The sequence below is a fragment of the Danio aesculapii genome, unplaced genomic scaffold (genome assembly GCF_903798145.1).
Source record: "Danio aesculapii unplaced genomic scaffold, fDanAes4.1, whole genome shotgun sequence".
Classification (NCBI taxonomy): Eukaryota; Metazoa; Chordata; class Actinopteri; order Cypriniformes; family Danionidae; genus Danio; species Danio aesculapii.
The window spans coordinates 1-53,151 of NW_026613652.1; the positions used below are offsets into that span (position 1 = coordinate 1).

At 39.1% G+C, this 53,151-nt stretch overlaps 1 protein-coding gene across 1 annotated transcript; it reads left to right on the forward strand.

Annotated features, from left to right (window-relative positions):
* Positions 1-34,569: 34,569 nt before the first annotated feature.
* LOC130220099 (E3 SUMO-protein ligase ZBED1-like) lies at positions 34,570-39,982 on the forward strand. The gene is made up of 5 exons (XM_056452492.1): positions 34,570-35,038; positions 35,445-35,641; positions 35,726-35,879; positions 39,373-39,449; positions 39,533-39,982. The coding sequence occupies exons 1-5, from the start codon at positions 34,570-34,572 to the stop codon at positions 39,980-39,982; spliced, it is 1,347 nt and encodes a 448-aa protein (XP_056308467.1).
* Positions 39,983-53,151: the final 13,169 nt, after the last annotated feature.

Sequence of the window (53,151 nt, forward strand, 5' to 3'; positions counted from 1 at the left end):
AGGCCCCAAAACAGCAAGTGATGCAAACAGCTTAAAACAGTGAATAACATCATTCTTTTTCTTTTAAACAACATTATATGCAATTTTAAACATGTTATAACAAGTTGCAAGTGAAAACCATAAGATCTGACTGAGTTTGCAACATTGCTTTTTTTGAGCTCTTTGCTGGCTGAGAATAACGCGTTTAAAGGCTCAAATCAGCAAGTGATGCAAACAGCTTAAAACAATGAATAACACATGTCTTTTGGTTTACAACAACATTATATGCAATTTTAAACATGTTATAACAAGTTGCAAGTGAAAACCATAAGATCTGACTGAGTTTGCAACATTGCTTTTTTTGAGCTCTCTGCTCGCTGAGAAAAACGCGTTTAAAGGCCCCAAAACAGCAAGTGATGCAAACAGCGTAAAACAGTGAATAACACAAGTCTTTTGGTTTTAAACAACATTACATGCAATTTTAAACATGTTATAACAAGTTGCAAGTGAAAACCATAAGATCTGACTGACTTTGCAACATTGCTTTTTATGAGCTCTTTGCTGGCTGAGAATACCGCGTTTAAAAGCCCCAAAACAGCAAGTGATTCAAACAGCGTAAAACAATGAATAACATCATTCTTTTTGTTTTAAACAACATTATATGCAATTTTAAACATGTTGTAACAAGTTGCAAGTGAAAACCATAAGATCTGACTGAGTTTGCAACATTGCTTTTTTTGAGCTCTTTGCTGGCTGAGAATACCGCGTTTAAAGGCCCCAAAACAGCAAGTGATGCAAACAGCTTAAAACAGTGAATAACATCATTCTTTTTCTTTTAAACAACATTATATGCAATTTTAAACATGTTATAACAAGTTGCAAGTGAAAACCATAAGATCTGACTGAGTTTGCAACATTGCTTTTTTTGAGCTTTCTGCTCGCTGAGAAAAACGCGTTTAAAGGCCCCAAAACAGCAAGTGATGCAAACAGCGTAAAACAATGAATAACACAAGTCTTTTGGTTGTAAACAACATTACATGCAATTTTAAACATGTTATAACAAGTTGCAAGTGAAAACCATAAGATCTGACTGACTTTGCAACATTGCTTTTTTTGAGCTCTTTGCTGGCTGAGAATACCGCGTTTAAAGGCCCCAAAACAGCAAGTGATTCAAACAGCTTAAAACAGTGAATAACATCATTCTTTTTGTTTTAAACAACATTATATGCAATTTTAAACATGTTGAAACATATTGCAAGTGAAAACCATAAGATCTGACTGAGTTTGCAACATTGCTTTTTTTGAGCTCTCTGCTGGCTGAGAATAACGCGTTTAAAGGCACAAATCAGCAAGTGTTAAAAACAGCTTAAAACAGTGATTAACATCATTCTTTTTGTTTGAAACAACATTATATGCAATTTTAAACATGTTATAACAAGTTGCAAGTGAAAACCATAAGATCTGACTGAGTTTGCAACATTGCTTTTTTTGAGCTCTCTACTCGCTGAGAAAAATGCGTTTAAAGACCCCAAAACAGCAAGTGATGCAAACAGCGTAAAACAATGAATAACATCATTCTTTTTGTTTGAAACAACATTATATGCAATTTTAAACATGTTATAACAAGTTGCAAGTGAAAACCATAAGATCTGACTGAGTTTGCAACATTGCTTTTTTTTAGCTCTTTGCTGGCTGAGAATAACGCGTTTAAAGGCCCCAAAACAGCAAGTGATGCAAACAGCTTAAAACAATGAATAACACAAGTCTTTTGGCTTTAAATAACATTACATGCAATGTTAAACATGTTATAACAAGTTGCAAGTGAAAACCATAAGATCTGACTGAGTTTGCAACATTGCTTTTTTTGAGCTCTCTGCTGGCTGAGAATAACGCGTTTAAAGGCTCAAATCAGCAAGTGTTAAAAACAGCTTAAAACAGTGAATAACATCATTCTTTTTGTTTACAACAACATTATATGCAATTTTAAACATGTTATAACAAGTTGCAAGTGAAAACCATAAGATCTGACTGAGTTTGCAACATTGCTTTTTTTGAGCTCTCTGCTCGCTGAGAAAAACGCGTTTAAAGGCCCCAAAACAGCAAGTGATGCAAACAGCGTAAAACAATGAATAACACAAGTCTTTTGGTTTTAAACAACATTACATGCAATTTTAAACATGTTATAACAAGTTGCAAGTGAAAACCATAAGATCTGACTGACTTTGCAACATTGCTTTTTTTTGAGCTCTCTGCTGGCTGAGAATAACGTGTTTAAAGGCCCCAAAACAGCAAGTGATGCAAACAACTTAAAACAGTGAATAACATCATTCTTTTTGTTTTAAACAACATTATATGCAATTTTAAACATGTTATAACAAGTTGCAAGTGAAAACCATAAGATCTGACTGAGTTTGCAACATTGCTTTTTTTGAGCTCTCTGCTGGCTGAGAAAAACGCGTTTAAAGGCCCCAAAACAGCAAGTGATGCAAACAGCGTAAAACAATTAATAACACAAGTCTTTTGGTTTTAAACAACATTACATGCAATTTTAAACATGTTATAACAAGTTACAAGTGAAAACCATAAGATCTGACTGAGTTTGCAACATTGCTTTTTTTGAGCTCTTTGCTGGCTGAGAATACCCGCGTTTAAAGGCCCCAAAACAGCAAGTGATGCAAACAACTTAAAACAGTGAATAACATCATTCTTTTTGTTTTAAACAACATTATATGCAATTTTAAACATGTTGAAACATATTGCAAGTGAAAACCATAAGATCTGACTGAGTTTGCAACATTGCTTTTTTTGAGCTCTTTGCTGGCTGAGAATAACGCGTTTAAAGGCCCCAAAACAGCAAGTGATGCAAACAACTTAAAACAGTGAATAACATCATTCTTTTTGTTTTAAACAACATTATATGAAATTTTAAACATGTTGTAACATGTTGCAAGTGAAAACCATAAGATATGACTGAGTTTGCAACATTGCTTTTTTTGAGCTCTCTGCTGGCTGAGAATAACGCGTTTAAAGGCTCAAATCAGCAAGTGTTAAAAACAGCTTAAAACAGTGATTAACATCATTCTTTTTGTTTGAAACAACATTATATGCAATTTTAAACATGTTATAACAAGTTGCAAGTGAAAACCATAAGATCTGACTGAGTTTGCAACATTGCTTTTTTTGAGCTCTCTGCTCGCTGAGAAAAACGCGTTTAAAGGCCCCAAAACAGCAAGTGATACAAAGAGCTTAAAACAATGAATAACACAAGTCTTTTGGTTTTAAACAACATTACATGCAATTTTAAACATGTTATAACAAGTTGCAAGTGAAAACCTTAAGATCTGACTGAGTTTGCAACATTGCTTTTTTGAGCTCTCTGCTGGCTGAGAATACCGCGTTTAAAGGCCCCAAAACAGCAAGTGATGCAAACAGCTTAAAACAGTGAATAACATCATTCTTTTTCTTTTAAACAACATTATATGCAATTTTAAACATGTTATAACAAGTTGCAAGTGAAAACCATAAGATCTGACTGAGTTTGCAACATTGCTTTTTTTGAGCTCTCTGCTGGCTGAGAATAACACGTTTAAAGGCCCCAAAACAGCAAGTGATACAAACAGCTTAAAACAATGAATAACACAAGTCTTTTGGTTTAAAACAACATTACATGCAATTTTAAACATGTTATAACAAGCTGCAAGTGAAAACCATAAGATCTGACTGAGTTTGCAACATTGCTTTTTTTGAGCTCTCTGCTGGCTGAGAATAACGCGTTTAAAGGCCCCAAAACAGCAAGTGATGCAAACAACTTAAAACAGTGAATAACATCATTCTTTTTGATTTAAACAACATTAGAGAGAGGTTTATGGGGCGGCATGTGTCAAGAAATTTGATTGATGACGGCCACGCCCCTTTTAGGCGGGACTTCCTGTTTAAGCCCCGCCCCTTTTTAATATACATTTAATAATTCCGGTAATTAGATTCTTATCAGTTTAATTAAAATAATAATTCCGGTAAATAGATTCTTATCAGTTTAATTAAATGAATAATTCCTGTAATAAATTATAATTCCGGTAATTAAATTATAATTCCGGTAATTAAATAATAATGCCGGTATTTATATTCTTATCAGTTTAATTAAATTAATATTAATTCCTGTAATTAATTTTTAATTGTAATAATAATTAAAAAATAGATATTATAATATTATTAATTAGATTTTAATCAAATGAAATAAAATATATCAACCGTTATTAAAACCATATTTTAATTATTGTACTACATTATATTATATTTTAAATATTGTAATACATTATATTATATTTTAATTATTGTAATACATTATATTATATTTTAATTATTGTACTACATTATATTGTATTTTAATTATTGCAATAAACTATTATAATTATATACTATTATACACTATTATGTTATACTAATATATTATATTATATTTTAATATAATTAATAAACTATTAGTATCTCCCATGTGGTCTTGCCTGCGCTCTGGTATGACCATACTGGCTCTGTGTGTGTGTGTGTGTGTGTGTGTGTCTCTGGTACGGGTGTTGGGCTGGGTCTTGGTAATTTGAAGACGGTTGAAGACTGCTTGTGAAAGATAGAAGGCATATCTGATGACTGTTACAACATATTTCCTATATGGTGTTAGGAGATAAGGAAAAATTGTTGGTCGTTAGACCACAACCAGTCAGATGCTTCAGAACGATAGAATGATGAGTCAATCTTTGTCCTAATGTTAAATAATGATAGGAAATTGCTGACACGACATACAACTGCCAGAACGTGGGGTGTGTCATCTGTAGATGGTATCGCTCTATGTGTATATAAATATATATATAGACCTAGTAACACGGTGACTGTTATGTCAAAGCCATGTCGGCCTTCGAAGTAAGCGCTTTTAATAAACGCAAACGTTCGGTTACAGGGCTATTGTTCAGTGTGGTTCTGTCCGGCTGTTTAGGCATCTGTGTGTGTGTGTGTGTGTGTGTGTGTGTGTGAGTGTCTCTGTTTGTCTGTGAGAGAGGTTGATTGATCAACATAGGCGAATATTTAATTACCATGAATATCATGGTTGTTTAACTTTATTTTAAGGTTATAATTAACAATAAACGATTAGCTATGTTGAATGACCCATTTCTAATGTAATATATCTCATACAATTTTTTAATCTATGATGCAGCTTGATGATTATTCCCGGTTAAATGTTCAATCACAAATAATTAAAAATCCTACACATACATATTATTTTGACACAATATAAATATATTGGTTCATACTGTTTAAATTTTGAATTCACGACATTGTATTTAATGAATCTGTCTTTATTATTGGTCATTAATAGGTTTTCACATTATTTCACATATATTTTAAGACAGGCAAAGGATCACCAGTAACGTCATTTTAATGATTGCCGCGATCACATTATGTTTACAATAATAATATGGTATACGACAGAAAATCTGTATTGACCGCCTTATTTTAGTCTATTTAATTTTATTTGATATTAACATTAACCACCAATATACGTTTCTGTGAATTTGGCTGTCTGTTATACGAATCAACAAACACCCGCCCGACACCTCGGTCAGATTTCCGCATCGCAGCTTGAAGCGCCAGCAGGTCTCGGTGATAAGGTAAAAGGTGTTTGTCCGCTGTAATAAACAACAGTATTTTCCAGAGAGATCTGTGAAAACAAACAGCGGGTTGTTCCGCGATATCCTTTTGAAGTTGAAAAGTGACCTGCGCTCCTGGCATCTCTGAGCACAAACATAGACCTCTAGCACCATCTAGTGGATACTCGACAAATATGTATTTATCTATTTTTATTTATTTATTTTGTTTAACCCGATTAAATGATATTGAAATGATTGATATTTAGCATGGTCTGAATAACACACGTTTATATTACGTCAATGTACATTCAATAGTCTAAAACACCGTATTAGTTACAATAATCATATTAGATCTTTTATCCAAACACAACTGATATTTTAATTAAAATTACAAGACATTTATAACATCATTAAAACAGTAATATTACAATTAAAACTGTTTCCGGATATTTATTTATAGATTTTCCGGTTACAATAATAGATATTATCAATGTTTTTATATTTCATGCATATATAGTTAAATGTTTCGTTAAAGATATGTATATATCCAGCTTATTTCATTACGATATACATGGTTTTAACGATACTCATTAATAAATCAAATAATTTATAAACTACCTGGTCATATAAAGGTTGTTTATATTTGTACTATTTTCTATATATATATACATATGTGTGTTTCTTAAAGTAAGACTTTCATGCCATTTTTATTGCTCCATATCGTTCTCTGGCACCTGGTTCAACCCCCCATCTTTTCTTACTTAAATACGACGGTCATTACGAGGGTCACCCCACAAAATCTATTCATCTGAACAACACGCGGTCGAAGTAACTCGTCTCCTTGATCAACTCCTCTACAATACTCTTTTTAGGAGATATGGCTTGTCGTAAGTAAAATACTATTTTCATGTAATTCAATATTTTTGTAATACTTCGTCGGCCAAACTGCATCCTGCAATATTTTCAATCTATCAGCTTTTATGTTACAGAATTAAACTCTACAGAGACTGCTGCTTTTGATGCCATCAACCAACACTGTGAGTGAATATTATTTTATATGGTTATTTTACATGTTTTATAATAGTTTGTTTTTAATTCATACATTTCTGCTTTATCACGTAGTGCATCCTCGGCCCACTGCTGATAACCTGAGTCAAGAAGGTAAATATTTTATTTCAATGAATTAATCTTGGTCCATTGTTACAGTGCGTGGATTCGAACCTGGATTGAAAATGCACGTGGCTCGGAGACGAGCGCTTTACATACAGGCCACAGCATTTGGACGTATAATCAGTGCATTTTAATGTCTGTAGAAGGGCTCTGCCATACGGGCCCTGAATCTGTTATTAATAAATTATTTTCACTTTTCTGATTTAGATCTAATTGAGGTTATTGATTTAACCGTAGAGGATGAACAAGAGGCGTCCGAGGTGGTTCAAGCATCGCCGGTGAGCTCCACGCGACCGGAAAAAAGAAGCCTTGATTACACCCCTGTTTTAAACAAAAGACGGATAATTTATACACGCGTACAGGAACAGCAAACTGAATACGACGGTGGTGATGAAGACGAAGTGGATTTAGGTAATGTATCATCTTGTTTTATACGGTTTAAAGTTATGTCGTTTATTACTGGTGATTTGCGTGTGCGTCTACGCGGACGTCCCAAGCGTACACAGCCGTACACGTATGTTTCGTGCACGAACACTCTGAATGTTTAATTTATTAGCTTAATTTTTATTTGCTAATATGTACTAATATCTGTTTCTTCTGTAGTTCCGCGGTCGCCAGGATGCTAACAGCAGGCCGTCAGATATCCCGATTGACTATGATCAACCAACGACTAGTAGTGTGATAGATAAAACAACGCATCCATCAGTTGACGATGATCTGCAACCATCAACATCCGATATTGTTGATCCTTTAGGTCAACGACATATCGACATTGATACATTGTTGCGAGAGGGTGGTGATGTAAACGAATATCATGTTTTACCAAGACCTCGTTTCAACAGCGTGTCATTGCGTAGGTCTTTGAATATGAGAGAAATAAGATCTCAGGATTTAGCGACGTACCACATACGTTTACATGAAACCATGGATGACATAGTGTCATTTGCTAGACATATTGGTGGTGATGGTAGTGTTATCAATTTATGCCTTAGATCCCCGGCTCTGAAATCCGATGTAAATGATGTTTTAACACAGAGTAATAATTATGACGTCAATCTTTTTACAGACCAAATTGTAAATATTCTACAGAGCGATGACCAGTTAGCAGCTAACGATGCTGTCGAGATTGAAGCAGATGTTGTAATGAACAGACTAGGAGGTGGTTGACCTCGTCGTAAACTTACTGATTTGGCATTTGATCAGGTAATCAAAAGAAAAAAGACGAGCTTATTCATACCTACAAACATATCAAACAAACTATGCTTCTCTATATGTCTAGCACATTTTCTAGATCCTCAATTACCAGAGTGTGAATTAGAAAACCGTGCATCGATCATACACAATAAAGCTGGTCTTACTATCCAAGACGAGGTAGGCCTTCACGACATAGCTAGATTTGAACGACTGTTTGATATAAAAATAGTAGTTTTTTATAGGACTAATGCTGGTGTGCTACAAACCTACGTAAATAACAGAGAGCCACACCTTAAAACGGTGTTCCTTTATTTACAAGATGATCATTACTACATGATTCTTAATTTGAAGTCTTTTATAGGCGCTAGCTATGTATGTGAATTCTGCTATAAAGGGTTTGCGTACCTTAGACACCATCAATGCAATTACGTCTGCAACGTCTGATTCGACAGCGAATGTTACAAATATCCTAAAAACATCATCCATTGCCCCGATTGTTTGCGTTATTGCAAATCGGCTTTCTGCTACGATGCTCATAAGAAACCTGTGCTTGAAAGAGAAAAAGTACCTTGTGACGTTATAAAATACTGCGAGGATTGTGGTAGACGTTACGAAAAGTATAAGTCTCAGCACAAATGCGCCCCGATCCGTTGCGATGCATGTCATGAAGAACTTACCGACGCTGTTATACATAATTGTTTCATTAACCCTGAAAGAATTAAAATCCCTCAGAATAAATATATTTTTTATGATTTTGAGACCCGTTATGAAAACGGGAGACACGTGGCTAATTTTGTCTGCGCGATGACATTTCACGGTGCACGATTTGTAGCCGCAGGAACTGACTGTGTGGAAAAAATGATCACACATTTCAGAAAACCCAAATACAAAGGCTACTGTTTCATAGCTCATAATGCGTCCAGATTTGATTCGTTTCTAATTCTTGAATATTTCTGCAAGGCAGGACTTCAAATGGACATCATGATGCAAGGATGCAAATTAATATTCATGTTCGATGATACGTTTAAACATCGTTACATCGATAGCATATCCTTCATACCGATGGCTCTGTCTAAGATGCCCTCTGCATTAAATCTCACCACGACAGAAAAAGGTTGCTTTCCGCATCATTTCAATAGAGAAGAAAACGAGAACTATGTCGGACCAATCCCAGACAAAAAGTTCTATGGTTATGACAACCTATCTGAAAAAGATCAGGCAAAGTTCGATGCATGGTACACCACTGCTTCACAATCGGTCTTTAACTTTAAGGAGCAGTTGTACCACTATGGTGAAAATGACGTTATCTTACTACGCGAGGCGTGTATGAAATATCGAGAATCCTTCATAGAGTGTACTCAAATTGATCCGTTCAGTTACACGACTCTTGCAAGTTGTTGTATGGGTGTCTTCAAAACTCATTATCTCAGATACGACACGGTGGCTCTAACCCATAATAATGCGTACATTCACCAAAATAAGACATTCTCAAGCGTATCGATCGAATGGCTGGAATATGTAAAAAAGTCTAGAAACGTTGACGTCCACCATGCTCTGAATCATGGTGAAATGCAAATCGGTAAATTTTTCTTAGACGGGTACTATGAACAGGGCGGATCCAGGTATGCTCTCGAATTTAACGGTTGTTTTCACCACGGTCATCATTGCCAGTATGAACCCCACAGACTGAACCCGCTCTCGGCTATCCCATATGGCGTTCTCAGAACTCGGTCTGACGAAAAGGTTGAAATTCTACAAAGTGTTTATGGTATGAAAGTAGAGGTTATCTGGGAGTGTGAATGGACTAAGATGAAACAGACAGACGCTTCAGTGATGGAATTTATGAACACTTATTCGGCTCCCGAGAGACTGAAACCAAGAGATGCTCTTTTTGGTGGTCGCACGAATGCTTACAAGTTGTATCACAAAGTGGCCGATGGGGAGAAAATTAGCTACCTTGATTTTATATCTCTATACCCGTACTGCCAATCAAAAAAGAGCTACCCTATAGGACACCCGGAAATAATTTTCAATGATTTTCAACCGATTGAAAATTATTACGGTCTTATCAAAGCCAAATTACTACATCCGGTCCTCCCTTACAGATGCGGCGGTAAACTCATGTTCCCCTTATGCAGAACCTGCGCACATACTGAAAACCAGACATCAAGCTGTGGTCACACGGATGATGAGAGGGCTCTTTCTGGGTGTTGGGTCAGTATTGAACTTTTAAAAGCGATAGAGAAAGGTTATGTTGTAGCCAAAGTCGATGAAGATTGGAATTTTCCTGAAAGGACGGACATGTTGTTTAGCGAATACGTTAAAACGTTTTTACGTTTGAAACAACAAGCGTCTGGCTACCCTTCAAACGTCGTCACCGATGCTGAAAAAGAGTCTTATATCCGCGAGTACTACGAGAAAGAGGGGATTCAACTTGACCCCACAATGATTTGTCATAAACCCGCCCAGCGGTCCATAAACAAGCTGTTGTTAAATTCGTTGTGGGGGAGGTTCTCCATGCGCGAGAACTTGCCGTGCACAAGGCTTGTGCATGACCCTGAAGATTTCACCAGGATCGTTTTTGGTACAACCGATAATTTGAAATATTTCACATTCGTCTCGGATGATGTAGCGCTCGTCCAGTATCAACTACCTCAAGACACTCCTAGTACTACTCGCGACATTAATGTGTTCATAGGGGCGTTCACAACAACGTTTTCCAGGTTGGAATTGTACAATCTGATGGACAAACTCGGCGATCGTGTGTTATACTCTGACACAGATAGCGTTATTTTTGTATCTAAGGACGGCGACTGGATGCCGCCTCTTGGTGATCATTTGGGAGAGCTGACGGATGAAATAGGTGACGGTGATTATATTACTGAGTTTTGTTCCAGCGGTCCCAAATCATACGGGTACCGTACCGCCGCCGGTAAGGTTTGCATGAAAGCTAAGGGTATAACTCTGAATGCTAAAAATTCCCAAGCAATAAGATTAGACACATTGATTGGTCTGGTTGAAGGGTATGTGACATCCGGTGATGACACCCAATACATTTTAGCTCAAGCTGACAACATTGTCAGGAATAAAAAACACCTCACGCTGCACAACAAATCAGTTGTTAAAAAGTTCAAGGTGGTGTATAACAAACGTAGACTTTTACCGGATTACACGACTCTGCCTTATGGCTTTTAATTCAACGTACAGAGGAATGCGTGAAGCGGTTGATTTTGATTTCAGGCTTCAACATCCGTTTTCATGTGTTCTAAGTGGACCATCCAATTCTGGAAAGTCCTTTTTTGTAAAAATGCTTTTGGAAAATGCTGTAAATACGGTTTCTAAAAAAATTGATAATGTTCTTTTTTTGTATGACTGTTGGCAGCCTTTGTATGATGAATTGCTGAAATTGTATGACATTAAATTTATTGAAGGTATACCTCAGAGTCTGAATGATGATTATTTACTACCATGTGATAAAACAAACTTGTTAATTATCGACGATATGATGAAAGAAGCTAGTGGAAATTCAGAGATTGAAAAAGTCTTCACACAATACGTCCACCATCGTAATCTCTCTGCAATTCATTCTTATCGTACAAAATTTGTTTGTTCAAGGCAAATCCAGCAGAACCATCAGTTTAAACACAAATTATTTAATTTTGTTTAAAAATCCACGTGATGCAAATCAAGTAGCGGTGTTGGGTCGCCAGATGTATCCTGGTAACACAAAATATTTTATGGAATCCTACCAAGATGCCGTCAAGAGTCCTTTCGGGTATCTCATGATAGACTATAAAGCCAAAACTCCGGAGCAATTTCGTCTCAGAACAGGATTGTTTTCAGATCGCCAGGTGGTCTATCTCCAGAAAAAAAGAAGAGCGTAATAACGAACCATGTCCGCGAGGTTATGTAAGCATCTACCTGTATTAAAAATGTTACATAAATCTAGTCCAAAACAAAGACGACTTATTCTACAGTCAGCGTCTGACGATCTCATTTTAGCGTTGTGTGAACTCGCTCTCAACATCTTATACGGAGTTATCCCAATCAACAGACAGCAATACAGAAAGTTGAAAAAGAAGAGGCAGGAGATAAAATTCCTTGCTAATAAAAAATCAACATAGCGGCTAAGAAAAAAGTCTTTAATCAGACCGGTGGGTTTCTTTTACCGCTCCTAAGCGTCGCTGTGCCATTTATTTCAAGTTTGATCGCATCTAGACGAGAGTAAAGGATGGAGTATGCTGAGAAAATGTATCTCATACCACAGAATCAGCTAGATAAAATGCAAACAACAAGCACTCGCGAGAACATTCAACAGGTCGTAGAAAACGATCTTGATACGGCTATAAGAAATATTTTACTCAGGACTGATTTGGATCAACGTGAAAAAGTTAAACTTTACTCAAACATCTTAACCAGATATTTAACAATTGTTAAGCTAGGCGATCGTGAGAGTAGTGTTTTAACACTATCGCTACCACCATCAGAACATGATCATAAAGTTAACTCTGTCGAGATGCATGCTGAAGACAAGTTGAAAGATGATGTGACGTCTGAAGTTCTAAAGAACGTACCGACGAGACGTGTAAAAAATAGCAGATATATATTAGACAAAATGTCTAAGGCTAAAGATCTCAGCTCCTGGTCCGAGTCTGGTGAGTTTGTGTTTAAGGGAAAAACCATACCTGGTTCACACATGCTCGATTTAATAAACAACGTTACAGCACCGCAGCAAGTACGAGATGACAGAAGACCTAAAGGTTGGACAGAGTTTCTTCAGGCATGCGCTGAATTAAACATTCCTTTTTCGACTGTACCAAACCAACAAGTTAGAAGCAAGATTATTACTTTAAAAAACAATCCTATTGACGACGCTCAGCAGACTACTAAAAAGGGTCGTAAAAAAAGAAAACTGCATCAGAGGACACAATTGGCAGATCAGGACATGTTTAATTCACAGACTCGCGATAGTGGTCGATGGTTGGATTATTAATGTCAACATGTTTCGTGATCTTTAAATATTTTTATGTTTGTGTATCACATTCTTGAAATAAAATTCAACAAAACAGATGATGGTTGTGGTTTTTTATTTGTCATTAAAAACATTCATGCATCATGGAAGAGTTACAAGTCTGAACACAATGGGTACACAAATACATGTTATCACTGCAAACATTAGAATTATTTTTTTTTACAAAAAGTTCAACCATTTTGTCATTTTTAACATAATTTTCACTATACATATTCATCACATGGTTATAGTCACGACCCCTAGACAGATGATACAAGAAAAAAACACAGTGATGACCACATACATTTGACATAAAATCCTGCACACGTTTTGTAGAATATCTTGTCACTGTAGTATTTGTCATTAAAAACTTATTGATGGTCATTGGAAATCCTTCACTGTCCGGTTTGTTGCCAAAACTGTCAAAAAAACATCCGATACCATCTTGCGATAAATAAACAGCAAGCCAGTGTTCACCCGGCATGTCGGAAGGGTGTGTGTTAATAATAACCATAGTTGGTAAGTTTGTTAACGGTCTTTCAGGTAGTTGATCAGATGGTAGAGTTCCGAGAAAATGTGTGTTACACGTAATTTTATCCATAATAGCGTTTAGCTGTATGGTGTTCATAACCGATTAATAGTAATCAACCAGAATCTGCCTTCGATTAGACACCTCAATGATGCTGTCAAACACTGAGTAGATGATAAGGTTGATGGTATGCTGCAATGCTTGTCTGAAACGGACTTCGAGTCTGATATTTCCAGACTTGATAAGCGATACGTGTTGACCACAGTCTTCGTCCGGTGTAAGGTTGAATGCATACAGGGAATATCCCCTGGCAAATTCAGATCTGTTGATAGACAGAGCGTGGTTTTTAAGATGCCTGCCGGTAGCTGTTACGAGTTGATAAAATTCTCGCACCACAGAGCCGTCTGTAAAATTTGGCTGTAGAGGTTTAGCAGGAATTTGTTGCCCGTCGACGTAGATGGCCAAGAACTCCAAATCGTAATGTTTGAACGAGAAGGGGTTTTTATCATAAGAACCGGTAAAGGCGTCGTTATCGGTCATCCCCAAGACGATTGATTTTGGTAGAGTACCCAAAAATAGATTTTCCTGATTTGAAACTCGGGCTCCTTGTGGTATGGAGAAATTTTTCAGGCAGACCCTGTCAATCGGATACTTTGCATTGGTGGACAGTAAGGCCTGAGCATGGGCCAGCCGCACGTTCGGTGCGACTGTCACTTTCTTGACAAATAGGGATGCAGATACAATCTTTAATTTATAGGCTACGTCATCACTCCTCATCAGACAGAACTCATCTTTACCTCTGATCATGCATATTTTTATATCGACGCCGAATTTATATCGAATTTTTCTTGAAAGAAAATATCGCTGTGAATAGGTGCCATCAGATCGACAATCTTGCTCTTGGTTGTGTATGATGCCCTTTTCGTCAACCCCTGGTTATTGCCAGCTGGATCTTTGTCGTCCATATGACCGGCCGTGTCTTTGATAAAAAGACCTGCAGAGAATGACGATTCCAGCGTGTCTTTGCTGTAGTTGATGAGACTCTCGATGATACATCTGTACGGGTGGGTGCTCGAACTTTGGGAGATTAATCGGTCTCCGAGACTTACGTCGACTTGTGAGAAAATTGTGGCAGCAGGGTAATTGATTAAACCAACTTTTACAGGATCTGCTATTTCACCACCATTAGGCTTTGTGATTTTAAGTCTTAGATGCATCAATGTGTTATTTAGATCGATGTATTCCTCCCCGGACCCTGCTATAAAAAACTCCAAAGGCGACGAATCCGAGATGGCCGACAGAGGAGGTACCTCCACATACATATTCTTCTCTATAGACGTCTGTGTTAAAGGTACTGTAAATAAGTCAAGCTCCGACTTAATACACTCTCCGGACATGCGGTGCAGTAGAGCCATGTTAGAAAATGGTGTTTATGTTTCTCTTAGCGCCTTTGTTTCGTCTCACAGTCTTCCTACGCTTCCTGCGTGTAAATGTCGTTTTCTTGACTGTGCGCTTTTTCTTTATAGGACGACCACGCCTCCTGACTCCTGGTGGTTTAGACAATCTCTTATGGGCCATAACCATGAGCCCTGAACCGTCTTGTTGTCTATCGTCACGAGCTCTTGACAGCACGTTTGAAATAACGTCCGATGCTATGTTTTTCGCAGCCGTTTTCAAGTGAGGTTTAGCGATGTTGAACCCTGTTTTTAACAACGGGACCGCCATCCTAAACAGACCTCTGAATAGTCCACCCAGGCCTGACCCATACATGACGGCACCGCCTGCATATCCGGGGAGCCCGCCTCCGGCTTGATTTTGGTAGTAGTTGACATAATCGTTGATTTCGCCACGGTGTGTATTGTAATAAGACATTTTAAAGTCCCGAATGTCTCGCTGGTCTAAAGTGTAGTTTCACAATAACTTTACCGTAAGCAAATCTGACCTCGCGGTTTTGATCGTCCTTTATTTCTATGTTTATGTCTGTGATGATCGATTTGTTGACCGATGCGTAATGCGGTTTGTTATATCTGACACTGACGATGTCGTTGTTTTCACCGGTTATATGTACGCATCTTAAAAGGGGCACGTATGAATCACCAACTGATTGGTAGTCGATGATGTCAGAGAAGACATATAATGTGTAGAAACCTCCATTGATGTCAGCTTGATGGGGTGCATATGTGGTGACGGTCTTAGTAAAATCTGCTTTTTCATGGTAGGCTGAATGACCTAGGCTCTCTCCAGGTTTCACTCCTAATACGGCCCCTAGTTTCTCATAGAAACCTATAGATACGCTAGGTTTTGCCACCAAATGAATTTTATTTTTTAATTTATCGTAAAACAATGTCCCTGATGGTTTGATAGCATCATTTATAATTTTGATCACGGTTGGTATATCCTTGTAGTACCCTCCGGGTATTCGAACCCGCCTCGAAACAAAGAAACCAGGTAGATCTTTAAGTACTTTTGTTTCTAGTTTTTTTCTCTCTTCATTATCAGGGTCGGGGTATGTGTTTAGGTTGAACATGCCGTCATCGTCAGTAATGTTATACCAGCTTCTAGGATATTCAATTTCAGCAAGACCCACTTCCCAATCACCTTTCAGGTGTATAGTTTTAGACAAATTAGTCGTATAACTAGATATACGATTTTCAGGATATACAGATAAAGAGGCGTTACACGGGAGCGTAACGTAGAAACCGTTGTTATCCATAGCTAGATTGTACAATAATAAACAGCATAGAAAAAGAAACGGGTAATTTAAGGTTTTTGCAAATCCATCAGAGCTTTTTTGTCTATATAACTATTAAATTTCGAGGGCCATCCTAACCATTTCACTAAAACAAGTGTAGACCGTCCTTGCTTTTTCTCACCTAAAATCTTTTCCACTTTGAACGATTTGTTTTTATTCACTCATATTTTCTGTATCTCTTGCTCATAAAAAACTCCTTCGATAACATCACCGTCATAATCTTTGAGCCTGTAGACGGGTGGTTGGCGTGGAATACACTCAGAAACTGTAAAGAATTCTTCGGTGTAGTTCTGTTCGTAACCTTTGGCAAACGGACCTCTCACTTTGGAAATCCTAACTACATCGCCAATGGTATATTTGAACACTGGTTTCTGAATCTTTATGTTACCGTAAGAGTTTTGAAACACCATAGCTTCGTTTTCCTTGCAGACATCAACGGGTCTCATCTTAATAGTCTTGTGATAGCTGTTGTTGTAGCCTGTCATAATATCTTGTAAGACATCGATGTATCGCCGGGAATTAGTAGCAGTTAGAAAACGCCACATTCTACTTTTTAATGTTCTATTAAAACGTTCCACAACGCTGGCCTTTAAATCAGTAGCCGTTGCAAAATGATTAATATCATGTTTTTTCATAAGATCTTGAAAATGTTTGTTGAAAAATTCCTTCCCCTGGTCAGTCTGCAACTTCCATGGAATGCGACCCTCCTCGAGTATAGACTCGAACGTTTTAGTAACTTCGACTCCACTCTTATTCTTCAACACCCGACTCCATGCATACTTGCTGAATACATCTATACAAGTCAGCATGAATTTATTACCGTCGTTTTCCGTAGAATAGGCTGACATATCGACGAGGTCGGCTTGATACTGAGTATCAACGCCAAATACCACTACTCTATTTCGTTTGTATTTTAATGGTGCTGTTTTATGTAAAGTGTAAGCATCTTCCCCGGCCAACCAGGCTGATACCTGTTTATCGCTTAAACGGACTCCGCTCTCCTTAAACACGGCATCTTTTAAGCGTTTTTTACCACCTAAAGCACCTAAAATTTTACTCGGTTAAATAAAAACCGTCTTTTTATTTAAAGCATGGAAACATACATTACATGAAATCAGAAAATGATTACATAACGATTTTACAAACTGTCTAGGTAGCATAGAAATTGTACACAAGATGACATGTCTTTATCTAGAATGTAAGTGACCAAAGATTCAACAATTTCAGATATGTCATCAACATCATTTTTTGCAATCAGCGATATACATACATCCGCCACATAGGTAGACATACAGAGGACATCACCGACTCCGAACTGCTCGGATACTTCAGACATAGCATCTAGAACTCTTCTAATCATAAAACACGTTGGTTCGGTACCGTTAACACAAACATTAATCATATTGTCCCATGAATTATCCAGAGTTCTCACAATCTTCATTTCGTTCTTGAAATTTGCCACCCTTCTGGACCGAGATAATCGGTCAACATTCGTAGCTTCATTAATGACTTTACATAAAAGGCTATTTAACTGATTTTTGTAGTACTCTTTTAAAAAGCTTTCAAGTATCTTACTAGGTTTACATGTATTACCCATTGTGGAGTTTCAGCCAATTCGATGTCTAACCACTGCGGTGCCAACACGCATCATAGCCTGTGACACAGCCGTGTGGAACTCTGGTTTGATCAGCTTATTGACGAGTGTTCCAAAGTGTGTGTCGAAGTAGAATGGTGATGGTTCAAACAGACAAGTGTGTTGCAGCTGGCTGGGGTGGTCGATAGCACAACCATCGCATTCCTTTTTCAGCTGCTCATCGATGAGGTGCTGCATGAGCACTGTGATCAGAGCTTTTATGATCTTGAAACCGGAACTGCAGAAACACCCATCAGTGACGTCAAACTTTGCATGATCATCTTTTTTGTACTTGTTGGTCAGGTATGTCAGGTTACGGTATCCTAGTTCGGTGCAGAATTTATCCAGCCAGTTTTTTTCATCGTTGTTTGGTTCAGAAGATTTGAATATCTCAAAGCATGGTAAGTCGCGATCTAATGCAGAAGTTCCGAATTTCGGAAAGCACGGTAAGGCGTTGTCATCAGGAGGATCCAAATTGGTATCCTCGGGCCTGAAGATGGCAAATTCTGAAGAGAGTTGTTGAGACATGCTGTAGTACTGTACTGGTCACTCGCCAATTAGGACTTTTTATGCTCGTAGTAGATGGGTGGAGATAGTTGCGAATGATCCCTCCCACGCCGCACAGACCTCTGGGGGTGAAACAGCTGAACTTTAATATTTCTGTATCGATCATTCAAATCACACCATTTGAACAATTGGTTTATTGATCCAAAAATGTCAGCCATCTTGTCGACATCTCTCCAGAGGATGGGAAGAACCATTTCATATCGTTCGTTATGCTCGTCAGCATGTATTATTCCGGAACGCTCACGAAGCTTTGTCTTGTCATCGCATAAGAATATGTAGATGCAGTCTTCAGGGTTCTTTTCACAGTTGTTTCCAACCACTCGAAACCGATTGTTTGGTCTTTCAGAATCCCATTCTGCGATAAACAATGGCTCCTGTTTAGAATTACGGACATCTGGCCAGACATGTTTGTAGAATAAGAACCAGTCTTTAACCGTTAGGACCAGACAAGGGTCCTCCAGAGCATGCGGTTCTCCAGATTCTGTTATGTACAAGGTAACAGACCGCTGCTTTTTGTCAAATAAGTAATGACAAATGAGCTCGCTGGGCATAGCAAACTCATTTTTCACATATCGTTTAGTTTCGTGAAGAAAATTTGTCAGTTTCACGCTGGCAATCCTTTTTCTAGGGGCCATCATAACCCTTCTCATTAGATGGTCACCGGATTTTTCTTCCATAGAGATAGGGTTACCGTTTAAGTCGGTATTGATCTCGTCGCACCAAATCTGACCGGGTCTGCTAGCGCTTACTTCGAAGGCCGACATGGCTTTGACATAACAGTCACCGTGTTACTAGGTCTATATATATATTTATATACACATAGAGCGATACCATCTACAGATGACACACCCCACGTTCTGGCAGTTGTATGTCGTGTCAGCAATTTCCTATCATTATTTAACATTAGGACAAAGATTGACTCATCATTCTATCGTTCTGAAGCATCTGACTGGTTGTGGTCTAACGACCAACAATTTTTCCTTATCTCCTAACACCATATAGGAAATATGTTGTAACAGTCATCAGATATGCCTTCTATCTTTCACAAGCAGTCTTCAACCGTCTTCAAATTACCAAGACCCAGCCCAACACCCGTACCAGAGACACACACACACACACACACACACACACACAGAGCCAGTATGGTCATACCAGAGCGCAGGCAAGACCACATGGGAGATACTAATAGTTTATTAATTATATTAAAATATAATATAATATATTAGTATAACATAATAGTGTATAATAGTATATAATTATAATAGTTTATTGCAATAATTAAAATACAATATAATGTAGTACAATAATTAAAATATAATATAATGTATTACAATATTTAAAATATAATATAATGTATTACAATATTTAAAATATAATATAATGTAGTACAATAATTAAAATATGGTTTTAATAACGGTTGATATATTTTATTTCATTTGATTAAAATGTAAATAATAATATTATAATATCTATTTTTTAATTAATATTACAATTAAGAATTAATTACAGGAATTAATAATAATTTAATTAAACTGATAAGAATATAAATACCGGCATTATTATTTAATTACCGGAATTATAATTACAGGAATTATTCATTTAATAAAACTGATAAGAATCTATTTACCGGAATTATTATTTTAATTAAACTGATAAGAATCTAATTACCGGAATTATTAAATGTATATTAAAAAGGGGCGGGGCTTAAACAGGAAGTCCCGCCTAAAAGGGGCGTGGTCGTCATCAATCAAATTTCTTGACACATGCTGCCCCAAAACCTCTCTCTAACATTATATGCAATTTTAAACATGTTGTAACATGTTGCAAGTGAAAACCATAAGATCTGACTGAGTTTGCAACATTGCTTTTTTTGAGCTCTCTGCTGGCTGAGAATAACGCGTTTAAAGGCCCCAAAACAGCAAGTGATGCAAACAGCTTAAAACAATGAATAACACAAGTCTTTTGGTTTTAAACAACATTACATGCAATTTTAAACATGTTATAACAAGTTGCAAGTGAAAACCATAAGATCTGACTGAGTTTGCAACATTGCTTTTTTTGAGCTCTTTGCTGGCTGAGAATACCGCGTTTAAAGGCCCCAAAACAGCAAGTGATTCAAACAGCTTAAAACAGTGAATAACATCATTATTTTTGTTTTAAACAACATTATATGCAATTTTAAACATGTTGAAACATATTGCAAGTGAAAACCATAAGATCTGACTGAGTTTGCAACATTGCTTTTTTTGAGCTCTCTGCTGGCTGAGAATAACGCGTTTAAAGGCTCAAATCAGCAAGTGTTAAAAACAGCTTAAAACAGTGATTAACATCATTCTTTTTGTTTGAAACAACATTATATGCAATTTTAAACATGTTATAACAAGTTGCAAGTGAAAACCATAAGATCTGACTGAGTTTGCAACATTGCTTTTTTTGAGCTCTCTGCTCGCTGAGAAAAACGCGTTTAAAGGCCCCAAAACAGCAAGTGATACAAACAGCTTAAAACAATGAATAACACAATTCTGCTTGTTTTAAACAACATTACATGCAATTTTAAACATGTTATAACAAGTTGCAAGTGAAAACCATAAGATCTGACTGAGTTTGCAACATTGCTTTTTTTGAGCTCTTTGCTGGCTGAGAATAACGCGTTTAAAGGCCCCAAAACAGCAAGTGATTCAAACAGCTTAAAACAGTGAATAACATCATTATTTTTGTTTTAAACAACATTATATGCAATTTTAAACATGTTGAAACATATTGCAAGTGAAAACCATAAGATCTGACTGAGTTTGCAACATTGCTTTTTTTGAGCTCTCTGCTGGCTGAGAATAACGCGTTTAAAGGCTCAAATCAGCAAGTGTTAAAAACAGCTTAAAACAGTGATTAACATCATTCTTTTTGTTTGAAACAACATTATATGCAATTTTAAACATGTTATAACAAGTTGCAAGTGAAAACCATAAGATCTGACTGAGTTTGCAACATTGCTTTTTTTGAGCTCTCTGCTCGCTGAGAAAAACGCGTTTAAAGGCCCCAAAACAGCAAGTGATACAAACAGCTTAAAACAATGAATAACACAATTCTGCTTGTTTTAAACAACATTACATGCAATTTTAAACATGTTATAACAAGTTACAAGTGAAAACCATAAGATCTGACTGAGTTTGCAACATTGCTTTTTTTGAGCTCTCTGCTCGCTGAGAAAAACGCGTTTAAAGACCCCAAAAGAGCAAGTGATGCAAACAGCGTAAAACAATGAATAACATCATTCTTTTTGTTTGAAACAACATTATATGCAATTTTAAACATGTTATAACAAGTTGCAAGTGAAAACCATAAGATCTGACTGAGTTTGCAACATTGCTTTTTTTGAGCTCTTTGCTGGCTGAGAATAACGCGTTTAAAGGCCCCAAAACAGCAAGTGATGCAAACAGCGTAAAACAATGAATAACACAAGTCTTTTGGTTTTAAACAACATTACATGCAATTTTAAACATGTTATAACAAGTTGCAAGTGAAAACCATAAGATCTGACGGACTTTGCAACATTGCTTTTTTTGAGCTCTTTGCTGGCTGAGAATACCGCGTTTAAAGGCCCCAAAACAGCAAGTGATTCAAACAGCTTAAAACAGTGAATAACATCATTCTTTTTGTTTTAAACAACATTATATGCAATTTTAAACATGTTGAAACATATTGCAAGTGAAAACCATAAGATCTGACTGAGTTTGCAACATTGCTTTTTTTGAGCTCTCTGCTCGCTGAGAAAAACGCGTTTAAAGGCCCCAAAACAGCAAGTGATACAAACAGCTTAAAACAATGAATAACACAATTCTGCTTGTTTTAAACAACATTACATGCAATTTTAAACATGTTATAACAAGTTACAAGTGAAAACCATAAGATCTGACTGAGTTTGCAACATTGCTTTTTTTGAGCTCTCTGCTCGCTGAGAAAAACGCGTTTAAAGACCCCAAAAGAGCAAGTGATGCAAACAGCGTAAAACAATGAATAACATCATTCTTTTTGTTTGAAACAACATTATATGCAATTTTAAACATGTTATAACAAGTTGCAAGTGAAAACCATAAGATCTGACTGAGTTTGCAACATTGCTTTTTTTGAGCTCTCTGCTGGCTGAGAATAACGCGTTTAAAGGCCCCAAAACAGCAAGTGATGCAAACAGCGTAAAACAATGAATAACACAAGTCTTTTGGTTTTAAACAACATTACATGCAATTTTAAACATGTTATAACAAGTTGCAAGTGAAAACCATAAGATCTGACTGACTTTGCAACATTGCTTTTTTTGAGCTCTTTGCTGGCTGAGAATACCGCGTTTAAAGGCCCCAAAACAGCAAGTGATTCAAACAGCTTAAAACAGTGAATAACATCATTCTTTTTGTTTTAAACAACATTATATGCAATTTTAAACATGTTATAACAAGTTGCAAGTGAAAACCATAAGATCTGACTGAGTTTGCAACATTGCTTTTTTTGAGCTCTCTGCTGGCTGAGAATAACGCGTTTAAAGGCTCAAATCAGCATGTGTTAAAAACAGCTTAAAACAGTGAATAACATCATTCTTTTTGTTTGAAACAACATTATATGCAATTTTAAACATGTTATAACAAGTTGCAAGTGAAAACCATAAGATCTGACTGAGTTTGCAACATTGCTTTTTTTGAGCTCTCTGCTGGCTGAGAATAACGCGTTTAAAGGCCCCAAAACAGCAAGTGATGCAAACAGCTTAAAACAATGAATAACATCATTCTTTTTGTTTTAAACAACATTATATGCAATTTTAAACATGTTATAACAAGTTGCAAGTGAAAACCATAAGATCTGACTGACTTTGCAACATTGCTTTTTTTGAGCTCTCTGCTGGCTGAGAATACCGCGTTTAAAGGCCCCAAAACAGCAAGTGATTCAAACAGCTTAAAACAGTGAATAACATCATTCTTTTTGTTTTAAACAACATTATATGCAATTTTAAACATGTTGAAACATATTGCAAGTGAAAACCATAAGATCTGACTGAGTTAGCATTATTGCTTTTTTTGAGCTCTCTGCTGGCTGAGAATAACGCGTTTAAAGGCCCCAAAACAGCAAGTGATGCAAACAGCTTAAAACAATGAATAACACAAGTCTTTTGGTTTTAAACAACATTACATGCAATTTTAAACATGTTATAACAAGTTGCAAGTGAAAACCATAAGATCTGACTGAGTTTGCAACATTGCTTTTTTTGAGCTCTCTGCTGGCTGAGAATAACGCGTTTAAAGGCCCCAAAACAGCAAGTGATGCAAACAGCTTAAAACAGTGAATAACATCATTCTTTTTGTTTTAAACAACATTATATGCAATTTTAAACATGTTATAACAAGTTGCAAGTGAAAACCATAAGATCTGACTGAGTTTGCAACATTGCTTTTTTTGAGCTCTCTGCTGGCTGAGAATAACGCGTTTAAAGGCTCAAATCAGCAAGTGTTAAAAACAGCTTAAAACAGTGAATAACATCATTCTTTTTGTTTTAAACAACATTATATGCAATTTTAAACATGTTATAACAAGTTGCAAGTGAAAACCATAAGATCTGACTGAGTTTGCAACATTGCTTTTTTTGAGCTCTCTGCTGGCTGAGAATAACGCGTTTAAAGGCCCCAAAACAGCAAGTGATGCAAACAGCTTAAAACAATGAATAACATCATTCTTTTTGTTTTAAACAACATTATATGCAATTTTAAACATGTTATAACAAGTTGCAAGTGAAAACCATAAGATCTGACTGAGTTTGCAACATTGCTTTTTTTGAGCTCTCTGCTGGCTGAGAATAACGCGTTTAAAGGCCCCAAAACAGCAAGTGATTCAAACAGCTTAAAACAGTGAATAACATCATTCTTTTGTTTTAAACAACATTATATGCAATTTTAAACATGTTATAACAAGTTGCAAGTGAAAACCATAAGATCTGACTGAGTTTGCAACATTGCTTTTTTTGAGCTCTCTGCTGGCTGAGAATAACGCGTTTAAAGGCCCCAAAACAGCAAGTGATGCAAACAGCTTAAAACAGTGAATAACATCATTCTTTTTGTTTTAAACAACATTATATGCAATTTTAAACATGTTGTAACATGTTGCAAGTGAAAACCATAAGATCTGACTGAGTTTGCAACATTGCTTTTTTTGAGCTCTCTGCTGGCTGAGAATAACGCGTTTAAAGGCTCAAATCAGCAAGTGTTAAAAACAGCTTAAAACAGTGAATAACATCATTCTTTTTGTTTGAAACAACATTATATGCAATTTTAAACATGTTATAACAAGTTGCAAGTGAAAACCATAAGATCTGACTGAGTTTGCAACATTGCTTTTTTTGAGCTCTCTGCTCGCTGAGAAAAACGCGTTTAAAGGCCCCAAAACAGCAAGTGATACAAACAGCTTAAAACAATGAATAACACAATTCTGCTTGTTTTAAACAACATTACATGCAATTTTAAACATGTTATAACAAGTTACAAGTGAAAACCATAAGATCTGACTGAGTTTGCAACATTGCTTTTTTTGAGCTCTCTGCTCGCTGAGAAAAACGCGTTTAAAGGCCCCAAAACAGCAAGTGATGCAAACAGCTTAAAACAATGAATAACATCATTCTTTTTGTTTTAAACAACATTACATGCAATTTTAAACATGTTATAACAAGTTGCAAGTGAAAACCATAAGATCTGACTGAGTTTGCAACATTGCTTTTTTTGAGCTCTCTGCTGGCTGAGAATAACGCGTTTAAAGGCCCCAAACAGCAAGTGTTAAAAACAGCTTAAAACAGTGAATAACATCATTCTTTTTGTTTGAAACAACATTATATGCAATTTTAAACATGTTATAACAAGTTGCAAGTGAAAACCATAAGATCTGACTGAGTTTGCAACATTGCTTTTTTTGAGCTCTCTGCTGGCTGAGAATAACGCGTTTAAAGGCCCCAAAACAGCAAGTGATGCAAACAGCTTAAAACAATGAATAACATCATTCTTTTGTTTTAAACAACATTATATGCAATTTTAAACATGTTATAACAAGTTACAAGTGAAAACCATAAGATCTGACTGAGTTTGCAACATTGCTTTTTTTGAGCTCTTCTGGCTGAGAATAACGCGTTTAAAGGCCCCAAAACAGCAAGTGATGCAAACAGCTTAAAACAGTGAATAACATCATTCTTTTTGTTTTAAACAACATTATATGCAATTTTAAACATGTTGAAACATAGTTGCAAGTGAAAACCATAAGATCTGACTGAGTTTGCAACATTGCTTTTTTTGAGCTCTCTGCTGGCTGAGAATAACGCGTTTAAAGGCCCCAAAACAGCAAGTGATGCAAACAGCTTAAAACAATGAATAACACAATTCTTTTGGTTTTAAACAACATTACATGCAATTTTAAACATGTTATAACAAGTTGCAAGTGAAAACCATAAGATCTGACTGAGTTTGCAACATTGCTTTTTTTGAGCTCTCTGCTGGCTGAGAATAACGCGTTTAAAGGCCCCAAAACAGCAAGTGATGCAAACAGCTTAAAACAGTGAATAACATCATTCTTTTTGTTTTAAACAACATTATATGCAATTTTAAACATGTTATAACAAGTTGCAAGTGAAAACCATAAGATCTGACTGAGTTTGCAACATTGCTTTTTTTGAGCTCTCTGCTGGCTGAGAATAACGCGTTTAAAGGCTCAAATCAGCAAGTGTTAAAAACAGCTTAAAACAGTGAATAACATCATTCTTTTTGTTTTAAACAACATTATATGCAATTTTAAACATGTTATAACAAGTTGCAAGTGAAAACCATAAGATCTGACTGAGTTTGCAACATTGCTTTTTTTGAGCTCTCTGCTGGCTGAGAATAACGCGTTTAAAGGCCCCAAAACAGCAAGTGATGCAAACAGCTTAAAACAATGAATAACATCATTCTTTTTGTTTTAAACAACATTATATGCAATTTTAAACATGTTATAACAAGTTGCAAGTGAAAACCATAAGATCTGACTGAGTTTGCAACATTGCTTTTTTTGAGCTCTCTGCTGGCTGAGAATACCGCGTTTAAAGGCCCCAAAACAGCAAGTGATTCAAACAGCTTAAAACAGTGAATAACATCATTCTTTTTGTTTTAAACAACATTATATGCAATTTTAAACATGTTGAAACATATTGCAAGTGAAAACCATAAGATCTGACTGAGTTAGCATTATTGCTTTTTTTGAGCTCTCTGCTGGCTGAGAATAACGCGTTTAAAGGCCCCAAAACAGCAAGTGATGCAAACAGCTTAAAACAGTGAATAACATCATTCTTTTGTTTTAAACAACATTATATGCAATTTTAAACATGTTGTAACATGTTGCAAGTGAAAACCATAAGATCTGACTGAGTTTGCAACATTGCTTTTTTTGAGCTCTCTGCTGGCTGAGAATAACGCGTTTAAAGGCTCAAATCAGCAAGTGTTAAAAACAGCTTAAAACAGTGAATAACATCATTCTTTTTGTTTGAAACAACATTATATGCAATTTTAAACATGTTATAACAAGTTGCAAGTGAAAACCATAAGATCTGACTGAGTTTGCAACATTGCTTTTTTTGAGCTCTCTGCTGGCTGAGAATAACGCGTTTAAAGGCCCCAAAACAGCAAGTGATGCAAACAGCTTAAAACAATGAATAACATCAATTCTTTTGTTTTAAACAACATTATATGCAATTTTAAACATGTTATAACAAGTTGCAAGTGAAAACCATAAGATCTGACTGAGTTTGCAACATTGCTTTTTTTGAGCTCTCTGCTGGCTGAGAATAACGCGTTTAAAGGCCCCAAAACAGCAAGTGATGCAAACAGCTTAAAACAGTGAATAACATCATTCTTTTTGTTTTAAACAACATTATATGCAATTTTAAACATGTTATAACAAGTTGCAAGTGAAAACCATAAGATCTGACTGAGTTTGCAACATTGCTTTTTTTGAGCTCTCTGCTGGCTGAGAATAACGCGTTTAAAGCCCCAAAACAGCAAGTGATGCAAACAGCTTAAAACAGTGAATAACATCATTCTTTTTGTTTTAAACAACATTATATGCAATTTTAAACATGTTATAACAAGTTGCAAGTGAAAACCATAAGATCTGACTGAGTTTGCAACATTGCTTTTTTTGAGCTCTCTGCTGGCTGAGAATAACGCGTTTAAAGGCCCAAAACAGCAAGTGATGCAAACAGCTTAAAACAATGAATAACACAATTCTTTTGTTTTAAACAACATTACATGCAATTTTAAACATGTTATAACAAGTTGCAAGTGAAAACCATAAGATCTGACTGAGTTTGCAACATTGCTTTTTTTGAGCTCTCTGCTGGCTGAGAATAACGCGTTTAAAGGCTCAAATCAGCAAGTGTTAAAACAGCTTAAAACAGTGAATAACATCATTCTTTTTGTTTTAAACAACATTATATGCAATTTTAAACATGTTATAACAAGTTACAAGTGAAAACCATAAGATCTGACTGAGTTTGCAACATTGCTTTTTTTGAGCTCTCTGCTGGCTGAGAATAACGCGTTTAAAGGCCTCAAATCAGCAAGTGTTAAAAACAGCTTAAAACAATGAATAACATCATTCTTTTTGTTTTAAACAACATAATATGCAATTTTAAACATGTTATAACAAGTTGCAAGTGAAAACCATAAGATCTGACTGAGTTTGCAACATTGCTTTTTTGAGCTCTCTGCTGGCTGAGAATAACGCGTTTAAAGGCTCAAATCAGCAAGTGTTAAAAACAGCTTAAAACAGTGAATAACATCATTCTTTTTGTTTGAAACAACATTATATGCAATTTTAAACATGTTATAACAAGTTGCAAGTGAAAACCATAAGATCTGACTGAGTTTGCAACATTGCTTTTTTTGAGCTCTCTGCTCGCTGAGAAAAACGCGTTTAAAGGCCCCAAAACAGCAAGTGATACAAACAGCTTAAAACAATGAATAACACAATTCTGCTTGTTTTAAACAACATTACATGCAATTTTAAACATGTTATAACAAGTTACAAGTGAAAACCATAAGATCTGACTGAGTTTGCAACATTGCTTTTTTTGAGCTCTCTGCTCGCTGAGAAAAACGCGTTTAAAGGCCCCAAAACAGCAAGTGATGCAAACAGCTTAAAACAATGAATAACAGAAGTCTTTTGGTTTTAAACAACATTACATGCAATTTTAAACATGTTATAACAAGTTGCAAGTGAAAACCATAAGATCTGACTGAGTTTGCAACATTGCTTTTTTTGAGCTCTCTGCTCGCTGAGAATAACGCGTTTAAAGGCCCCAAAACAGCAAGTGATGCAAACAGCTTAAAACAATGAATAACATCAATTCTTTTGGTTTTAAACAACATTACATGCAATTTTAAACATGTTATAACAAGTTACAAGTGAAAACCATAAGATCTGACTGAGTTTGCAACATTGCTTTTTTTGAGCTCTCTGCTGGCTGAGAAAAACGCGTTTAAAGGCCCCAAAACAGCAAGTGATACAAACAGCTTAAAACAATGAATAACACAAGTCTTTTGGTTTTAAACAACATTACATGCAATTTTAAACATGTTATAACAAGTTGCAAGTGAAAACCATAAGATCTGACTGAGTTTGCAACATTGCTTTTTTTGAGCTCTCTGCTGGCTGAGAATAACGCGTTTAAAGGCCCCAAAACAGCAAGTGATGCAAACAGCTTAAAACAGTGAATAACATCATTCTTTTTGTTTTAAACAACATTATATGCAATTTTAAACATGTTGATAACATAGTTGCAAGTGAAAACCATAAGATCTGACTGAGTTTGCAACATTGCTTTTTTTGAGCTCTCTGCTGGCTGAGAATAACGCGTTTAAAGGCTCAAATCAGCAAGTGTTAAAAACAGCTTAAAACAGTGAATAACATCATTCTTTTTGTTTTAAACAACATTATATGCAATTTTAAACATGTTATAACAAGTTGCAAGTGAAAACCATAAGATCTGACTGAGTTTGCAACATTGCTTTTTTTGAGCTCTCTGCTCGCTGAGAAAAACGCGTTTAAAGGCCCCAAAACAGCAAGTGATACAAACAGCTTAAAACAATGAATAACACAATTCTTTTGTTTTAAACAACATTATATGCAATTTTAAACATGTTATAACATGTTGCAAGTGAAAACCATAAGATCTGACTGAGTTTGCAACATTGCTTTTTTTGAGCTCTCTGCTCGCTGAGAAAAACGCGTTTAAAGGCCCCAAAACAGCAAGTGATGCAAACAGCTTAAACAATGAATAACATCATTCTTTTTGTTTTAAACAACATTATATGCAATTTTAAACATGTTATAACAAGTTGCAAGTGAAAACCATAAGATCTGACTGAGTTTGCAACATTGCTTTTTTTGAGCTCTCTGCTGGCTGAGAATAACGCGTTTAAAGGCCCCAAAACAGCAAGTGATGCAAACAGCTTAAAACAATGAATAACATCATTCTTTTGTTTTAAACAACATTATATGCAATTTTAAACATGTTATAACAAGTTGCAAGTGAAAACCATAAGATCTGACTGAGTTTGCAACATTGCTTTTTTTGAGCTCTCTGCTGGCTGAGAATAACGCGTTTAAAGGCCTCAAAATCAGCAAGTGATGCAAACAGCTTAAAACAGTGAATAACATCATTCTTTTTGTTTAAACAACATTATATGCAATTTTAAACATGTTATAACAAGTTGCAAGTGAAAACCATAAGATCTGACTGAGTTTGCAACATTGCTTTTTTTGAGCTCTCTGCTGGCTGAGAATAACGCGTTTAAAGGCTCAAATCAGCAAGTGTTAAAACAGCTTAAAACAGTGAATAACATCATTCTTTTGTTTTAAACAACATTATATGCAATTTTAAACATGTTATAACAAGTTACAAGTGAAAACCATAAGATCTGACTGAGTTTGCAACATTGCTTTTTTTTGAGCTCTCTGCTCGCTGAGAAAAACGCGTTTAAAGGCCCCAAAACAGCAAGTGATGCAAACAGCTTAAAACAATGAATAACACAATTCTTTTGGTTTTAAACAACATTATATGCAATTTTAAACATGTTATAACAAGTTGCAAGTGAAAACCATAAGATCTGACTGAGTTTGCAACATTGCTTTTTTGAGCTCTCTGCTGGCTGAGAATAACGCGTTTAAAGGCTCAAATCAGCAAGTGTTAAAAACAGCTTAAAACAGTGAATAACATCATTCTTTTTGTTTTAAACAACATTATATGCAATTTTAAACATGTTATAACAAGTTACAAGTGAAAACCATAAGATCTGACTGAGTTTGCAACATTGCTTTTTTTGAGCTCTCTGCTCGCTGAGAAAAACGCGTTTAAAGGCCCCAAAACAGCAAGTGATGCAAACAGCTTAAAACAATGAATAACACAATTCTTTTGGTTTTAAACAACATTATATGCAATTTTAAACATGTTATAACAAGTTGCAAGTGAAAACCATAAGATCTGACTGAGTTTGCAACATTGCTTTTTTTGAGCTCTCTGCTGGCTGAGAATAACGCGTTTAAAGGCCCCAAAACAGCAAGTGATGCAAACAGCTTAAAACAGTGAATAACATCATTCTTTTTGTTTTAAACAACATTATATGCAATTTTAAACATGTTATAACAAGTTGCAAGTGAAAACCATAAGATCTGACTGAGTTTGCAACATTGCTTTTTTTGAGCTCTCTGCTGGCTGAGAATAACGCGTTTAAAGGCTCAAAATCAGCAAGTGTTAAAAACAGCTTAAAACAATGAATAACATCATTCTTTTGTTTTAAACAACATTATATGCAATTTTAAACATGTTATAACAAGTTACAAGTGAAAACCATAAGATCTGACTGAGTTTGCAACATTGCTTTTTTTGAGCTCTCTGCTCGCTGAGAAAAACGCGTTTAAAGGCCCCAAAACAGCAAGTGATGCAAACAGCTTAAAACAATGAATAACACAAGTCTTTTGTTTTAAACAACATTATATGCAATTTTAAACATGTTATAACAAGTTGCAAGTGAAAACCATAAGATCTGACTGAGTTTGCAACATTGCTTTTTTTGAGCTCTCTGCTGGCTGAGAATAACGCGTTTAAAGGCCCCAAAACAGCAAGTGATGCAAACAGCTTAAAACAGTGAATAACATCATTCTTTTGTTTTAAACAACATTATATGCAATTTTAAACATGTTATAACAAGTTGCAAGTGAAAACCATAAGATCTGACTGAGTTTGCAACATTGCTTTTTTTGAGCTCTCTGCTGGCTGAGAATAACGCGTTTAAAGGCCCAAAACAGCAAGTGATTAAAAACAGCTTAAAACAGTGAATAACATCATTCTTTTGTTTAAACAACATTATATGCAATTTTAAACATGTTATAACAAGTTGCAAGTGAAAACCATAAGATCTGACTGAGTTTGCAACATTGCTTTTTTGAGCTCTCTGCTCGCTGAGAAAACGCGTTTAAAGGCCCCAAAACAGCAAGTGATGCAAACAGCTTAAAACAATGAATAACACAATTCTTTTGATTTTAAACAACATTATATGCAATTTTAAACATGTTATAACAAGTTGCAAGTGAAAACCATAAGATCTGACTGAGTTTGCAACATTGCTTTTTTTGAGCTCTCTGCTGGCTGAGAATAACGCGTTTAAAGGCCCAAACAGCAAGTGATGCAAACAGCTTAAAACAGTGAATAACATCATTCTTTTGTTTTAAACAACATTATATGCAATTTTAAACATGTTATAACAAGTTGCAAGTGAAAACCATAAGATCTGACTGAGTTTGCAACATTGCTTTTTTTGAGCTCTCTGCTGGCTGAGAATAACGCGTTTAAAGGCTCCAAAACAGCAAGTGATACAAACAGCTTAAAACAGTGAATAACACAATTCTTTTGTTTTAAACAACATTATATGCAATTTTAAACATGTTATAACAAGTTGCAAGTGAAAACCATAAGATCTGACTGAGTTTGCAACATTGCTTTTTTTGAGCTCTCTGCTCGCTGAGAATAACGCGTTTAAAGGCCCCAAAACAGCAAGTGATGCAAACAGCTTAAAACAATGAATAACACAATTCTTTTGTTTTAAACAACATTACATGCAATTTTAAACATGTTATAACAAGTTGCAAGTGAAAACCATAAGATCTGACTGAGTTTGCAACATTGCTTTTTTTGAGCTCTCTGCTGGCTGAGAATAACGCGTTTAAAGGCCCAAAACAGCAAGTGATGCAAACAGCTTAAAACAATGAATAACATCAATTCTTTTGGTTTTAAACAACATTATATGCAATTTTAAACATGTTATAACAAGTTGCAAGTGAAAACCATAAGATCTGACTGAGTTTGCAACATTGCTTTTTTTGAGCTCTCTGCTGGCTGAGAATAACGCGTTTAAAGGCCCAAAAACAGCAAGTGATAAAAACAGCTTAAAACAGTGAATAACATCATTCTTTTTGTTTTAAACAACATTATATGCAATTTTAAACATGTTATAACAAGTTACAAGTGAAAACCATAAGATCTGACTGAGTTTGCAACATTGCTTTTTTTGAGCTCTCTGCTCGCTGAGAATAACGCGTTTAAAGGCCCCAAAACAGCAAGTGATGCAAACAGCTTAAAACAATGAATAACACAATTCTTTTGTTTTAAACAACATTATATGCAATTTTAAACATGTTATAACAAGTTGCAAGTGAAAACCATAAGATCTGACTGAGTTTGCAACATTGCTTTTTTTGAGCTCTCTGCTGGCTGAGAATAACGCGTTTAAAGGCCCCAAAACAGCAAGTGATGCAAACAGCTTAAAACAATGAATAACATCATTCTTTTGTTTTAAACAACATTATATGCAATTTTAAACATGTTATAACAAGTTGCAAGTGAAAACCATAAGATCTGACTGAGTTTGCAACATTGCTTTTTTTGAGCTCTCTGCTGGCTGAGAATAACGCGTTTAAAGGCTCAAATCAGCAAGTGTTAAAAACAGCTTAAAACAGTGAATAACATCATTCTTTTTGTTTTAAACAACATTATATGCAATTTTAAACATGTTATAACAAGTTGCAAGTGAAAACCATAAGATCTGACTGAGTTTGCAACATTGCTTTTTTTGAGCTCTCTGCTCGCTGAGAATAACGCGTTTAAAGGCCCCAAAACAGCAAGTGATGCAAACAGCTTAAAACAATGAATAACACAATTCTTTTGGTTTTAAACAACATTATATGCAATTTTAAACATGTTATAACAAGTTACAAGTGAAAACCATAAGATCTGACTGAGTTTGCAACATTGCTTTTTTTGAGCTCTCTGCTCGCTGAGAAAAACGCGTTTAAAGGCCCCAAAACAGCAAGTGATGCAAACAGCTTAAAACAATGAATAACATCATTCTTTTGTTTTAAACAACATTATATGCAATTTTAAACATGTTGTAACTAGTGCTGCACGATTAATCATATCGCAATCGCGATGTCAGCCTATGCGATTACATTTCAGCAAATCTTGCGATTATATTATATAAACGAATGCATTTGTGGACGTAACAAGACATTCATTCTAAGATTCTAAGAGCTGTATAAGTCTCGTGTAGCGCGTGTGCTTGTGGCCACGTGACTTTCCGCAGCGCAGTGTGGAGACGGGAGAAAATGGATACAGAACAGACCGACACTGAACTTGTGCGGAGAAAAAATGCTACCTCTGTTATTTGGCGATATTTTGGCTTCAGGATATCGGACACTGAGCAGAAAGAGGTACTGTGCAGAATTTGCCAAACTAAAATTGCTACATCACGTGGCAACACGACAAATTTATATCAGCACCTGAAGCAACACAGAGAAAAGTATGATGAATGCATGGCGATAAAAGCCAAGAGTTGTAAAGAGACCGAACAAAACAAAGCACAACCCAGTGTAAGCAGAACAAAACAACACATTATTACAGATGTGTTTTCAAGTCTCACGCCATATGAAAAGACGTCGCAAAGATATAAAGAAATCACTCACTCCGTCACGCACTGTTTGGCAAAAGACATGATGCCCATATACACTGTTAGCAAAGAGGGATTTCAGAAAATGATTCGCACACTGGACAAGAGATACCAGTTGCCCTCACGAAACTACTTCTCTCAAGTCGCAATACCTGAGCTTTACAGCAAGTGCCGTAGCGAGGTTAAACTTGAAATAACGGCAGTGAAATTCTTTTCAACCACTACGGACCTTTGGACAAGCAGGACGACCGAACCATATATTAGCCTAACCGTGCACTTTGTCGACGATGATTTTGAACTGAAAAGCCGTTGCCTGCAAACATCGTATTTCCCTGACGATCACACGGGAGAGAACATAGCCGCGGGTTTGAGAGAGGCACTGGCTGCATGGGACCTCTGGGAGGATAGTTTGGTCGCTGTCACAACAGACAACGGCACGAACATCGTCAAAGCGGTGGCGCTTAATCACTGGACTAGGTTCCAGTGCTTCGGGCATAGACTTCATTTGGCCATTGGTAAGTTAAATTAATCTTTTCATATTTAAAGCTACTTAACTGTACGTTAGAGAGGACAGCTATTAGCATATTTATTTAAGAATAAATGGAAATACAGTGTAGAAATCAGTGTGTCACAAAGAACACTAGAAATAGCCCATTTAAATTATTTTCATCATTAGCACATGACTCTAAAAATTAATATGTTTAAAGGACACTTTTCTTTCCTTTAATCTTTTCTTCATCGTTAGATTAAGAATGGTGAGTGATTTGATAAGAATATTAAAAACTGGTTGTTTGTTGTAATTTTGTTACTGTTTTATGCTAGTATCAATATAGAATCGAGCATGTTGTCAGAGTGTGAATCTATAAATATTAAATGTTTTGCATTGTCACTTTAGCAAGTTTGTATTTTTAACATTTACAGAAAATGCTCTGAAAGATCATGCACAATGCATTACCAGAGCTACTGGGATTTGCAGAAAGATTGTGGGCCACTTCTCCCAGAAGAGAGAAGAGAAGAAGAGAGTGGCCTTGAAGGAAGCCCAAAAAGAACTCAACCTTCCAGAGCATGCCATGGTGACAGACTGCTCAACACGATGGGGTTCCACTCAGAAGATGATAGCAAGAGTCCTGGAGTAGCAAAATGCCTTGTCCAAGGTTCTATCTGCAGACCGCAAAATGCGACACCTACTGCCCTCATGGCAGGATCTGGAGATCTTGGAATCTGTGAACAAGGCACTCAGCCCACTCCAGGACTTCACGGATGCCCTGTCATGTGAACGTTATGTGAGCATATCTTGTGTAAAGCCTACTCTGCATCTTCTGAACACCTCTGTGCTGGCTGAAGAGGAAGAGGACAGTAACCTGACCAAATCCCTGAAATCAAAAATTCAGAATCAGAATCAGAATCAGAATCAGTTTTATTGCCAAGTGTGCTTCACACACACAAGGAATTTGTTTTGGCTACAGAAGCTTCCAGTGTACATAAAGTGACAAGTGACAACACAAAATAAATCTGAAAAAATAAAATAATAATAATAAAAAAAATGATGAACATTAAACAGATGCGGTTAGTCAAGAAACCTGGATGTTGAGTTGTATGTACAGATTGTTATAAATATACAGGTTATAAGGTGCTGTGTACAAGTGCGAATGTAGAAAGTATTGCATTGTATATTGATATAAGGTGCTGTGTACAAGTGCGTATGAGAAAGTATTGCACATATTTATTGCACAGTAGGGGAATATTTAACTGTTCATAAGGTAGACAGCCTGAGGAAAGAAACTTTTCCTGTGTCTGGCTGTTTTTGTGCTTGGTGCTCTGAAGCGCCGACCAGACGGTAACAGTTCGAACAGGTAGTGTGCTGGGTGTGAGGCGTCCAGAGTGATTTTGCGAGCCCTTTTACTCACTCTGGAAGAGTACAGTTCTTGAAGTGTAGGAAGGGTTGTGCCAGTGATTCGTTCAGCAGTCCGGACTATTCGCTGTAGTCTACGGAGGTCAGTTTTGGCAGCTGAGCCGAACCAGACGGTGATTGAAGTGCAGAGGATGGATTGGATGACAGCTGAGTAGAACTGTACGAGCAGCTCCTGTGGCAGGTTGAACTTCCTCAGCTGACGAAGGAAGTACAGTCTCTGCTGGGCTTTCTTCACAATAGAGTCTATATGAATGTCCCACTTCAGATCCTGAGAGATGGTGGTGCCCAGGAACCTGAATGACTCTACTGCAGCCACAGTGCTGTTCATGATGGTGAGTGGGGGGAGTGCAGGGGGGTTTCTCCTGAAGTCCACTATCATCTCCACTGTTTTGAGCGTGTTCAGCTCCAGGTTGTTGTATCTGCACCATAACGCCAGCCGCTCCACCTCATGTCTGTATGCAGACTCGTCACCGTTCTGGATGAGGCCGATAACAGTAGTGTCGTCTGCAAACTTAATGAGTTTGATGGAGGGGTCTTTTGCAGTGCAGTCGTTGGTGTACAGGGAGAAGAGCAGTGGAGAAAGAACACATCCCTGGGGGGCACCAGTGCTGATGGTGCGGCTGTCTGATGTGATTTTGCCCATTCTGACTAGCTGTTGTCTATCTGTCAGAAAGCTGGTGATCCATTGACAGACAGAGCTAGGAACAGAGAGCTGGGCCAGTTTGTACTCAAGCAGTGATGGGACGATGGTGTTAAAGGCAGAACTGAAGTCCACAAACAGAATCCTTGCGTAGTTCCCTGGTTTGTCCAGATGTTGTAGGGTATAATGCAGTCCCATGTTGACTGCATCATCCACAGACCGGTTTGCTCTATAGGCGAACTGCAGGGGGTCCAGCAGAGGTCCAGTGATGTCCTTCAGATATGCTAGCACCAGTCTTTCGAATGACTTCATGGCCACAGATGTTAAGGCCACAGGTCTGTAGTCATTGAGTCCTGTGATCTTTGGCTTCTTCGGGATTGGGATGATGGTGGAGCGCTTAAAGCAGGATGGAACTTTGCGCTGTTCCAGTGATCTATTGAAGATATGTGAGAAAATGGGAGCCAGCTGGTCAGCGCAGGTTCTCAGACAGGCTGGTGAGACACCATCTGGCCCTGGTGCTTTCCTTCTCTTCTGTTTACTGAAGATCTGACGCACATGATCCTCACTGATCTGAAGAGCAGGGGGGAGAGGAAGATGGCTGGAGGTGTTGATGGCTGTGTAGGGCGATGGTCCGGGCTGTGTTGATGTGGTGTTGATGGCCGTGTAGGGAGATGGTCCAGGCTGTGTTGATGTGGTGTTGATGGCTGTGTAGGGAGATGGTCCGGGCGGGTGTGAGGTGTCTGGTCATAGGTGTCAAACCTACAGTAGAACATATTCAGCTCGTTTGCAATATGTTTATTGCTGTCGATACTGGGGGACGGTGTCTTGTAATTAGTGAAATCTTTTAAGCCTCTCCACACTGATGCAGGGTTGTTAGCTGAAAACTGGTTTTGCAGCTTTTTGGCATAGCTTTTCTTAGCCACACCAATCTCCTTTGTCAATGTGTTCCTGGCCTGATTGTACAGGATCCTGTCACCACTCCTGTAAGCATCCTCTTTGGCCTGACGAAGCTGTCTGAGTTTTGGTGTGAACCATGGTTTATCATTGTTAAATGACAAGTAGGTCCTGGTAGGGATGCATAACTCCTCACAGAAACTGATGTATGATGTTACAGTCTCTGTGAGCTCGTCCAGATCTGTGGCTGCAGCTTCAAAAACATTCCAGTCAGTGCATTCAAAACAGGCTTGTAAGACCTGCTCTGTGTCGTTGGTCCATCTCTTGACAGTCCTTAATACTGGCTTAGTAGTTTTAAGTTTTTGCCTGTAAGTTGGTATAAGATGAACCAGGCAGTGATCGGAGAGTCCTAGAGCTGCTCTGGCGACGGAGCGATATGCATCCTTTATTGTGGTGTAGCAATGGTCTAAAATGTTATTGTCTCTGGTGGGGCATGTAATGTGCTGTTTGAATTTAGGCAGCTCATGTGTGAGTTTTGCCTGATTAAAGTCCCCAAGTATGATAAAGGCAGAGTCCGGGTGTTGTTGTTCTGTTTCTGTGATCAGATCAGCCAGCTGTTGCAGTGCAGTACTCACGTGTGCTTGCGGTGGAATGTAAACACAGACGAGAATGAACGAGGAAAACTCTCTTGGTGAATAAAACGGCTTACAGTTAATGAAAAGCACTTCCACATCAGGACAGCACATCTTCTTTAACACAGTTACATCCGTACACCACCTTCTGTTGATGTAAAAGCATGTCCCACCACCGCGCGTTTTGCCCGTTGACTCCGTATCGCGATCTGCTCTGTACAGCTGAAAGTCCGGTAGGTTTAATGCGCTGTCCGGAATGGCTTCGTTTAGCTAGGTTTCCGTGAAACACAGGACAGCAGAGTTGTTAAAGTTCTTGTTTTTGCATGTGAGCAGAAGTAGTTCGTCCATTTTATTAGGAAGAGAGCGGAGATTCGCCAGGTGAATGCTGGGCAGCGCCGTTCTGAAGCCGCGCTGTCTTAGCCTGACGAGCGCGCCGGCTCGCTTCCCACGCTTGCGCGTCTTGTAGCGTTTCCACAATGCGGCTGCTCCGCCGACCACAATGTTCCGCAAAACGCCACAAAAATCAAGATCCAGTTCTTGATTAGTTGGTGTGCACTGCCGAATGTTCAGCAGCTCGTCCCTGGTGTAACTGATCGTATTTGATGAACATAAAACAGGACAGACTAACAAAAACAGTGCAAACACTGGACAGCCCCACACCGAAGCGGCCATCCGCGGCGCCATCTTGATGAGGTTTTTTTCTGGACTACCTCAACAAGAAATATGAAGACAGTGTCACACAGGAACTGCTCAACATGTCCTCATTCCTAGACCCAAGGTTTCGAACACAACACATCTCTGAGCAAGAGACCCAGACCTTAAAGGAACAAGTCATCACTGAGTTGATTGTGAGTAATATTATCACAGAGATTTTTAAACTGGTAAGAATAGCTTGTAACAGATTTATAAAATGCAATGTTTTTAATTTTAGGACATTCACCAGCAGCAGCCTGTAGCCCAAAGCACAGCAGCGATGGAGGATAACCTGGAACTGGATGCAGAAAATCCACCTGCTGCTAAAGCCAAGAAAAAAACCCTGGCCAGTTTCTTTAAAAAAAACACAAGCACAACATCAGCAGCATCTTTTGATCCCATGGTGCAGTTCAAAGAAGCAGTAGCTGCTGAACTCAATGCTTACATTTACATGCCATGTGTAGACCATGAAGAAGATCCACTAAAATGGTGGAACAGTCACAAAATAAACTTCCCTAGGCTATGCAAACTAGCACAGAAATATCTGTGCATACAAGCAACAAGCTCTGCATCAGAGAGAGCTTTTAGTACTAGTGGTAATGTTGTAACAGATCATCGGTCCTGTCTGAAACCAGACAAGGTTGACATGCTTGTTTTTTTGGCAAAGAACCTTTCAATTGCTAAATAGATTGTTTTAGAAATAGAAATTTAATGTACCAGTTGGTCATTTAAAATAACAACAGTTACAGAGGTTTAAGTTTTATTGAGAAACCACCTATATCCAGTTTTCTTTTCAAAAGAAATATACAAAGTATGTGTTACATCCTGCTTAAATGTCCATTTTGGAACAAAATGTAAAAAAAAATTGGGTATTTGTTAGATTTATCTGTACATTTGACTTTTTAATTTTATTTTAAAGTTAATTTAATGTAATTTAATTCAGTAATGTAAAGATGTTACTGTTATTTAATTTTGTACAATTTTGTTTTAATTTAAAAACAAAACATTGCTTAGTTCTAGTTATTGCTAGATTGCACTGTATACTGAATCTCAGTTGAAAAATAAAAATTTCAGCATCATTAGTAATCTGTGTGTTCATTTTTCTTAATAACAAGCAAGTTGAGTCATACCACTTGTTTATCGTATCGCAATCGCAAATCGCAATTTTGACCTTAATAATCGCAATGTGATATTTTTCCCAAATCGTGCAGCCCTAGTTGTAACATGTTACAAGTGAAAACCATAAGATCTGACTGAGTTTGCAACATTGCTTTTTTTGAGCTCTCTGCTCGATGAGAAAAACGCGTTTAAAGGCCCCAAAACAGCAAGTGATGCAAACAGCTTAAAACAATGAATAACACAATTCTTTTGGTTTTAAACAACATTACATGCAATTTTAAACATGTTATAACAAGTTGCAAGTAAAAACCATAAGATCTGACATTTGCAACATTGCTTTTTTTTTAGCTCTCTGCTGGCTGAGAATAACGCGTTTAAAGGCTCAAATCAGCAAGTGTTAAAAACAGCTTAAAACAGTGAATAACACAAGTCTTTTGGTTTTAAACAACATTACATGCATATTTAAACAAGTTATAACAAGTTGCAAGTGAAAACCATAAGATCTGACTGAGTTTGCAACATTGCTTTTTTTGAGCTCTCTGCTCGCTGAGAAAAATGCGTTTAAAGGCCCCTAAACAGCAAGTGATACAAACAGCTTAAAACAATGAATAACACAATTCTGCTTGTTTTAAACAACATTACATGCATTTTTAAACATGTTATAACAAGTTGCAAGTGAAAACCATAAGATCTGACTGAGTTTGCAACATTGCTTTTTTTGAGCTCTCTGCTGACTGAGAATAACGCGTTTAAAGGCTCAAATCAGCAAGTGTTAAAAACAGCTTAAAACAATGAATAACATCATTCTTTTGGTTTTAAACAACATTACATGCAATTTTAAACATGTTATAACAAGTTCCCCTTCATATGGGAACTTCTACGTGTGTCTGTTATTAAACAGACTTTTGGGAGTGCTTTAGACGACCAATCACATCTGAAGATAAGAAAACGGGCCAATGAAATGCCAATTGAATTGGCGGAGCTTAGCTCCACAGCTGAAACTGATGAGCCAATTAGGGCTATATCAGTCGGCTGCTGGAGCCAGCTCATCAGAATTGTTGCTTCAGACCCGATCTGAGACTGAAGAACCTTCTGCTGAGCTGACTTCCAACATTGAAGAAAGCATTATTCTCACCAGTGCGAGGGAAGACGTTCTAGCAGCGGTCGAGCTGGGTTTCCCGTCCCCTTGGCGTTTCGCTGGTGACCTGAAAGAGCAGTTTTTTAAAAGAGCAGAATTCCCTAAGAGAGCACACGGTCGTGCAGCGCGTCTTTTTAAAGATGTCGTTTCGACCGTGCGTTTCTGGATGCGGTGGTTTCCTCTCCCCGGATGACAGGCACGAGTACTGCGTCGCATGCTTGGGGGTCCAACATGTTGATGCGGTGCTCGCGGACAGTTCTTGCCCGCATTGCGATGGCTTGACTGTTGCGCAACTGAGGTCGCGGCGAGCTCTTTTATTAGGGCAAGTCACCCCTGCTGCTCCCCGCCAAGCGGTTAGCACTCGGGCAGGCCTGAGGGTTACAGTGGGGGCTAATCCGTCGCCTTCGGGCCCGCGGACCCCTCGCTCCTCGTCAGTGCGCTCTGTTTCTGCTTCGAGTGTTAGCGCTGGTCCATCCTCGGGGTTGGCCGCGCTCTCATTAGATGACACCGGGGACGTGATGTCCATCGCTGCATCGGAGGGCGGGCTGACATGCTCTGATGAAGATCCGGACCCCCTGCCACCCTCCGGGGTTGTCAGTGAGGTTTCGGATCTGGAGTCGGACATGTTAGCCGTGTTATTCCGGGCTGCTTCGGCCGTGGGACTGGAGATGGCTTGTCCCCCAGAACCGCGGCCGGACCGCTTAGATGGGTGTTACATGGGGGTGAAGAAGGCGAAGCCTTTTAGACCCCCCGTCCCCTTCTTCCCGGAGGTACACAGAGAGCTCACGCAGGCATGGAGGGCACCTTTTTCTGCCCGGTTCTCGTGCGCTCCCGCTCTCACCTCCCTCGATGACGGAGCGGCCAGGGGTTATGAGGCGATTCCCCAGGCGGAGCGTGCTCTGTCCGCAGAGCTGCTCCACTCGGAGAGGTCCGCCCTCACTCCCTTCCAAAGCGTGCAGGTTATCTGAGTCTCTCACGGCCAGAGCCTGCACTGCTGCGGGCCAGGCCACCTCCGCTCTGCACGCTATGGCCACCTATCAACGCTACCAAGCCGAGAAGCTGGCCAAGATGCAGGAGGGCAGTTCTCCCCCAGGCTTGCTGCATGAGCTCCGCACGGCAACCAATTATGCTCTCATGACTATTAAATCGGCTGCTCGTGCCCTGGGGAAGACGATGGCCACATTAGTGGTCCAGGAATGCCACCCCTGGCTGAGCTAGGCGATATGAGAGACGTTGACAAAGCTTGCTTTCTTAACGCTCCCGTATCCCAGGCTGGCCTTTTCGGCGACACCGTCGGGGAGTTCACCCAGGAATTCTCCGCGGTGAAAAGCAGTCCAAGGCGAGGGGTGAGGTCATCTATCAGCGGGCTCGAAAAACTGCTCCTCCCGCTGCCCCTTCCGCTGCGGTTGCTCTTCGCCGAGGGCGTCCACCCGCGGCTTCATCTGCTCCGCTTTCGCTGCCCGCTCCGGCCAGGCGGCAATGCCGAGCCTCCCGCGGGACTGCAACGCCCCCGCCCCAGGGCGCCGCTAAGTCCAGTAAACGGACCGCGAAGCGTTCCTGGGACGGGCCATTCGGAAAAGAGGGGACCTGCTCTTTCCTCGGTGGGGGGCCGAGGATTATTAAATCAGTCCACAACGACTTTAAACTCCTCGCTGCCGGCCCCTGGGCTGGCGGCAACCAAATTTCCAAAAGAGCAGTTTCCTCTCTCTCCGGATGCGCAAGCCCGAGTACTGCCAGTCTGGGACGCTCCGCCTTTCAGCTCGCAGCACCGGGACCCTTCGCCTCAGGCCCTCAGAGTGCAGCAGGACGGACTCCTTTCTCTCACTCTGGCCTCACCGCGGGATCCAGGGAGGAAGGTAAGAGAAATTCTCTTATTTTCAGCTCTTCCCCGGGACGCACCGCTTCCCGGGATGAGCACTCCCATCCCGAGCTGCCCCTCCGCTGGCACGTCAGTGATCGCTCCGATGGTGCCATTAGCGCGCGCTCTGCCAGCCTGGTTAGCGCTGCCCAGCGCATCGCGGTGGTTCATACGGACGGTCAGACTCGGCTATGCGATTCAGTTCGCTATTCGCCCTCCCAAGTTCACGGGTGTCCTTTTCACGAGGGTGATCCCCGTGAGCGCCCCTGTCTTGCGAGAGGAGATTGCGGTCCTCCTGGCGAAGGACGCAATCGAGCAGGTCCCTTCAGCCGAGATGGAGTCCGGGTTCTACAGCCCGTATTTCATCGTGCCCAAAAAAGAACGGGGGGTTAAGACCAATCCTAGATCTGCGCAGACTGAACTGTCATTTACACTAAATGCTTTCAGAATGCTTACGCAGAAACGCTTGCTTCAGAGCGTCCGTCCACAAGATTGGTCTGCAGCCATAGACCTGAAGGACGCGTATTTTCATGTCTCTATTCTTCCACGCCACCGCCCTTTTCTCCGGTTTGCGTTCGAAGGACGAGCGTGGCAGTACAAAGTCCTCCCCTTCGGGCTCTCTCTGTCTCCGCGGGTTTTCACCAAGCTCGCGGAGGGTGCTCTGCGCCACTGCGGCTTGCGGGCATCCGCACACTCAACTATCTCGATGACTGGCTCATTCTAGCCTCCTCTCGCGATCAGTTGATTATGCACAGAGTCAAAGTGCTTCGGCACCTCGACCAGTTGGGGTTTCAGGTCAACCGAGAGAAGAGCAAACTTTGCCCTGTGCAGAGGATCTCTTACCTCGGGCTGGAGCTGGATTCGGTTGCTATGGTTGCGCGCCTCTCCGAGGAGCGCGCCAGGCTAATGCTTTCCTGTGTAACGAGCTCCACAGGAAAATAGTGGTCCCACTGAAATGTTTTCAGAGGCTCCTGGGGCATATGGCATCCGCAGCCGCGGTCTCGCCGCTCGGTTTGCTTCATATGAGACCACTTCAGCGTTGGCTTCGCGATCGAGTCCCCAGACGGGCATGGCGCGCGGGTACGCACCGGGTGAACATCACTCTGCTGTGTCTCCGCACCCTCAGCCCCTGGACGGATCTGGCTTTTCTACGGGCCGGAGTGCCCCTAGGGCTAGTATCCAGGCATGTTGTCGTAATGACACATGCCTCCAGCACGGGCTGGGGGGCCGTGTGCAACGAGCATGCAGCCGCGGGTTCGTGGTCCGGACCCCGCCTGCATTGGCATATCAACTGCCTGGAGCTGTTGGCAGTGTATCTGGCTCTCCGCCGCTTTTTTCCGGTGTTGGAGCAGAAACACATGCTGGTCAGGACGGACAGCATGGCGGCGGTGGCTTATATCAACCATATGGAGGGTATGCGCTCTCGCCGCATGCCTCAGCTCGCTCGCCGTCTGCTCCTTTGGAGTCACACGCGGCTGAAATCACTGTGTGCCATTCACATCCCGGGCGAGCTCAACCGTGCAGCCGATGCGCTCTCACGGCAGCTAGTGTCCCGAGGAGAGTGGAGACTCCACCCCGATTCGGTCCAGCTGATATGGGCGCGCTTTGGGGAAGCCCAGATCGATCTGTTGCTTCCACCGAGAACGCACATTGCCAGCTGTTTTATTCCCTGACCGAGGCCCCCCTCGGCACGGATGCACTGGCTCACAGCTGGCCATCGGGCACGCGCAAATATGCGTTTCCCCCAGTGAGCCTAATCGCACAAACTTTGTGCAAAGTCAGGGAGGACGAGGAGCAGGTCTTGTTTGTTGCGCCCCTCTGGCCCAACCGGACCTGGGTTTCGGAGCTCACACTCCTCGCGGCGGCCCCTCCTTGGCGCATTCCCCTAAGGGAGGACCTCCTCTCTCAGGGACGGGGCACCATCTGGCACCCACAACCAGATCTCTGGAACCTCCACGTGTGGTCCATAGACGGAGCGCGGAGGACTTTGGTGACTTACCGCCCGCGGTACTTAACACCATCACTCAGGCTAGAGCACCCTCTACGAGGCATGCCTACGCCCTGAAGTGGAGTCTATTCTCTGAGTGGTGCGCTTCTCCCCGAGAAGACCCCCGAACTTGCCAGATTAGCATTGTGTTATCCTTCCTTCAGGATAAGCTGGAGCGTAGGCTGTCACCCTCCACACTGAAGGTTTACGTGGCTGCATCTCCGCTCATCATGACGCGGTGGATGGCAACACGCTCGGGAAGCATGATCTAATCATCCGATTCCTCAGAGGCGCGCGACGATTAAATGCATCCCGCCCCCCCCTCTCATGCCCTCTTGGATCTCTCTTTAGTCCTGGTGGCTGCAGAGAGATCTGTTTTAGCCACTCGATTCTGTATTCTGTCATTATGAAAGCTCTGCTGATCGCATTGGCGCCATTCAAGAGAGTTGGGGATCTGGAGGCATTTTCGGTCAGCGAATCGTGCCTTGAATTCGGGCCGGGTTACTCTCACGTTGTCCTGAGACCCCGACCTGGCTATGTGCCCAAGGTTCCTACCACCCCATTATAGATCAGGTGGTGAACCTGCAAGCGCTGCCTGCGGAGGAGGCAGGCTCAGCCCACTCACTGCTTTGTCCCGTTCGCGCTTTGCGCCTTTACGGGGAACGAACGCAAAATGTAAGATCATGTGAACAGCTCTTTATCTGTTATGGTGGCCGGCAGAAGGGAAGTGCCGTGTCAAAACAGAGGTTGGCCCACTGGTTAGTTGATGCCATCGCCCTCGCTTATCAATGCCAGGGCGAGCCGCGCCCTCCTAACGTGAGAGCGCACTCCACTAGAGGTGTCGCTTCCTCATTGGCGTTAGCACGCGGCGCCTCTCTCACAGATATCTGCAGAGCTGCGGGTTGGGCGACACCTAACACATTTGCGAGGTTTTATAACCTCCGAGTGGAGCAGTTGTCTCCCGGTTATTGGGAAATCCCAATCAATCGGGGGAGAATTAAGCTCGGTGTCACAAACGCTTGCTGCGCCAGGCTCCCTAAACCGGAGATGCGTGCGCTTTTTCCTATTCTACTAGTAAGTTTCCCTTCCCAGGCGAACCCTAGAGAATTCCTCCGAGGCCCCCAGCATCGACTCAGCGGAGGAGTCGAGTGCATGGCTCAGTGTGCGGTTGGTATGCCCATTAGGTCTACACGCATATTGAGGATCGGTGCCAGCTATGTGCATCCCCATTTGGTGATGTCATATGCATTATTACCACGGTGTGTTCCCCCTTATTAGGCGGTCCCGTGTCTTCCCTAAACCGCTAACCAGCTTATCATATGTAGCACTCCCCCTCATTAGGGCTAGTCCATATGTCTCCTTACCATCAGGTCTCCCCTTTTAGGGTAGCAGGTGGTCTCCGCTGCGTCCTCCCCCTTCGGGGACTGGCACGCTTTCCCAACGTACTGTCGTATTTCCAAAATCCCTAGTCTATATTAGCTAGGTAAAAGCACACTTACGACCCCTGATTTAAAACTTTTATTCCCATGTAATGGTAATATGTTGGGCCTAGGGGACGTTGGAAGGTTGCGCTCTTGGTGATGTCAGTGCGCTCACGCTTTGGCTTGGCAAACTACACATCAGGGACGCGACAGGCTTAGCTGCTGTGGCGCTTTCCATACAGTCTCCCAAAAGTCTGTTTAATAACAGACACACGTAGAAGTTCCCATATGAAGGGGAACGTCCTGGTTACGTACGTAACCCACGTTCCCCGAATAGGGAACGGAGACGTGTGTCTCCACTGCCACAGCACCTGAGTCTCCAGCTGGGAGCTGAGCGATCGGCTCTTCAGCAGGCAAATTCTGATGAGCTGGCTCCAGCAGCCGACTGATATAGCCCTAATTGGCTCATCAGTTTCAGCTGTGGAGCTAAGCTCCGCCAATTCAATTGGCATTTCATTGGCCCGTTTTCTTATCTTCAGATGTGATTGGTCGTCTAAAGCACTCCCAAAAGTCTGTTTAATAACAGACACACGTCTCCGTTCCCTATTCGGGGAACGTGGGTTACGTACGTAACCAGGACGATATTGATCCAATATCATGTAACATGAAACACATGGAACATTCACACACAAAGCCTACATAAATGTAAAATAAGCATACATTAACTCAAATAAACACAGTTTATCTGAATGTCCGCTTTAATTTTGGAAGCTTTTCGATCGCTGCTTTGTCTGCATGGAATGTGTATTCCCTTGCAGACGCCATTTGCAGACACGAACCAAAAGGCACTCTAAAAATCAGTTTGGGGGGTTTTTGAGTGTAGAGCCTCTTTTATTGTTTTAAGATGTAGAGTTAAAGTAAGCGTTATTGATCGCGTCTGGCAAGTCATCCGCTGGATAACCTTTTGCTGGGTGCCCCTGTGGATTGCTTTGAAAATGAAAGCAAAGCTCAGACATGTAGGCACCAATCAATTTTTTAAGGATAATATGGTGTGTGACTTGTTTAGTTCATTGAAAGGTCCGTTGACTCACTATATATATATATATATTATATATATATATATATATATATATATATATATATATTAATATTATATATATATATATATATATATATATCTATACTATATTATATATAATATATATATATATATTTATATATAATTTTTTTTTTTTTTTAAGGTTTAAATTGTGTGCCAGAAACCTGAATACACACCACAATATAAAGACTGTGGATCTTCCGAATGTAGGTCAAACTGGTGCAGGTACATGCACCCACATCAAAACATTTTGACCAGTGAAAAAATCCTTTGCATGGGGAAATGATTAAAAAAAAAATACAAATGACAGGAAATGTTTTTGATTTATTTTTAGTCATTTTCCAAGTTATTGATAATTTATATTTAACTTCTTTTTGTTTACACTGTAAAATGTCTTGCTTTGGGTTACATTTACCATAAATATACCATGACACATCAATCTTCTGAAGGGGTGCATATGTAAATAAATGTACTGTTTAAGTTAGAAAACAATACATACATGTAATGACTGACTTGACATTCATGCATGAAAAATTATGTGATGTGTGAGATTTCAGTTGTAGTAATGGTAAATAGTAAGTCAATGTGAACCCCATAAGGAATAAATAAATAAAGATATCCTGATATTATCCCTCTGTAATACTATTTTTATTCTTGCTTTTGTCTTCCATGTTGTTTGGGAGATATTTGTTAAATGTTTTCATATTAAAATCCCAGTTTTCTTTGTGTTGTTTGTTCTGTATCCAAAATGAAAACAGAAGTCAAATTGCACCCTGTTTGCATGTTCAGCATGCAAAGAAATTCACTCACACTTCACTAAGAAAGGTGTAAGATGTTTGTTTTTAATGTTATTTTTAAATCATGATTACTCTTTTCTGTAGTCTACAGTGCCTACATAAAATCATTATTCCCCTTTGAAATAGTTACTTTATTTGGCAAACTGCTTGAAATCAAACCACATTCAAAATACCTTTTCTATATTTATTTACAATTTTGGTCTGACAACAAAACCAATGAAAGAAAAAACACAACAGTTCTTCAAACTAATAAAATAAAAAATAAATAAATAGAATAACAGGGTTGGAAAAGTCATCAGCCCCTTGACTTAATAATTTGTAGAGCCACCTTTTGCTTTAATTACAGCAGTCAGTCTTTTTGGATATGTCTGTAGTAGCTTTGCACATCGTGTCTGTAGCCAGACTCTGTTGGCCCATTCTTCCCTACAGAATTGCTCAAGTTCAGTCAAATTCTTTGGTACTGTAAGTGGGAATGGACTGCAAATGCTCTTCAAATGCTTCTACTAATTTTCAATGGGATTTAAGTCAGGGCTTTTTGACTTGCTTGTAATTGTAAGATTTGATAGTTATTAAACCTGTATTATGGTACGTCAAATGACTATAATTGCTCCACAAATAATAGCAAATTACTCTTAAGAAAATGTATTTACAAATTTATTTACAATTATTTATTTACAATCCCATATCAGAAAAAGTTGAAAAACACAAATAAAAAGAGAAAGTAGTGATTCCCAAATTTACTTTGATGTTTTCCAATTTTTGGCACTTCTAGTGAGAAATTATTCACACACAGCCATTATTTTAATCTGTAGTATCATGGCACATTGCACATTTCACTAACTTCATCTGCTGGTGAGTCTTTTATAACTGCATCAGGTTTATTTTAAAGTAGATATCATTTTGTATTTTGAATAAATTTAGCAATTGAGTACTCTTAAGCAGAGTGTTTTGATGGACAGGTCTGTAGAAGGACCAACTGTACTACTACAAAAGGCTAATATGAAAACTCAATCTTCTGGTAATCTGTCAATGAAAGAAAAACACAATTGCATTTTGTTACATTGTGGAAATATCTACACATGCTTAAAAATCGACCTTTCAGTACTAATATTTACTGCATGCATTTGGTAAATTATTGTTTTAAAAGCTTGAATGATTTAAGGGTGTTTTTAAATTGAAGTTGTTCAGATGCTGAAATCTTTTCTGATATTATTTACAAAAGCAAATTTTTATCAGGAATTTCAACTGCAAAGGAAACCAAAAAATCCTGTTTTAACAAATTTTATATCAGTTCAGTAGTTTTCAGTGGGCTGCTTTGTTGGGTATGATTGTGAATATGTTAACATTTACAAAAGGTTCTACATATTATTGGAGTAGATAAAGATAATTAGATTATTTTTCATGGAAGAGTTTATTGTACTTGAACACAAAATTTTTAATTCATACTCGAAGATAAAAATGATCTATTAATTTTATTCAGAGGCCAAAACTGAGCAAATGCATTTGTGCATATTTACTTCAAAATAAATTTTCTAAATATACATATTGTCACAGCCAGGCCAGGTTCTCTCCATTTACAGGCTGAAATTGCATACTTCCATACTATATAGTACGCTAAAAACAGTATGTGAGCCAAGTAGTATGTCTAAACTCAAAGAATTCGAAAAATAGTATGTGAGAAGTTCCCAGATGACTTACTACTTCAGGTGAGATTCTGAAGTGCGCATCTGATGCATGCTATGCTATCCCATGATGCACCGCGAGAGAATTCATGAATGGGAGTGAAGCGACGCAACTGACGCAGCTAGGTCACGTGATAATGACAAAATGCCGGCTGTAGTACGTCCGAGTTCCATTCATGCTTCTCACATTCATACTGTATACAGTGGTTCTCAAACTTTTAAGCCACCGACCCCCAATGTAAGATCGTCAAGAACTCGTGACCCCCCACTACCAAAGCATATACAAACAATAAAAATAACTTATTTTAAGCTGTTCACAATATTTTAACTATATTCACTATACATTACGGGGCTTGAAATTAACATTTTTGCTTGGTAGTACTGGTGCTCCTAACTTTAAAAAGGTAGGCGCACAAGCCAAAATTTAGTCGCACCCACCAATTATGAGCAACATAATTTTATTTAATTTTATTTCATTTGAAGTCAACACTAATCAAAACTAACAACAAAAATATATATGCATGAGTGAGGAAAACATGTCTCAACGAAATCCCGTTATCACAAGAAAATACATTTTTATAACATAATTGAGTGACCAAAAGAAACACGGACTGCTCACCGGCCCTGCATGCACTGCTTGACATGAATGAATCTGTTAATGATAACTGTGCTGTTCTCACGGGTGGTGTCAGATATTGCACAGATGCTTTGGACATATACCTTATTATTTGCATACGTCATTTCAATAGCAATACTTGCACAGCTGACGGCATCTGACGATTAAATGAAGGATTAAACAGAATTTCTTGTTCTTAAAATGTGTAGATGTGGCAAACAGTTACCTGAAAATTACGTCCCACAGACTTCACAGTGAATGCTTTAGTCATTTTCATAGCGGACTTGAAGCCACTGGAAGTCATTTATCCTCTCTTCGAAAAGTGTAGATGGTGGATTAAAATTCACCACATGATCAGTAATCAGATGTGCCATTATTTGTAGCTTTAGGTGGTTTCTAAAACTAAATCTGTCAGTGTTGTTTTCATTCTTATCTTCAGCGCTTTACATTTTCACGGTTGTCACTCCTCTCATCTGAAGGCAGAAGGCATTGACTGAATGATTGACAGCTGATTTCAACCAATCCATTCGCGATCAGTTCTAGAGCAGTGGGCCAATAAGAAGAGCGTGAAGGCGGGCATGCGTTGCGGGCTTTGTTTACTGCAGCAAGTTGACATGTCAACTGTTTTAAACTGTTCCTGAGCGCTGCGTTTCAAGTGCAAAGATGCATTCTGCCTGAATGTGTCCTAAATACTTTATGAATTCATCCTGATATTTCTGACGTTTCCTGCTTTTGTCTGATGGGGTCTTGCTCTTATGCTTAGTCAAAGTAGATGGTTCCGGTTTTCACATCCAGATGCATGCTGTATTGATAACTAGCATGTTCCATTCCCTTTTTTTTTTCAAATACTAATCAGTAATATCTTTTTAAAAATCTGAAAATATTAGCTTTCACTTGTAATACTGAAAAATAAAAATTATAATCACTGAAAATTACACAATTTTTAAATCACTCTCGTGACCCCTCGTAATTATTCTGCGACCCCCACAGGGGTCGCGACCCCCAGTTTGAGGACCACTGCTGTATAGAACATAGTTTTCTACCGGTCGAGTAGTCCATTCAAATTCAAATCTAGTAATTACTAAGTATTGGCAAATTTTGGATGCAGTCACAGATACCACAATCACCCCAATCACAGTGACCTGAGTTTTGATTAGCACCGCAACTGCACGCCATTTCCTGTCATTACCTTAGCCCCACATAATACATCATGCTCCACTGACTCCTAATGCCAGTCCCAAAGCCCAGCGCCCTACTCAGGTTTGCCGGAGTAGTGCAACTGCTTGACTCTGGTTCAGCAGGCAATTTCAGTTCCGAAGCCTCTTGTTCGGCAGCTCTGCTGTAAGACATAGTACTCAGTAAAGAGCTATAATGTCCAGACAATCATCGGAAAATCATTAAACCGCCATCACTTCAATTGAGTGGTGAATTTGATACATATGCAGATTGGATTATTACATGAAGTGACTATTGATCTTTTGGTTCTGGAGGGGTCCACAGCGGATATCATCCTAAGGTGGCCCTGGTTGGTAAAACATAATCATGTGCTCTTTTGGGGCACTAGTGGAATTTTGAAGTAGGGAAAAGACTGCTTCTCTAATTGTTTCCTCAGTTTCCATTGAAGAAAAATTGTGTCTCTATTTCCATGTCTCTGTATACCACGTCTGTAGAAAGTCTTCTTAATTACTGATCTGAGAAGATTCCCCATTGTTATAGAGAGTTCCAGGACTTCTGCTTCAAGAGAGCCACCCAGTTCCCTCCTCATTGGCCATGGAACTGTGCCATCAACCTCATTGAGGGTGAGTCATGTTTATGGCCGTGCATCAATTATTATGCCCTGAACAAGATTACCATTAAGAACAGGTACCCACTTCCTCTTATCCCAGCTACCCTTGACCATCTGCATAGAGCCGTATCTTCACTAAGTTGGACCACCGCAGCGCATATAATCTAAACTGGATAAAAAAGGGAGATGAAAGGAAGACGGCATTTATCACCCCTAGCAGCCACTATGAGTACCATGTGATGCTCTATGGACTGACCAACGCTCTGTCAGTGTTCCAATATTTCAAGTTCTTCGTGAGTTTCTGTACATGACTGTCTTGGCTTATATGATGATATACTGATCTCCCAATGCCTG

What these genes read in the sequence shown, in the direction of transcription:
- LOC130220099 (XM_056452492.1), top strand. Translation starts at nt 34,570, where the DNA reads ATGCCCATATACACTGTTAGCAAAGAGGGATTTCAGAAAATGATTCGC. An exon ending in TAGACTTCATTTGGCCATTG is followed by an intron (nt 35,039 to 35,444) that starts GTAAGTTAAATT and finishes TAACATTTACAG; the next exon opens with AAAATGCTCTGAAAGATCAT. An exon ending in GGCTGAAGAGGAAGAGGACA is followed by an intron (nt 35,880 to 39,372) that starts GTAACCTGACCA and finishes CCTCATTCCTAG; the next exon opens with ACCCAAGGTTTCGAACACAA.